This window comes from Eucalyptus grandis, chromosome 11 (assembly GCF_016545825.1).
Source record: "Eucalyptus grandis isolate ANBG69807.140 chromosome 11, ASM1654582v1, whole genome shotgun sequence".
Classification (NCBI taxonomy): Eukaryota; Viridiplantae; Streptophyta; class Magnoliopsida; order Myrtales; family Myrtaceae; genus Eucalyptus; species Eucalyptus grandis.
In genome coordinates this window covers 33,082,908-33,154,996 of record NC_052622.1, presented here as the reverse complement: position 1 = coordinate 33,154,996, position 72,089 = coordinate 33,082,908, and the positions used below count along the sequence as shown (strand labels likewise).

The following is a 72,089-nucleotide window of genomic DNA, read 5'->3' as shown; positions in this document are numbered from 1 at the left end:
GAAGGAGGCTGGGCTTGGGCCCGCGAAAGGGAGAGAAAAAGGAGGGGGCTGGGCCTAGCTGCCATTTTTTGTTTTCTTTTGCTTTTATTGATTTTTTTGTTGTTTTTGTTATTTATTATTTATTATCTAGAAAAAGGAAAAATAAAAGAAATTAAGGCCTAATTAATAACCTAATCAAAATTTTAGGTGTCAACATCGGTTGCTCCAAAACCATCACATTCGTCTTCCTATATATCAGATACAGTCCCATCTGAAACACTCCAAGGATAAAACCCAGTACGTTTGGAACCTATATAAATGATCATACTTGCGTTAATGAATGTATATCAGAAAATAAAGCGATATCTAAACCGTAGTCTCCACGACAAACTTTTTTCTTTGGGTAATAGAAAACACTTTTTAGCATAATTTTTAGTATTTGCCGAAAGTCGATGCATACCGCAACACGGATGTCCTTGAGGAATAAACCGTAAAGGAGCCAAGTCGCAGCGCTGAGAGTGAGGAAAAATGAGAGAGAGCAGGGCATGAACTCTACGCTTTTGGTTCGGATCATCATTCTCTGCACAAGATTCGTCGAAAATAAACGCCATGCGAAACTTGTCTCACATCACTCGGTAGCAATGGGCATGAAGAAAAGTATAAACAGGGAAAACTAAAAATAAAATAAAATCAAGAGTTACTTCAATTATTCACCATAACACTTAAAGGAGCTGCGAAGACGCTGACGGAGAATCCAACACAAAGCCACCCAAGAAGTTGGACCCTGGTTGATGCCTTTGTTAACAAGCCGGACAAGAGAAGAAAGGAACAAAACCCTCCAAAGCCCGTCACCATCAGCTTCACTGTAAATATCTGCATGAATGCATCCATGCAAGCATTTATCATTAAAAAACCTTCTTTAACAATGTATGCTGTTACATATCGACCAGGTAAGAATTGTGACAATATGTATATGAGATTGAATAGGTAAGTTCGTACCTTGGCTTTCTTAGGAGAATAAGCAAGGTAGAGAGCAACGTAGATAGTCTCTATGACACATCCCACTGAGTTGACAGTGATGAGAAGGAAATCATTGGACTCAGAGTTGATGGATGCGTAGTATAGCCAGAGCATGGCGCTGAGCAAAGAAACCACGTACGGAACCGATTGAAACCCTTCGGTCGAGTTCCTCTTGCATACCCTATAAAATGTTGGTCTGCCAACATAAGCGAAAAAAAGGATTGCAAGAATCCTATTAACCACTCGTTCATGTTCATACTTCCAGACCCTCCTGTTAAGCTAAACAAAAAGTTGATCAAGAGGATGAACTTACACTGGGGTCAAAAAGACCACGAAAGATATAAGATTACCTGGGACAAAGAATTATTAAAAAAAAAAAAAAAAAGATGACAAATGAGTCAGTCCATAGCCTTACGAGGGAATCAATATCTTGATGAGATAGGGGTTAGTGATGGCACAAGTGTAATATGCATGTTAACCCCAGTTTGAGGAAGATACTAAGTGAGATTACAAGTTAGATCATGTCAAGCCAAAACTATATACCTAGAAGGCCAAAAGCAAAAGCCCAGGGATTATCGGTTGAGAAAATGGCCATTGCCCCTCTCTCTACTTCTCAGGAAATCAAGGGTGGCAGCTCAACCGAAGGAAATATTTGAGAACGAAAGGTTTCACAGCTCAACACGAGACGCCCTAGTTATGTCTCTAGCCCTCAGTGATGAGCTGTGCTATGTGAACTCTTGTCACGCAGACCATGCAATATATAGAGAGAGAGGAGAAAGACCACACCGTCTTGGGCCATGATGCAGAGTATTATAATCACCCAAAATACTTGGTTGGGTGGTGTAGCACAGACGGACTGTGCACCCGAAAGATCAACACCTTGTCAGATGATTTTTGTTGCGGAAATGGGTGATCGAACATTAAATAAACAGAGCTAGAAAATAAATCAGACATTGAATTTACATGATTCGGTCATAGTGATCTACATCCATGAGGAGAGTAGTGATGAATTTTACTATAAATCAAGTGATGTATAGAAATTACAACCATACTCGAGTCGCTCAAATGCGCTCAAGTTTCTCAAGTCTCAATTACACCTAATAGCTCACGCAATGTTTAGCCCCATAATTTCTCATGATATAATCTTTCAATCTTGCGAAAGAATTAAACAAATCCGTTTCTTTAGTTTTGAATCTCATAACGAAATATCTTTCACAAAGTGTTATATCTTGATTTTTATTAAAGGAGACTTAGGTTCTGTGTTAGCTTTGAATAGAGATGGTCAAATGCGAACGAGACTATATCTATTATATAATGTCGAATCTAAAGAAGTTGCTTAATATGCTCACCAATGATAATCAATGTCAAAATCTATCTAAACTCACTTTAACATAATAATAGAAACTTGTTAAAATTAAAGTGGTTTATACAATATCGAGGACGATTTGACAACACTAGATATTAATAAAAGCACCTAGAAAGTATTACTTTATAATAAAATTGAGGACACAATGTCAAAATCTAATTGACGACACCAGATAATAAGGATAACACCCAGACGCTGCTCCTAGATGGATATGAGGACATAACGTCGGAATCCAATTGACGACGCTGAACAATGATAACAACACATAGTAAACATTGCTCCTAGATGAGTACGGGGACACGATGTCGAAATCTAATTGATGACATTTGACAATAGTAATAACACCTAGCAAACACTACTCTTAGATGAGTATAAGGACACAATGTCGGAATATAATTGATGACATTGGACAATGGGTTAGCACTATAATCTAATCAACAATACCTCTTGGGATATAGACACTTGTTAGAATTGAATCTATGATGGGAATCTTAAGCTACTGTTAAACTAGACTAAGCAAGGATAAAAGTAAGATAAAATAATTTTGTGTGTTTTTTGGGAGGCTCTCTGTAGGATTTTCTATGGTATTTATAGGACAATTTGGTAATTGTCCATAGTCGGTTGATTCCTCCTTAAGAGTTGCTCCACTCATTCTATATTAAATCGCCTTATCCACATTTGGTTTCTCAATGTTCTTATGGCTTGTCCAGTAAGAAGTAATTGTTATTCTTGAGTTTGGCGCCCTTTTAACCATTCTTGCTTAAATTCACCATCAATGTTATGTCTTTAATAGTGTCTCTTGGTTTCAACACATGGCAACCAATTGCTTCATCATAAAATTATAAATCCTTGTAAGTCGATTGAAACCTAGCCTAAGGATTCTCACTATTTTTAGTTTTGGGCTGATGTAAATTATAGCCTACATGTGGCGAGGATGATTTCAGAGTTTTCTGTCTCTCGTGAACAACATGTGTTTGCAGGGGTATTTTTAGGTGTCAGCAAAATCTTAACACAAGATTTTATGGCTACAAATAATCTTTTTTGGATGTAATTGATGAGGAAATATCCACTATCAACCACTCTACGGCACTTCGAGGACTCTTCTCGTGGCCACCGCAAAGCCCACGGTGAAGTCACATCTGCATAGTAGCAGCGCAATCCTTTCGGAGCACTCACCGCGTGATTTGCAACATCAGTCCAAGGCAAGACACACTAATGGACAAACCCCTAATTCTGTATATAGAGCCACCGCCATAGAAGTCCAAATCGGTCAGCAAAATAAGCCCAAGTTGACCGAATTACTGTCCAATTCGAATTCACGTTGGACTTTCCAATAATCGTCCATAGAAAAATCCGAATTTAACTCTGACAATGTATTTTCATCTCTGTTTTGCTTGGCTGGTTTCAACACTAATTTTGATATTGAATTTTATCTGCAATTCAATTCAGATCGACTTCATTCAACGGCTCAAACTCGAGACATATACAAAATTATCTATTTTTGAAACAGGAATTAAAGTAGTAGATCTTTTAGCCCCTTATCGGCGTGGAGGAAAAATAAGGAAAAGAAAAGAATAGAAGAAGCATCGACTCCTTCATGCATGCTCCACTTGGCTCGGGGGGATATAGCTCAGTTGGTAGAGCTCCACTCTTGCAATTGGGTCGTTGCGATTACGGGTTGGATGTTGGAGAAATCCTCGTGAAGAGTTTTGAAGTTGACAAAATGTTTCCGTCGCCTAGTCTCGAAGGTCAGGCGGACTCGTTGGTTAAAGTCTCAAGACTTCCGGACAGCCGACTCAAGACTCAAAGTCTATCCTCATTGACAGCCATCGATCCGTTGAAGAAAGGTTATCCCGAACTGGATGTTTTGTTCAGGATTTAACCTTGTCATCTGGAGAAGATCTCGTGGATGTAGAAGACGTATCAGAATCCTTTAATTGATCAAGATTGATTCAATGACTGAAGATTCGATGATTGTCTAAATATTATTGGAAGGTTCTACTTATGGAAACCGAGATCCTGATTGTATGGGCGAACAGGATTGATGGGCTATCAACACATTCCTTTAATAGCTCGAACGATCTTCCTAATTGATTCCGTCCAACGGGTAGATTGGAGGAATTCATTTGGAAAGTGCCAACGGGTATGATGGCTTAAAGGAGTATATAAGGAAGACATTCTTAGTTGTTTAAGAGAGTGCGCGATAGAAGAATTCCAAAGTCTGAAGCTCCTATTTGTTTAGATAAATCTCTTGAGCGAATACTTGTATACAAAAGAGAGTCTATATTTGTGAGAGACCTTGAGGAGGTGTGATAGAACATCTACACTTTGTGGAATCAAGGCAAAGCTGTGCTGTAACTTCTCTTTTGATCATAGTAAAATCCAGCCGGTGGGCTGTCAGTGCGGAAGAGTGGACGTAGGCTTGGAATAAGCCGAACCACTATAAATCCTGTGTTTGATTTTCTCTTCCTTACTCTCTCTACATCGATCGTATTTCAATCATTTGCTTCCGTATATCGAAAAATTGTTTGTGTGCCTATTCACCCCCCTCTAGGTGTTTATACTAGCAATATCAATTGGTATCGAGCACATGTACTTACTTTATTTGAAGTGTATTACTTCATAGTAAAAGATCCATGGCTAGTATGCTAGCACCGGGGCTGATGGAAGGGTAAAGCAATACCGGACCACCTTACTTTGATGGAAAGGATTACAACATCTGGAAGAACAAGATGAAAGCTTTCATACGATCAAAGGATCCTCTAGAATGGGACGTTGTAGAAAAGGAATTACTCCTACCACTGCATCGCTCGAAAGAGGAAAAGAAACCGAAGAATCCAGCGGAATGTCTCGGAAGAAATAACCAAGAGACAGGACACTCGATGCAAAAGCAATTTATTCCTTATATTGTGCTTTATCACCAACTGAATATAATAGAATATCTTCTTGTGGTACAGCAAAAGAAGTTTGGGACAGATTGCATATCACCTATGAAGGAACAGATCGAGTGAAGGAAACAAGAATCAACATTCTTCTCGGTCAATACGAAGCCTTGAGAATGAAGCCGGAGAATCAATATCGACATGTTTAGTCGTTTTACGATATTGTAAATGGTCTTGAAAATCAAGGTCAACCAACTTCGATCCCATGAAGGTAAACAAGCTCTTGTGTGGACTCTCCAAGGATTGGAATCACATAAAGACTTCGATAAGAGAGACGCAGAGAATTATGCCACTATCTTTCGATGAGCCGATTAGAACTCTTCGGTCCTATGAAGTGGAAAGGATCAATGAAGATGAAGATCCAAGAGGTAAGAAATCCATTGCATTAAAATCAAATGATGATTCTGATGTTACAGATTCTGAAGAAGAAATGGATGATGAGGAGCTTGCTCTCATGATAAGAAGATTCAGAAAACTAAACAGAAAAGGAAGAAGGTTCAACTCAAAGAAACAAGGCTTTCAAAGACAGCAGACCAAGTTTGTTGATGATGAGGAACCAAACAAAGATGTAGTTTGCTTTGAATGCAAGAAAAAGGGACACATCAGACCCAACTGTCCTCTTTTGAAGAAAAAGAAAGGAAAAGCTGAAAAATTTCGAAAAGCTCTCAAAGCTGAAACCTGGAGTGATACTGAGTGTGAAGAAAGTGATAATGAATACGCCAATCTATGTCGATGGCACACGGACTCGGACTGGATCGGACTCGGGATCGGACTCGGACGGTGAATTTGAGGTCTCCATCAAAAAACAGTAAAGTGGTATCTTGACAAATGGATGCTCAAGACACATGACAGAGACTCAAATTGCTTTATAAAGCTTGCTCAAGTAAATGGTGGAAAAGTTTCATTTGGAGGAAACAGCAAAGGAAGTATTGTGGGATTTGGAACCGTGAAAATTGGAACTCTCACAATAAGTAATGTTTCCTTAGTGGAAGGACTCAATTACAATCTTCTCAGCATTAGTCAATTGTGTGATATTGGTTTCAAGATCTCCTTTCAAGAAGGAACATGTTCCGGAATAAGTAAAGACTCTACTCAATCTTTTCTGGGTCGAAGACATGGAAACATCTATCTTCTGGATGTGAAACCAAATGAATCGCAATGTCTTATCTCAATTCAAGACGAAGCAAGCTTATGGCACAAAAAGCTTGGTCATGTCAACATGAAGCAATTAGCCAAAATTTCTTCAAAACAGCTTGTTCGAGGATTACCCAGATTGCCATACCAAAAGACTGATTCATGCACTCCATGTATTCTGGGAAAGCAGGTAAAAAATTCTTTTAAGCCAATAAATCATGTCTCTACTAATCATGTTCTACAGTTGCTGCATATGGATCTCTTCGGACCAACCAGAACTCGAGTATTGGGGGTAAGAAGTATTGTCTAGTAATTGTTGATGATTACTCTGTTTTACTTGGGTATATTTCCTTTCAAGTAAGTCCTGAAACCTTTTCGTATTTTGAAAATTTTGCTAAAAAGGTTCAAAATGAAAAAGGTTGTGTTATCTCTAGTATAAGAACAGATCATGGAGGTGAATTTGAAAATCAAGATTTTGCAAAATTCGTGATGAATCGGCTGTAAGCATATGTTTTCCTCTCCGTATACTCCTCGGCAAAATGGAGTTGTGGAAAGAAAGAACAGATCTCTTCAAGAAATGGCTAGAACTCTTTTAATTGAAAGTAGAATTTCTTCTCGATTTTGGGCGGAAGAAGCTGTTTCAACAGCTTGCTATATCATCAATAGAGTTTTCTTAAGATTTATTCTTCAGAAAACCCCTTATGAGTTATTCAAAGAAAAGAAGCCTATTGTTTCATACTTTCATGTATTTGGGTGCAAATGTTTCATATTGAAAAATGCAAAAGATCGAGTCGGTAAGTTTGAAGAAAGATCAGATGAAGGTATCTTCCTTGGATATTCTACTTCAAGCAAAGCCTACGAGTCTATAACAAGAAGAGCCGACGTGGAGGAGTCAATGAATGTCAAATTTCAAGACTCAACGCAAGATGAATCAAGTCGAGACTCATCAAGAAGAGTCCGGACAACTCTGAGACCCTCCAAAGTCTACAACTCAAGAAGCATCTCAGACTCTGGAAAACCAGCTTCAAGATGTTCGTGAAGATCCAAATAAAGAAAGAGATCATCAACCAGACAAATCAACGAGTAACTGGAAGCATAAGTCTAGTCATCCCAAAGATCTTATAATCGCCGAAATTAATGAAGGAATTCGCACCCATCCAAAAGGCGAGAAGAGTCTAGTCTTTGTGGCACTCGTTTCTGAAATTGAACCAAAGAGCATAGAAGAAGCTTTATCGATGAAAGCTGGATTGAAGCTATGCAAGAAGAGCTCGAACAGTTCAGCATAAATGATGTTTGGGAATTGACATCCAAACCAAAAGGAAAAACTGTTATTGGAGCCAAATGGGTGTTCAGAAACAAGATGAACGAGAAAGGGAAAGTCGTACGAAATAAAGCAAGACTCGTGGCCAAGGGATATACGCAAGAAGAAGGAATTGACTATGATGAGACTTACGCTCCAATGGCAAGGTTAGAAGCTATTCGTCTATTACTTGCGTTTGCTTGTTTTAAGAATTTCAGGTTATTCCAAATGGACGTCAAAAGCGCCTTCCTAAATGGATTTATCCATGAGGAAGTTTATGTGGAACAACCGCCGGGTTTGAAGACCCAAAGAAGCTAGACTCGGTCTTGGACTGAAAAGGCTTTGTATGGTTTAAAGCAAGCACCTCGGGCTTGGTACGACAGTTAAGTAATTTCCTATTACAAAATGGTTTTGTCAAAGGTAAAGTAGATACGACCTTATTTATCAAGAAGGAAAACAAAAGTTTCTTACTTGTTCAAATATATGTGGATGACATTATTTTCGGATCCTCTAATGAGAATCTGGCAAGAAATTTTCTAAGTCTATGCGGGATGAGTTTGAAATGAGTATGATGGGAGAATTAACATTCTTTCTTGGTCTTCAAATAAAACAATTGAAGGAAGGAACTTTTATTTATCAAGAAAAATATGTGAATGATCTTGTCAAAAGGTTTGACCGGAGAATTGCAAAAGGTAGACATTCCAATGTCAAGTTCTTTAAAGATAGACAAAGATGAAGAAGGGAAGAAAGTTGATCAAAAGCTGTACAGAAGCATTATTGGATCACTTCTTTATCTTACTGCCTCTAGACCTGATATTTTGTTGAGTGTTTGCATCTGTGCTAGGTTTCAATCAGACCCTAGAGAATCTCATCTCAGTGCTGCGAAACGCATCATTAAATGCGTCGCTTCATCATTAAGCATCGGTCTTTGGTATCCTAAGAAGGGAGACTTTAATCTTTCGGGATATTCAGACGCAGATCTGGCCGGTTGCAGAGTTGATAGAAAGAGCACTTCAGGGAACTTGCCGGTTGCTTGGAAGCGGGGACGGTGTCTTGGTTTTCAAGGAAACAAAGCACTTTGTGTCTCTTTCAACAACGAAGCGAGTATGTAGCTCTTGGAAGCTGCTGTTCACAAATTCTATGGATAAAACAACAGCTAAGAGACTTTGAAATTGAAGACTCATGCACGGAGATTAATTGCGACAACACCGGCGCTATCAACCTCACCAAAAATCCAATTCTCCACTCAAGAGCAAAGCATATAGAGATTCGACATCACTTTATAAGAGACCATGTTCAAAATGGAGATGTTTCAATTCAATTTGTTGACTCAAAGAATCAACGGCGGATATATTCACAAAGCCTTTGGAGAAAAATCAATTTGAGTCTATACGGACCCGGACTCAATATTTTGAGGTATGAGGTTATCAAAGTCTAAAGACTTTCGGACTCGAGCTTACAAGACTTTATCAACAGTCTTGGCTAGACCTTCAGACTGTAAGTCTTTCTCTCTCAATCTTATCTTGAAAAGGTACGATCATCGATTGTGTTTAAATTGTTGCTATATTTAATTAACATAAATATTGCATCGATTCATTTTCGAAAGGAAGTTATTTTTGAAATAACTATTTTTATGGATAAAGACGTTATTTTGAAAAGGCATATTTTTATTTCCTTTGTGACGGTTTGTTTACTCTTCTTTTTAACCGAACAAGCACCGCCGATTTCTCTTCACTTTTCTACTCTCTCTCAAAAACCCTAGAAAGCATCGATCCTCCATTCCCGTTTGTCTTCTTCGCTAAATCTTCAAAAAGTTATCATCTTTTCTGGGAAAGTCAAGCTAGGAAACTTCCAATCACTGTTAAAGATGTCTTCTTCACGAAAGTCGTCAAGAATCGCAAGCAGGGGACCACAGAGAATGAGTGAGGGGCCTACGCACTTCGATCTTGCGAAGATGAAGTTTCTCCGGATCAGCAACCGAGCCCACAACATTCTCGCAGCGTCATTCTCCACCTTCTAGTCCTTAAGGCGTTGATGATCAACATCAGGAAGAAATCATCGAGGAGGCAGACCCCGTAAGAGTTCAAAAGCCCGCTTTTATTTACAAGCTATATCGTGCTTTAAAAGGAATTCGTACTCCTTTGAACTATGTTGATGATTTTGTTAAAGAAAAAGGATATAGGAACGAATATATCTTTCTGAAAAGAATGGAAAGTTTGGGAATCGCTCGTAAAGGGGTGGTGAGGAAACCCTTGCGAATATCCCAAGTGATCCTCGTGAGCGGGGCCGAATCCGTAGATGGGAATGATGATGACAATATGTTCAGTCTATTTCAACCGAAAATGGGTATTGCGGTTGAAATTCAAGGAAAAAGGGAGATTTGTTCAGATCAAAGGAACAAAAGGATCTCGTACTCGAAATTGCTGAAGCGTGGGGTAATAAACCCTAGGAGTGTGGACTTTGATTTTCTGGATCTTTGTGAAAGTGAACTTGAGGGAAAAGTTCAGTTATCTTCAACTTGAAAAGTTTTGTTCGACTCTCTTGAGGCTTATACTGAATTGACTGCATATTTCTATTCAAATCTTAGCTTTTTGGATGCGAATAGATTCTCCTTCAGTGTTAAAGAACAAGACTATGTTGTGGATATGAATATGCTGGCAGATGTGCTAGAAGTTGAGAGAGGTAGATATCATCCGATTAAAGTTTCCATTGCTGGGGCTACACTTGAACTGGTGAAGGATAGGAGAACAGATGAGAAGATCACTTACTCACGGATGAATGCATTCAACATCTTGCTTCACAAAATCTTGATCAATTAAAGGATTCTGATACGTCTTCTCCAGCCACAAGATCTTCTCCAGATGACAAGGTTAAATCCTGAACAAAACATCCAGTTCGGGATAACCTTTCTTCAACGGATCGTGGATCGTCAATGAGGATAGACTTTGAGTCTTGAGTTTGGCTGTCTGGAAGTCTTCAGACTTTAACCAACAGAGTCTGCTGACCTTCAGACTAGACTGACGGAAACATTTTGTCAACTTCAAAACTCTTCACGAGGATTTCTCCAACATTGGATGTCTAATTGTCCAGGCAGTAATGATAGTATTTTGTACCTGAACTGGTGGCTCACTTTTTCTAAGTAATGGGGAAGAGGACCGAAACATGCCACTGAAAGACTCTATTGAGACAAAGATGGGCTGTCAAGAACGTAGAGGAGGTAGGATGGACAGTTGGTCAGATCTAGTATGGATCGTACATGGATGGTAGTTGGAGCCGGTGGCGAGAGGGTAAGGCGAATCCATCCACTTTTAACAATTTCTATGTCTATCAATGTTTTCTGCCAGACTTTTAACAATTTCTATCTCTATCAATATTTTCTGCCAGACTTACGTATTACAGACTTTCTCTTCCCATTCCACCTGAACATCCTACCATTCATTCGGGCTTCTTAAATAACTAAGGTTTTCATATCTTTTCCGTAGGTTTTTAGACGTTTGTCGTTTAAGACTCCCTTTCTTTATCAGTTTTGGCATGCGCTGACGTCGAGAGGGTAATGCGAATCCATCCGCTTAGCGACCTATCACGGCACAAACGTTCTGTGCCTCCCACATGAATGGACGACAGGTGGCTCCTGATCAACATTCGCGCGTCCCTTGAACTATGAATGGCAAATCTTTTCGGCTTAATGAATATAATGTTAGAGAACTCGATGGTATTGCGCTCCATCTGCAACAGCCCTTTTGACCGTCACGCGTGCGTAGGATGAGTGTAACATCTTTTTTCCCGTACTGGGACAGATGGCGACGTTTGATCTCGTGACGATTATACGTATCTAACTCTTGTGGAAGGACATATATGGAAAGGGTTTGCCCTGGGTCTATCATTTGATATCATCTCACTTTAAGGTTTTGTGCTTGGAATTCGCCTCGTTATAAAACTGAATAGAAAAACTGCGCTAGCTCTTCATCATCCTTTATACCGTTGGTTATTAAAAGCCCCCAAAATTTTTAAAGTGGTAGTGCATCTTGGAATATATATGACAAACTAAAATGATAAGATTTGCTTTTTCTAAGTGCTTTGAACTCTAATGGCGCGAATGCTATGATTAGCTCAGCAGATCTCTTATGATATATTGTGTACTCAAGATCCCATTAACATGAGCACGTGGTACTTATCTTCGGCTAGATATTTGCTGTAGCTCAGGTGATTTCTATAATGCATGCGTGTGCAATCCTAGGACGCGTTATTGTCCTGACTTAGCATTTAGGAAAAGGTTTCGACCTTTTGAACCAACCGAGGAAAGGTTGGTTCAAAAGGTCAGGTTCAATTGCTCTACTTCCTTTCCTCGGTTGTTTTGTTTTGTTTTTTTTTGTTTTTGTTTTTTTTTCATTTATTTTTTTTTCTGTTTAAAAAAAAAAAAAAAAAAAAACAACCGAGGAAAGGAAGTAGAGCAATTGAACCTGCTCACTTTTCCAATAAAAAACTTTTATGTCTTTTACCTGTAAACTTCGGTCACACTTTAATCTTCCCCGTCACCATTTCAGTTTTTAGGTTTGAAATAGATTGTATGGAAAATTAGTAAGGATAATCCATTAAAACTGTCGTTCTTCATGGTGGTCTATTGCCTGACCAAACGGACCAATATTATCAAAATCCAGCTATCTTATGTAATGGTTCAGCATGGGTACTATTTAGATCCCATTTGCTATAGTTATGACTTAATTATATCTCGTTTGTTCTATATAGTTGTACTGTGAAGTGTTAGTGATTCATATATTTGGAAATTTACATCTTGGAATTGTAGTACCTAAAAGTTGGGTGATGCAGCTTTCTGAAATCTGCTACAAGTTACTATAGTTTTGGAGACGGTGCAGTTGAGGTGCTTGTCGAATATCTTTAAAAGTTGCAGCCTCTTTTTAACAGCTGAAATTGTTACTTGAAAGTTGCATCAAGCCACATCGTTTGAAAAACAGACAAGCGTTTATTAAAAAAAAAAAAAAAAAAAAAAAATGTATTGTAGTTGTCATGGTGTGATATATTTAACACCAAACAGTTATTCTGTTCACCTTAAGCGGGAAAAAATTATTCCGTTACCATATCCTATACACAATTCTTATGGAAAGATTGTCAAAGAATTCTTAAACCTATTATAGTTTTGCCAATTTAGTCATAAACATTTTAATTTTACGAATTGAATCATAAATTTTCTTTTGTTTGATCAATTGAGTTCATTCGATCAATTTTGGCTAGAAATTGCTAATGTGGACATCGGATCTTTTATATGACATGATTGATATTGACATGGATAATTTTTAATAATATTTAAATATTTTTCCTTCTATCATTTTTTTTTCTTTTTGTTTCTCTTTTCCTCGCCATGGGGCCTCGTTGATGGTCAGCAGAGATCGCTAGCCTTAAGTGAGGGCCGGCTTAGCCTTGGGCAAAGGAAGCTGGAGCGTGGGCTGGGAGCCCTCGCCCTCACCCTCACCTTGGTAGGCAATAGCCTAGCAAAGGTGGAGGTAGTTAGCCTCGCAACCCTCGCTTGAGGTTGGCAACTCGCTGACCATTGACAAGGCTTGGCAATGGTTGGCGAAAAAAAAAAAGAAAAAGAATAAAGAATAAAGGAAAAAAATAAAATGAGAGAAGAAAAGAAAAAGTAAAATTAAAAATATATGAAAATATAATTAAAAATTTCCACTTCAGCGATTTCCTACCGAAACTAAACAGATATATTCAATTACTAAATTGTGAAAAAAAGTTTATGATTCAATTGATAAAATCAAAAGATTTATGATTTTTAAGACAGGGTTTTTCCATTTCTTATGAATTTGCCCATTGAACTATTTGATGTGCACCACTCTCTCTGCCTCCATCATACTACTTTAAGCTAGTAACCTTTTCAATTGATTGTTTCTTTGCATATGAGGTACATATAGCTGTCTAGTACATTTAGTAAGAAATATATTTGCAATTAACGCACTACTCTATCTTAGTAATTTCTCAATGGATTAGTAGTTATCAATTTTCTATGGTAAATATGGTGCTTGCTTTTGAAATTTGAGGTTGCCCAATTCCAGTCGATTTGATAAATTGCCAAATGTATTTAATAATTTTTGTGCTACTTCAGGTTAGTTTTTCCAATACATAATATTTCATTTCTAGTAGTGAATATGTTGTTTGCCTATATAAAGTGCGGGGGTATTGTCTCTCAAGTTTGGTAAATTACCCAATATATGAATTATTGTGATGTTACTTTGAAAGCGGAATTTTGTTTTTTTGTTGAAAAGTGCTCCAAGGACACTTGCTAAGTGATCATAAGGAGGTATTGCGATTTTCAATACACTAATTAACCTCGCAGTATGTGTTCATTATTATATATTATTCCAATGTTTATGATATTTGCAATAAAACATTTATATCTCACCTCTCCTGGATTACATTATGACAAAATTTTGCCATGTGGTTAAGTTAGATTTATGTCCTGTCTTAATCACCATTCTTATTTGAACAATTTTCGACACATGCCATGTTTTTCAGCATTACGAGCTCATGAATTTGAAAATGATGTTGCGCATCATGTGATCATGTTTTAATTTTCAATCATCTAGAGCATTCTTTGAATCGTTTAAGTATTTCTACAATATATATATACACGTCAAGAAAACTTCCTAAGGTCTCTCTTGTTGAGATGCTTCATTTTTGAAATAGTAACATAAAAAATATTTTTGAAATGGTAACATGCGAAACTAATTCTTTGCATGGGAAAATTGTCTAAAAGTTTTAAACATATTGCACTTTTACTAATTCAGTCATAAACTTTTGTACTTTTTGCCAATTGAGTCCTAAACTTTTGCACTTTTTGCCAATTGAGTCCATCCAGCCAATTTTGGCTGGAATTTGCTAATGTGGATGCCGGTACTGACATGGAATTTTTTTAATTTTTAATTTTTTTTTTTATGTTTTTAATTTCTTTTTCTTTTGTCTCTGTTTCTTTTTTAAAATTTATTTCCTTCTTTTTTCCCTACGGTTGGTCACCCAGCCTCTTGCGACAGCCAAAGGCCACGATCGGCGAGGGTCGACCTCCCCGGCCTTGGGCAAGGTCGCCCTCGTTGGGATTTGGCAAGGGGCGACCTTGCCGGCCTTAGGTGAGCCTTGCCCTCGCCAAGTTTGGCGATTTCTCTAAGCTGGCGAGGTCGAGCCTCACTAGAGGCCCACAAGGCCGACCTCTCGGGCCTCGGGTGAGGGCGACCCTCACCCAAGGACAGCGAGGTCACCTTTCGCCAGATCCCAACGAGGGCGACCTCACTTGAGGTCGGGAGGCTGACCCTTGTCGGTCGTGGCCTCTAGGTGACCAGCCAAAGGAAGAAAAGGAAAAAAAAAAAAAGAGAAAAAATTTAAAATACAAAAAATAAAAAAAAATTGAAAAATATTAAAAAATAATAAATTTTGTTCATGTTAGCGCCGACAAAGCCACGTAGAATGGTCGGTGTCCACGTCAATAAATTTTTGGCAAAAATTGGCCAGATGGACTCAATTAATAAAATGTTGAAATGTTTATGACTCAATTGGTAAAGTTGAAAGGTTTATGACTCAATTGGCAAAAGTGCAATAAGTTTAGGATTGTTTGGACAATTTTATTTTCTTCACACGGTAGAAATTATTAGGTGAGTGCTCTATATATACTAAAAGGATTTTGGACATTTTCAAAAAGTTGGTTTCTTATGATCATATCGATTTCACCAAGGTGACAGTCCACGTTGATTTTAATAGATGATACGGGCACACCTAACAATTCTTCATAAATAACATAGACCAGCGGTAGCTAAGTCTCTCTTTTATATATACTGTGTTAGGAAATAATGGGTATTGCTAATTCTATTTTTTTTAGACATACCACATGTCATGAGATGATGAGCATGGATGCATATGCTCTTAGATAGGACCATTTTCAAATATAGAAAATTTCTCGGTCAAACTTATATTTGTATTGTCAAACTATCTATCTAACTATACGAAAAAAAAAAAAAAAAAAAAAAAAAAACCTCAGTAAGCCCTTTCGTATACGAAAGACATGTCAAATTGAGATCCAATGGCGTAGGAACTAAAATTGATAGTTCCGTAGCCATTTAACTTATGACCTTACAACACCAAATTTTAAAGATAACATCTTTTATAATCTCTAGATGTATTGATGGACTTTTAAGTACAAGGTAGATAATTAATAATGATGCCTAATTATTTCGTTCAACGAAATTGTCAGAGAATTGGAAAAAATTATATTGCTTTATCATATTAATATTGTACAATTATAGTCCTTTTTATAGCACATAGGGTCAAACTAATTAAGGAAAAAGAGATATGCAGAACAAAGGAAAAAATCAATTTCCTAATACACAATATTCTAGTTCCCATCATTGAACTATGAGAGTGCTAGTATGAACACCTAGAGGGGCGTGAATAGGTGTTTGAAATAAACCTTGGCAAATATATGCGGAATAAAATAAACTGCAAACAAAACAAATGAGTTAGGGAAGAGAATAAGAACACAAGATTTATAGTGGTTCGGCTTAATCCAATCCTACGTCCACTCTCCCACGCTAACAGCCTTCTTAGCTGGATTCCAATATGCAATCAACAAGAGATTACAACTTTGAGTGCAAACACTTAGTGTTGGAGAAATCTTTCTGGAATATTTTGAAGCGACAAAACGTTTCTATCGGTCTAGTCTGAAGATTTGCAGACTCTACTATTAAAGTCTGAAGACCTCCGGACTACCAGACTTAAGACTCAAAGTCTATTCTCATTGACAGTTTCTAATCCGTTGAAGAAAGGCTATCCAGAACTGAGTGCTTCATTAAGGATTTGGCCTTATCGACTGGAGAAGATCTCTTGGCTGGATATGACATAACGGATTCCTTTATTCAAATCAAGATTGATTAAGGATCCGATGATTGGCGAAGTATTCTTGGAAGGTTCTACTTATGGAAACCAAGATCCTGATTGTATGGGCGAGCAGGATTGATGGGCTATCGACATGTTCCTTTAATAGCTCGAATGATCTTCCTAATTGATTCTGTCCAACAAGAGGATTGGAAGAATTCCTTTGGTAAGTGCCAACGGGTATGATGGCACAAAGGAGTATAAAATGAAACGTTCCAGTTGTTCGAGGTGGTGCACGATAGAAGAATTCCAAAGTCTGAAGCTCTTTGATTCTTAGTCAATTCATTTACTGAGCGAAATCTTGTACGCAAAAGAGAGTCTATATTTTGAGATACCTTGAGGAAGTGTGGTAGAGTATTTACACTGTGGAATCAAGGGAAAGCATTGCTGTAACATCTCTTTTGTTCATAGTGAAATCCAGCCGTTGGGCTGTCAGTGCAAAAGAGTGGACGTAAGCTTGGAATAAGCCGAACCACTATAAACCTTGTGTTCAATTTTCTCTTCCCTACTCCCTGCTTTACTTTGATCATAGTTCGTTTTGTTAACTAAAGGAGAGCTTCCTTTCTATTGTTTGCCTAGTATTGCTTTCATATCTCGAGAAATTATTTTTACACCTATTCACCCCCCTCTAAGTGCTTATACTAGTTATATCACTTAGTAGATCACACTATCTCACTAAGTCACTCTTTTGGTATTTCTCTCACGATCACAAACGTTTAAGCTCTCCAAAGACAAGTGTGTGATCGAAGGTCGCTCGGACTTTGGAATTATAAATTCTACGCTCCGTCTCTTACTTGCTCATCGGTCATTCATCTCCTTAAATACTCCTCCACTTCCAAACTAGCCGTTGGACAATATCTCGAGGATCGTCTTCCAATATACCCATTGGACAGCTCTGTATCTAGAAGATTTGGTAGCCGTTGAGTGACAAAGGTAGAATCCCAAAATGATTCCGATCGCCCATACAAACGGAATCTTAGTTTTCATAAGTAAAGCTTATTCGTATAGAAAGTTCTTGTCTTCAAGATCCAATTATCAATCAAATAGATTGAGTCAATTAAATCAATCTTGATGTGGAATCCAAACCAGATCACTAGCCATTATATGATTGGGCTTGAGTTACGTTCTATCGAGTCTGGATGTAAAGTCTGAGAGCCATAGATTTTACAATCTGAGTCTGAGTGCAATAGACTTTACAATTTGAGTCTAAATGCGATAGACTTTGTAATCTGAGTCTGAACATATTCTGTTTCTGAATAGATTTAGCTTTAAGGTCTGTACCCAGTTCAGCTTCAGCATAGAGTCTGTCTTCTGGTTCTTCCAAGTATAGACCTTGACAATATCCTTTACATGTTCTAACATCTACATAGTCTATTACTCGACCATCAAACATGTTAGTAGCATTTGATTTATTTTGTCATCTTCAAAACATCATAAGGGATTTCCTTAACAATCTCTCCATTTTTTATGATGACAAAACAATCTCTGAATATGTAGATTTGTAATTACGCTTTTAAAAATATTAATTTAAATCGAAGGATATCAAAAGATAACAAATAGATTGAGCATAACAATATATAGAAAAATAATAATCGCAGCTCAATATTATGCAATAAATAATATCAACCAATCTTCACATATGCATATTCATATTCTCTCCCCCTTTTTGTCGTAATCAAAAAGCAATAACAATGAAAATAGTATCACGTAGAGAATATAGAATTATAACAAATATCTTGCATGAAACACAATTTCCAAAAAATCAGCTTTTATCGAATATTAAAGATATGCAATATAGCTCACTTCGATCATATCAACAAATATCCAATAAAAATCACGGATGCATCATAAAATGCACATACCTTTTTGTCATAATAAAATAATAATATCAATAATAGATTTGTTAATGACAAAAGGTAATAAAAAAATGCACTAACCGGATTTTTAGAACAAATTCTGATACATTTACCTTTCCTTCCATCCATAATAAGATCACGATTAATCCCAAAAGATTTTTCCATAATTGATCAATGCTCCCCCTCAATTTGTTGCCTTTTTGGGATGATCACGATTCTTTCCTTTCTTTTAGATTCACGTTCTCCCCTGTGATCATGACAATATTTGCGAATAGAAACAATTGTTGCTTGTGCATGTTGAACATAATATTTTTCCAGTATTTCCTTTGTAGCAACAACATCCGCAACGATCACTTGCATTTTGAAATTCGAGGCAAAAATTTATTTTCTTTAACCAAGCTCATCTCGAATTCAACCTGCATAAACTTAACAAACTTTTTCCACAAATAAGCTGTAATAATATCCACATAATATATAATGCCATTTTTTCAAATAAATAAATTGAATAGCATATATAAAATTATCAAATATTAAAATTCAGAACTATTCAACCTTTCGTATGACAGATTAGGGATTTCCTTAACAATTTGCAAAAATTTGCACATGGAAGGGAATTTTCGATCTTCAAAAGATAGTATGGAATATTCATAATTTTCAGATTGATCTTTCCAAAATCCATATGAAAGATTATATTGCCACCTACAAAATCTTGTATAATAGATAATAATCCTTGCAAAAAAAAAAAAACGTAATATCTTGCTTTGATTTGCGGATCAAACTTGCTAGATATAATATATCTTTTATGAATATAGCAAGAGTATCCATAAATATGCAATAATATCTTTGGAGATCAAAGGATTTTCTTGAGCATAAATCTCAAATATATATTATTGATGCATTTCGCAAAAAGAAAATATATATTTCTCACGTACCAAAATTGCAATGCCTTATATTTATGACTGCAATATAATAAATAATCATCCAAAATCATGATAAATGCACGTAGAAATTTGCAAGGCGGGATGATAAAAATATTCTCTTACCCATGGTATATGTTTGAAATATACCATTAAAAAATCATTACCAATCTTCGTAGGAGATATTTTTCTGATTGCACCAAAATTTGCATAGATTCGCAATCATTATTGCCTTATTGAATTTCCTGCAATTAACTCATTTCCTTTTTTGGTATCCATCAATTTGGATCCTTCCTTGACGTTAGAGCAAAATAGAAAATCTCCATAATCAAATATTCTTTCTTAATTCATCATAACAGAGTATTCAAAGAAAGAATATTATGCACAATGATATCTTGAAAAATAAATTCTCACTTAGTCAAAGCACAATAAAATAAGGGAGAATGAAATCTTTGAATATCTAAGAATATCTTGCATCATCACGTAAAACAGATTTTTACTTTGCAAAATATGACTAAATCTAAGAGTATAAAATTAGACAAAATAATCTGAATTATCTCAAATAATCACACGTATTAAATCAAATCTCAACTCACGAATCACAAAAATAAATCACATGATTCTTTCTTTAATAAAACAAAATATGACCATTATAAAATCTCAATCAACCAAGGATATATCGAATATCAAGTATAATGAGAATTATTGCCCAAATCAAATTGAGAATAAAAAATTCCTTATCAAATCCTCTTTCTTCTTTCTTCTTCATATCTTGCAAAAACAACTCATCTTTTCTTTGGTACCCATTTTTCTTGGATCCATGGTAGAGTATGTTGTTTTTATCCATTTTTCTTGATAGGTCTCCAGACTTTAGGACATTTTCATCAAAGTGTTCCGAATCTCCACAATTTGAACACTTGACGTCATTTCCATCAACAGGTTTTACAAACAATTTTTGAAAACGATTTTTGTAAAATGCCTTTGGAAGTCTTTGTCTAAGTCTTTCTTTTACTTTAGGAAAATCAATTAAAGAAATATTTTCCTTATTGAAACCAAGTCCCGACTTATTATAGTAAGGTACTTGTATAGAAAGTATATGCTCTAATGTTTTTGAACCATTTGAAAATCTTGTCGAAATATTTGAAAATTCCTTTTTTAAAGAATTATTTTCTTTGACAAGTAAATCTCGACTTTCTTTTATTTGTAAAAAATCTTTTTGCAAAATTTCAAAATTTTCTTTTTGAGAAAGATCTTGTTGCCTAAGCCGAGTATTCTCCTTTTTAAGTTCGGAGATCCTTTTATGAGAAGATTTGAGATTTGAGCAAAGCTCATTTATATACTTTAAAACTTTAATAGGAATTTTTGAATTGCTTACCTCAATTTCCTCATCGGATTCTGAGTCTGTGTCCGAGTTAGACTTTGATTCTAAGTCTGTGTCTGAGTCAGACTTAGATTATGAATGTGCCATTAAGCATATATTTTCTTTCTCATCATCTTCTTTCATGGTTCTTTTATGGCCATTCTGCTTGTATTGACTTCTTCCATCAAATTTCCTTCCTTTTCTACTCAGCTTTTTGAATTTCTTGATCATAAAAGCAAGTTCTTCGTTGTCCATGTCATTTACTGAGCAGGAAGTTTACTTTTGTCTCTTTTACACGATCGGTCCCTTCATATGTAACATGAAGTTTATCCCAAACTTCCTTTGCTGTTTCACATGAAGAGATCCTGTTATATTCAACAGAAGACAAGGCGCAATATAAAGAATAAATACCTTTTGCATCAAGCGCTTCTCTTTTGGACATCTCCATCCGAGACATAGGAGCGGGGGGTGGGGTATGATTTCTTTGTCTTTGCCATTCTTATTTGATGTAGATACAATAGTGGGATTGATTCTTCTTTCCACAACATCCCATTGCAAGGGATCTCTAGATCTTAGGAATGCTTTCATTTTGTTCTTCCACACGTTGTATTCCTTTCCATCAAAATATGGTGGCCTTGTGTTGCTTTGCCTTTCCATAAGTCCTGGTGCCAAGATATTAGCCATAAAGAATCTTTAGCTCAAAAGTAAAAATACTTTTATAAACCGAGCACTTGGCTCTGATACCAATTGAGAGTGCTAGTATGAACACCGAGAGGGGGGTAAATAGGTGTTTGAAATAAACCTTGGCAAATATATGCAGAATAAAATAAACTTCGAACAAAACAAATGAGTTAAGGAAGAGAATAAGAACACAAGATTTATAATGGTTCGGCTTAATCCAAGCCTACGTCCACTCTCCTATGCTAACAGCCTTCTTGGCTAGATTCCACTATGCAATCAACAAGAGATTACAACTTTGAGTGCAAACACTTAGTAGATCACACTATCTCACTAAGTCACTCTTTTGGCATTTCTCTCACGATCACAAACGTTTAAGCTCTCCAAAGACAAGTGTATGATCGAAGGTCGCTTAGACTTTGGAATTATAAATTCTACACTCCGTCTCTTACTTGCTCATTGGTCCTTCATCTCCTTAAATACTCATCCACTTCCAAACTAGCCATTGGACAGTATCTCGAGGATCGTCTTTCAATATACACATTGGACAGCTCTGTATCTAGAAGATTTGGTAGCCGTTGAGTGACAAAGGTAGAATCCCAAAATGATTCCGATCGCTCATACAAACGGAATTTTGGTTTCCATAAGTAACGCTTATTCATATAAAAAGTTCTTGTCTTCAAGATCCAATTATCAATCAAATAGATTGAGTCAATTAAATCAATCTTGATGTGGAATCCAAACCAGATCACTAGCCATTATATGATTGGGCTTGAGTTACGTTCTATCGAATCTGGATGTAAAGTCTGAGAGCCATAGACTTTACAGTCTGAGTCTGAGTGCAATAGACTTTATAATCTGAGTCTGAGTGCAATAGACTTTGTAATCTAAGTCTGAACATATTATGCTTCTGAACAGATTTAGCTTTAAGGTCTGTACCCAGTTCAGCTTCAACATAGAGTCTGTCTTTTGGTTCTTCCAAGTATAGACTTTGACAATATCCTTTACATGTTCTAACATTTGCATAGTCTATTACTCAACCATCAAACATGTTAGTAGCCTTTGAAGATTTTTTTTTTCATAGGGCAAGTAGCATAATATGTATCACTCTACGCTGTTATCTCCATGTTGCTTTCCCGAGAGAGTAGTATTCCCAAACCTAGAAATCCATTTAAGTACTTTACAACCTTTAGTGAATTATTCTTGTGGGATTGCTTCGAATTATACATGAACTAGTTGAGAATTTGAATGACATAGCATATGTCGGGTTTAGTCATGGTTAGATAAGAAGAAGGGTCTCTGAGTAAAGGGTTGTCATTCAGGTGTGATGGCCTTAAACATTTTGTTCAATTGGAAAAACAATTGACTTGGATCTCGATAGTCCTGCTTCTAATATGATTTCTAGGACAAATTCGTGTTAATTAAGGCAAATTCCCGTTATTTGATTGGGTCGGAAATGGGCGGAGGAGCTGCAGCAGTGCCGTGTGGCCAAAGGTGAGGTCTCACGGCAGCCGGAGGTGGGCTGGACAGCTTTGACTGAGCTTCACCAAATCTGGAGTGGTTGCGAGAATAGAGGGCGGGCGAGATGGAGGCGGAGACGGGCGAAGTTGCGGCGAGGCGACGGCGTGTGCGTGAGGCTTGGGTGGCGAGCAGCGGTGGCATGAGGCTGCTTCGATGGTGCTGCAGGCTTCGCTAGTCTTCGGCTTCCCTGGGTTGCTGGGCATCGAACAGCAAGAGGAGAGAGGGAGGTGGAGGACGAGCGACAAGGCGTGGGGCTGCAATGGCGTGCAGCGGCGGCGACTCCAGCTTCGGTGAGCGATGACGACGGCGAGAGGACCTGCTGCTTCGCTGGTTTTCAGTTTCTTCCGCTTGTTGGGTTTCTTTGAGCAGCAAGAGCACAAGTAGCAAGAAGATGGAGGAGAGAGACGGAAGAGAGAGAAAGAGAGAGAATGACCACTTTTCTCTTCTTTTTTCTTTAATCCAACAAAAATGGCCCACCATGACATAAGATGACATCACATTCCACTAACTTCAAATCTCCCACAACAATCTTCAATGGGTCCAATTCCATCCTCCGTCGATGCATAAACTCTTGTACAACAACTTCTTCAATTCCATTCGATTCTCTTCCAATTAAATCAAATGGAAGTCCATAAAATTAATCCAATGTCACAACACTTCAATTCACACCTTCACTCGTCCATGGAACCAACTTAAGTCCCAAAAGCGCGATCAAAGGCGAGCCTACTAATTTCTCGAGCCAAATTAGCCATTCTTTGATTTAATTGCTGAAAAATTTTGATCACATGAAAAATCTTCCGAAGATGAGTCAATGTTCCTAAAATTATTTGTGACACACCATGACTTCCAATTTCTGAATTCGATTTCAATTTCACGGTTAATTTCACTTTAGCACGATACCAGCGCGTCCTGATCTACCGGGTAACTTTTAGAAATTTGCATGCATTTAACCCGTGGTTGATTAATTCAAGCCACAACGTACATCTCTGACACATTGACAACTTACGGTTGTCGGGATAATCTCAAGGTTTCAAATACGGATACAGGATAACCAATTGATAGAAAAATTGGTATAGTGCCGATCAACAAGAATTGTGCGATCTAGTGGAATCACCCACACCTGATCACATGCCTCTATTGAGTCGACCTATCTCCGGTCTCTAATCAATTTTTAATTATGCCGTAATGACCCTTGCAGATTAGCTCGGTCAAAAGGTCGCTTCCTAGTCAAATTTTTGAGTCTGATGCATTAGAATCTCTTAACGGCTTCACCTGATAGACTAGTTTTCACATGAGTGGCCGACTCAAGGAAAAGAACTATATGCGTGCCAATGAAATGCCCATCTCAATTTATTGAAAATAGAATTGGAAAATCATGATGTCACATTAGCAGTAGCTTAAGATTCTCATCATAGATTCAATTCGGGATAAGTACACTAATGGTGCCATAAGTTGTGTACAGCGCTCACTTTGGTGCCAAAAGTTTCCGTCAGATCACTTAAGTGCCAAATCGGAGGAAAAACATGAGATAGCTAGTATAAGCACCTAGAGGGGGTGAATAGGTGCACAAACAAATTCTTGAGATACGGAAGCGATTCTAGGCAAACGATAGAAAGGAAAATACGATCAAAGTAAAGTAAAGGTTAGGAAGAGAAAATTGAACACAAGATTTATAGTGGTTCGGCTTATTCCAAGCCTACGTCCACTCTTCCGCACTGACAACCCACCGGCTGGATTTCACTATGAACAAAAGAGAAGTTACAGCACAGCTTTTCCTTGATTCCATAGTGTAGATGTTCTACCACACTTCCTCAAGGTTTCTCACGAATATAGACTCTCTTTTGTTTACAAGATTTTACTCAACAAATGAATTGACTAGGAACAAGGAGCTTCAGACTTTGGAATTCTTCTATCGTGCACACACTCGAACAACTGGAACGTCTTCCTTATATACTCCTTCATGCCATCATACCCGTTGGCACTTACCAAAGGAATTCCTCCAATCTACCCGTTGGATGAAATCAATTAGGAAGATCATTCGAGCTATTAAAGGAACATGTCGATAGCCCATCAATCATGTTCACCCATACAATCAGGATCTCGGTTTCCATAAGTAGAACCTTCCAAGTATACTTTGCCAATCATCGGATTCTTAATTTTCGAATCAATTATGATCAAATAAAGGATTCCGTTATGTTATATCCAGCCAAGAGATCTTCTCCAGTCGATAAGGCCACATCCTTAATGAAACATCAAGTTACGGATAGCCTTTCTTCAACGGATTAGAAATTGTCAATGAGGATAGACTTTGAGTCTTGAGTCTCATTGTTCGGAGGTCTTCGGACTTTAAATAGCGAGTTTGCAAGCCTTCGGACTAGACGATGGAAACGTTTTGTCATCTTCAAAACACTTCAAGAGGATTTCTCCAACAATCTCCTCATTTTTGATGGTGACAAAACTTTCCTGCAGATTTGGAAAACTTTGACTTGCAAAACATTTCTCAAACACATATGCATATCTTATAGAGATAAATGGCTAAATGAATAACACTAGAATCTGCAACCACATAAAATAGGTTAGTCTAGTATGCAATAAAGCCATCCATAAGATATCAATAGTAGTTAATAATAAGCAGTCAAATCCAAATCCCAAATTTAATCCACATCCAGACACACAAGTCAAGTCAAAACAAACCACAAACCAAACAAGCCAAAAGTTCGACAAATTTAAGTTCAAAGTTTTTCAAGTCTCGCAACTCTCCCCCTTTTTGTCAGCATAAAAAGTTGAGATGATAATGGAGTGGAGTCAAGAATGCTTGGGAACATGAACAAGCTGGAAATCTCCCATCAACTGAACGATGCCTTACAGCCTTTTCAAGTTTTCATTCAGTTGTGCAACATCCTCACCCTTAGCATTAGCCTGAATCTGAAGAGAAAGGGCTTGGATTTGATCATTCAATGAACCCGAAGAAGCTTGTCCTGCATTCTGCAAGTTCTGAACTTCGCATCCCAATGCATATATTTGACATTGCATTACCAAGAGAATATCCATAGCTCTGCGAAAGTCTGCTGAATTGTCTGTCTGCGTACTGGCATCAGCACGATCTGATGGAGTAAATGCAGACGATGGTAGATCAACATAATCACGCAGATTTGGCGAAGAAACATCATGACCTTCCTTAGGAAACTGAGAGGCATAAATATCGTCTGGATCTGCTGGGGATCGACTGACTCCCACACTGGTTGCAGAATTTGAGGACATTCCTCTTTTCTCATGCCTTCAGGTGGAGAGTGCTCCTCATGTTCTCCTTCTTCTTGATCTCTTTTCTCTTCTTCTTCTTTTTCAACTCTCTCTTTCTCAGCATCTCTTTCTTCTTCTTCTTCTCTTTCCTCCATTTCTTTTTACTATGCTCTTTCTTCTGTCTATTGTTCTGAGTCTTTCTCTGGAACAGATCGACTCAGATTCTTCAAAGCCATTGCAGAAATAGTGATGTTATCCTCATCATCTTCATCCTCAACGATGAGAGCTCTTCTTCTCTTGGATGGAGCATCCATGGGCTCCTTCCCTTTTCTTTTTCCTGCAGAAGAGAATTGATGAGATTTGACTGGAGTCTTCTCCTTAAATTTCTCCAATGCCTTGCTTAGTTCCTTCAGATGCATCTTGGTCACCATTTTTAGTCCTACCACCATATGATCGCACAATCGAGCACAAAGAATTTGCGGAGGCTGAATGTTCAGATGTTTGAATAACTTCGTCACAAGACCTGGATAAGGAAGTTGACCTCTGTCCTTCATCACAGCTCTATACATGTGGAACATAACAGTGTGAGGAAGTGAAAACCTTTTCCCAGTGATGATGGCATACATTAGCTTTACCTCTGAACTTGAAACATCAGTCTTGGAAGTTGATTTCGGTCTGAGGCAATTGATTACAATCTTGTGCAGCAAGATATTGAATGCACTCATCCTTAAATAGGAAATCTTTTCCTCTGTTCTCCTATCCTTAACAAGTTCTAGTGTAGTACGAGCAATAGAAACTTTGATCCGTTGATATCTTCCTCTCTCCACTCCTAACACATCTGCTAGCATATCCATATCCACTACAAAGTCTTGATCTTTGACACTAAAAGAGAATCTATCCGCATCCAAGAAACTAAGATTTGAATAGAAATATGCAGTTAGTTGAGGATAGGCCTCTATGGTGTTAGAGCAGAATTTTTCAAGTTGAAGATGATCGAACTTTTCTCTCAAGTTCACATTCACAGCATCCAGAAAGTCAAAATCCACACTCCTAGGGTTTATCACCCCACGCTTCAGCAATTTTGAGTATAGATCCTTCTGTTCCTTCGATCTAAACAACTCTTCCATTTTTCCTCGATTTTCCGCCGCAACTCCCATTCTTGGTTGAAATTGGCTGTATAATTTGTCATCATCATTTCCATCTACCGGATTAAATCCCCAATCACGAGGATCACTTGGGATATTCGCAAGGGTTTCTTCTGCCACCCCTTTACAAGCAATTCCCAAACTTTCCATTTTTCGCAAAAAGATATATTCATTTCCATATCCTTTGTCCTTAAGAAAATCATCGACATAGTTCAATAGAGTACCGGTCCCTTTTAAAGCACGATACATCTTATAAATAAAAGAGGGCCTTTGAACTCTTACAGGATCTGCATCTTCAATGATTTCTTCATTTTGTTGATGATCAACATCTTGAGGACTAGATGGAGGAGAATGACGCTGCTGAGAATGTTGTGGGTTCTGTTGCTGATTTGGAGACACTTCTTCTTCAATGAGATCGAAGTGTGTAGGCCCCTCACTCATTCGTCGTGGTCCTCTGCTTGCGATCCTCGAAGACTTTCTTGAAGATGACATCTTTCTTGGTCTTTGAAAGATTCCTTGCTTGACTTTCCCAAGAAAGATTACAACTTTTTCGAAGATTAAACAAGAGAAGAAAACAGGAATGGAAGATTGGTGCTTTTTAGGGTTTTGGAGTTAAGCGAAGAGAAACCGACTGTATATAAGACAGTCAAAAGGAGGGGATACCAATCGTCATAATGGAAAGTGAAAAGATGCCTTAAAAAAAAATAACTGCCTTTTAAAAAAAAATGGTCATTTCAAAATAACTCCTTTTTCTAAAGGAAACATTGCAATAATCTCGTTAATTAAAGATAGCGGTTGAGATAACAATAATCAAACACGGTTGATGAACGTACCTTTTCAAGATGAGATTAGAGAGAGAATAACTTACAGTCAAAGTCTTGCAAAGTCAAAGTCTTATTTGTCCGAGTCTCGAGAGTCTCTAGACTTTAACTTCTTCAAACCTCAAAATGTTGAGTCTGGAACGGATAATTTCAAATTGATTTTTCTCCAAATGCTTTGTAAATATATCCACCAGTTGGTTCTTTGAGTCAACAAACTGAATCGTAATTTCTCCATTTTGAACATGATATCTAATGAAGTGATGTCGAATCTCTATATGCTTTGCTCTTGAGTGAAGAATTGGATTTTTGGTGAGATTGATTGCGCTGGTGTTGTCACATTTAATCTCCGTGCATGAATCTTCAATTCCAAAGTCTCTTAGCTGTTGTTTTATCCACAGAATTTGTTAACAACAACTTCCAAGAGCTACATATTCTACTTCTGCTGTAGAGAGAGTTACTGTACTTTGCTTCCTTGAAAACCAAGACACTGTCCTGCCTCCAAGTAGTTGACAGTACTGAGGTGCTCTTTCTATCAACTCTGCATCCGGCTAAGTCTGCGTTTGAGTATCCAAGAAAAGTAAAGTCTCCCCTTTTAGGATACCAGAGACCAAAGCTTGAAGTTGATGCAATATATTTGATAATATGCTTTGCATCATTTAAAGGTGATTCTTTAGGGTCTGCTTGAAATCTAGCACAAATGCAAACACTAAACAAAATGTCGAGTCTAGAAACGATAAGATAAAGAAGTGAACCGATGATACTCCTGTATAACTTTTGGTCGACTTTCTTTCCTCCTTCATCTTTATCTATCTTCAAGGAACTTGACATTGGTATATCAGCCTTTTTGCAATTGTCCAGTCCAAACTTCTTCACAATATCATTAGCATATTTTTCTTGATGAATAAAAGTTAATTCCTTCAGTTGTTTCACTTGAAGTCCAAGAAAGAAGGTTAACTCACCCATCATGCTCATTTCAAATTCATCCCGCATAGTCTTAGAGAATTTCTTGCCTGAGACTTTCATTAGAGGATCCAAAAATAATATCATCGACATATATTTGAACAAGTAGAATACTCTTGCTTTCTCTTTTAATGAAAAGAGTAGTGTCTACTTTACCTTTAACAAATCCATTTTCAATTAAAAACTTACTCAGTCTGTTGTACCAAGCTCGAGGTGCTTGTTTTAAGCCATATAAAGCCGTTTTGAGTCTGAATACTGAGTCTGGTTTCCTTCGGTCTTTAAACCCAGGTGGTTGTTCCACATAGACTTCTTCATGGATGAATCCATTTAGGAAGGCACTTTTGACATCCATTTGGAATAACCTGAAATTCTTATAACAAGCAAAAGCAAGTAATAATCGAATTGCTTCTAACCTTGCTACCGGTGCGTAAGTCTCGTCATAGTCTATCCCTTCTTCTTGTGTGTATCCCTTGGCCACGAGTCTTGCCTTGTTTCTTATGACTTTTCCTTTCTCGTTCATCTTGTTCTGAAAACCCATTTAGCTCCAATAACAGACTTACCTTTCGGTTTAGGAGTCAATTCCCGGACATCATTAATCTTGAATTGCCTGAGCTCTTCTTGCATAGCTTCAATCCAGCTTTCATCAGATAAAGCTTCTTCTATGCTTTTGGGTTCTATTTCAGAAATAAGAGCCACAACACTATACTCTTCGCGCCTTTTGGATCTTGTGCGAATTCCTTCATTGATGTCGCCAATAATAAGATCTTTGGGATGACTGGACTTATGTTTCCTGTTGCTGGTTAATTTGTCAGATTGATGGTCACTTCCTTCACTTGAATCTTCAACAGTCACTTGTTGCTGGTCCTTCAAAGTCTGAGCTATTTTAGACTTTGTAAAGTCTGGAGCAGGTTCAGATTCTTCAAGATGAGTCTGAATGGATTCATTTTGCATAGAATCTTGGAATTTAACATTCATTGATTCTTCCACTGTTTGAGTCTTCTTGTTGTAGACTCTGTACACTTTGCTTGTGGTTGAATATCCAATAAAGATGCCTTCATCTGACTTTTCTTCAAACTTACCAACTCGATCATTTGCATTTTTCAGTATAAAACATTTGCATCCAAATACATGAAAATATGAAACAATAGGCTTCTTTTCTTTTAATAGTTCATAGGGGATTTTTTCCAGAATAAGCCTTAGAAAAACTCTATTTATAATGTAACATGCTGTAGAAACTACTTCAGCCCAAAAACGTGAAGAGATGTTACTCTCAATTAAAAGAGTTCTAGCCATTTCTTGAAGTGATCTATTCTTTCTTTCCACAACTCCATTTTGCTCTGGAGTATATGGAGAGGAGAATACATGCTGAAAACCAGATTCATCACAGAATTTTGTAAAATCATGATTTTCAAATTCACCTCCATGATCTGTTCTTATACTCGAGATAACATACCCTTTTTCATTTTGAACATTTTTAGCAAACTTTTCAAAGTAAGAGAAAGTTTCAGACTTACTTGCCAAGAAATATACCCAAGTAAATCGTGAGTAATCATCCACAATTACTAGGCAGTATTTCTTACCTCCAATGCTTTGTGTTCTGGTTGGTCCAAAAAGATCCATATGCAGAAGCTATAGTACACGGTTAGTGGAAACTTGATTTATTGGTTTAAAGGAATTTCTTACATGTTTTCCCAATATACATGGTGTACATAGATCAGACTTTTGGTATGATACATTGGGTAGACCACGAACAAGCTTCTTTGCTGAGATTTTGGCTATTTGCTTCATATTGACGTGCCCAAGCTTTCTGTGCCATAAGTTTTCTTCGTCTTGGATTGAGATTAGACATTGTGATTCATTTGGTTTCACATCCAAGAGGTAGATATTTCCATGTCTTCGACCCATGAATGACTGAGTAGAATCTTTACTAATTCCTAAACATATTCCCTCTTGAAAGTTGATTTTGAAACCAGTATCATATAGTTGACTAATACTGAGCAAATTGTAATTAAGTCCTTCCACTAAGGAAACATTGCTAATTGAGAGATTTCCAATCTTTACAGTTCCAAATCCCACAATTTTTCCTTTGCTGTTTCCTCCAAAAGAGACTTTTCCACCATTTACTCGAACAAGCTTTATGAAGTAATTTGAGTCTCCTGTCGTGTGTCTTGAGCATCCACTATCCAGATACCATTTTACCTTTTTCTTGATAGTGACCTGCATTTAAAAAAAAAGAAACTCAAACCTTCTTTGGTACCCATATTTTCTTGGGTCCATTGGTGTTAGTATGATATGCGGTTTTTGCCCATACCTTTTTCACAGGTTTCCAAATCATAGGACATTCTTTTTCAAAATGATCTGCACTATTGCACTTTGAGCATCTGAGAGCATTGCGACATACTGGTTTTACAAAGATCATTTTTAAATGATTTTTGTAAGCATCTCTTGTGGGTCTTTGTTTGATTCTTTCCTTCATTTTAGGAAAATCAATTAAAGGAATGGTTTTAGCAGTCATTCCCAAACCAAATTTATTGAAATAAGGTCTTTGAACAGAGAGAATTTTTTCCATTTTCTCAGATCTTATAGAAAATCTTTTGGAAATATTTGAGATATCACTTTTCAAGAATGCATTTTCTTTTAAAAGATTATCTTCACTTTCTTTAAGAGAAGAAACATTCTTGTCTAAACATTTCACTTTTTCTTTCAAAATATTTTCATGTTGTTTTAGAGCAGAATTTTCCTTCTTGAGTTCGGAAATTCTTTTAAGAGAAGTCTTAAGACTAAAACACAATTCATCAATGTACTTTGAAACTTTAATAGGGATTTTGAAGTTACTTACCTCAAATTCACTTTTTGAATCTGAATCTGTCTCGAAATTTGAATCTGAATCCGATTGTGCCATCAGACATATATTGGCATAATCATCATCACTTTCTTCACACTTTGTATCACTCCAGGTTTCAGCTTTAAGAGCTTTTCGGTACTTTTCAGTCTTTCCTTTCTTCTTCCTCAGAAGAGGACAGTTGGGTCTGATGTGTCCCTTTTTCTTACATTCAAAGCAGACTACATCTTTGTTTAATTCATCATCCTCAACAGACTTAGGTCATTGCTTTTGAAAACTTTGTTTCTTTGGATTGAATCTTCTTCCTTTTTCTGTTCAGCTTTCTGAATCTTCTTATCATGAGAGCAAGTTCCTCATCATCCATATCGTCTTCAGAATCTGTAACATCGGAATCATCATTAGATTTTAATGCAATGGATTTCTTACCTTTAGGGTCTTCGTCTTCATTGATTCGTTCCACTTCATAAGACGAAGAGTCCCAACCAACTCATCAACGAGATAGTGGCATGATTCTTTGGGTCTCTCGATTGAGGTCTTTATGTGATTCCAATCCTTGGAGAGTCACGCAAAGAGCTTGTTTACTTTCATGGGATCAGAAATTGGTTGACCTTGATTTTCAAGACCATTCACGATTTCGTAAAATGACTAAACATATCGAGTTATAGATTCTCCTGGTTTCATTTTGAAGGCTTCATATTGGCCGAGGAGAATGTTGATTCTAGTCTCTTTCACTCGATCGGTTCCTTCATAGGTAATATGTAATCTATCCCAGACTTCTTTAGCTGTAACACAAGAAGATATTCTATTATATTCAGTAGGGGATAAAACACAATATAAGGAATAAATTGCTTTTGCATCAAGAGCTTGTCTCTTGATTATCTCTTCCTGAGTCATTTCGCTAGACTCAACAGCATCTTTTCCTCTTTCTGAGACAGATGTAGCTTTAGGAATGATTCATTTTTCTACAACGTCCCATTCCAGAGGATCCTTTGATCTTAGGAACGCTTTCATCTTGTTTTTCCATTTGTTGTAATCCTTTCCATCAAAGTAAGATGGTCTCGTATTGCTTTGCCCTTCTACCAGCCATGGAGCCAACATACTAGCCATGGATCTTTAACTCAAGTAAAACACTTCAAACAAAGTGAGTACACAGCTCGATACCAATTGAGATAGCTAGTATAAGCACCTAGAGGGGGTGAATAGGTGCATAAACAAATTCTCGAGATACGGAAGCGATTCTAGGCAAACGATAGAAAGGAAAATACGATCAAAGTAAAGTAAAGGTTAGGGAAGAGAAAATTGAACACAAGATTTATAGTGGTTCGGCTTATTCCAAGCCTACGTCCACTCTTCCGCACTGACAGCCCACCGGCTGAATTTCACTATGAACAAAAGAAAAGTTACAGCACAGCTTTTCCTTGATTCCACAGTGTAGATGTTCTACCACACTTCCTCAAGGTTTCTCACGAATATAGACTCTCTTTTGTTTACAAGATTTTGCTCAACAAATGAATTGACTAGGAACAAGGAGCTTCAGACTTTGGAATTCTTCTATCGTGCACACACTCAAACAACTGGAACGTCTTCCTTATATACTCCTTCATGCCATCATACCCGTTGGCACTTACCAAAGGAATTCCTCCAATCTACCCGTTGGACGGAATCAATTAGGAAGATCATTCGAGTTATTAAAGGAACATGTCGATAGCCCATCAATCATGTTCGCCCATACAATCAGGATCTCGGTTTCCATAAGTAGAACCTTCCAAGTATACTTTGCCAATCATCGGATCCTTAATCTTCGAATCAATTATGATCAAATAAAGGATTCCGTTATGTTATATCCAGCCAAGAGATCTTCTCCAGTCGATAAGGCCACATCCTTAATGAAACATCCAGTTCTAGATAGCCTTTCTTCAACGGATTAGAAACTGTCAATGAGGATAGACTTTGAGTCTTGAGTCTGGCTGTCCGGAGGTCTTCAGACTTTAAATAGCAAAGTCTGCAAGCCTTCAAACTAGACTGATGGAAACGTTTTGTCATCTTCAAAACACTTCAAGAGGATTTCTCCAACAAAACGCTCACTTTGGTGCCACCGGCGAAAGATTCCGGCCACCGGCGAAAGATTCCGGCCAAAATGATTTTTTTTTTTTAAGTCATAGGCCTTTAAATGATGTCATTTTCGGTCCTCCTTAAGAAAATGACATCGTTTTGCCATCCTACATGGATGGCTTCATGGAAACGACACCGTTTAGCTCACATGGGGATTGAAAATAGAGTTTTCGCCGCTCGGCCACCGTCGTTCGCCCGCCGTCGCTCGGCCACCGTTGCTGCTCGGCCACCGTCGCTTAGCCACCATTATAGTTGCTCGACCAGGTGAGTGAGGAGAGACTGAGATTGTTGCAGGAAAAATCGAAGGCAAGGGCGGAGGAGGAGGAGGAAGAAGATGGGTCGAAGGGGCTACTAGTGCGCTGCTGTTGCTGGTGCGTTGCTGGTGTCGTTGCTGGTGTGCTGCCGGTGCTGTTGCTGGTGCCATGCTAGTGCCGTTCCTAGTGTGGGTCTTCGAGGAAGAAGAAGACATGAAGACAAGCCTTCCCTCTCTCTCAATTTGGGGATTAGGGTTTCAAAGTTGGGGGAAAGATGCCAAATGGCGTCGTTTTGGTGTTTGGATGCTGACTCAACTCTCCGACGAGCCACGTCGGCTTCAAAAATTAATAAAAAAAGGCCACGTCGGATTTCCAGCCAATTTCGCCGGCATTGGCACCAAAGTGAGCGTTTTTCAAAATTTTTGGCACTTAAGTGATTCGACGGAAACTTTTGGCACCAAAGTGAGCGCCGTACACAACTTATGGCACCATTAGTATTCTTATCCCGATTCAATTCTAACGAGTGTCTATATCCCAAGAGATACTGTTGATTAGATTTCAGTGCTCACCCACTATCCAACGTCATCAATTATATTCCGACATTGTGTCTTTATACTCATCTAAGAGTAGTGTTTGCTAGGTGTTATTACTATTATCAAACGTCATCAATTAGATTTCAACGTTGTGTCCCCACACTCATCTAGGAGCAATGTTTACTATGTGTTGTTATCATTGTTCAGCGTCATCAATTAGATTCGGACATTATGTCCTTATATCCATCTAGGAGCAGCGTCTAGTAGGTGTTATCCTTATTATCCGACGTCATCGATTAGATTTTGACATTGTGTCCTCAAATTTATTTAAAACTAATACTTTCTAGGCGCTTTTATTAATATCCAGTGTTGTCAAATCATCCTCAATAGTGTATAAACCACTTTAATGTTAATAGGTTTCCATTATCATTTTAAAGTGAGTTTAGATAGATTTCGACATTGATTATCATTGGTGAGCATATTAAGCAACTTCTTTAGATTTGGCATTATATAATAGATATAGTCTCGTTCGCATTTGACCTTCTCTATTCAAAGCTAACACATAACCTAAGTTTCCTTTAATAAAAATAAAAATATAACACTTTGTTAAAGATATTTCATTACGAGATTCAAAACCAAAGAAATAGATTTGTTTAATTCTTTCGCAAGATTGAAAAATTATTTCACAAGAAATTATGGGGCTAAACATTGCGTGAGCTATTAGGCGTAATTGAGACTTGAGAAACCTGAGCATGTTTGAGCGACTTCAGTGCGGTTGTAATTTCCGTACATCACTTGATTTATAGTAAAATTCGTCACTACTCTCCTCATGGATGTAGATCACTACGACTGAATCACATAAATTCAATGTCCAATTTATTTTCTCACTCTGTTTATTTAATGTTCGATCACCCATTTCCGCAACAAAAATCATCTGACAAGGTGTTGATCTTTCGGGTGCACAGTCTGTTTGTGCTACAACACCCAACCAATTATTTTGGGCGATTATAATACTCTACATCATGGCCCAAGACGGTGTGGTCTTTCTCCTCTCTCTCTCTCTATATATTGCATGGCCTGCGTGACAAGAGTTCACACAGCACAACTCATCACTGAGGGCTAGAGACATAACTAGGGCGTCTCGTGTTGAGCTGTGAAACCTTTCATTCTCAAATATTTCCTCCGGTTGAGCTGCCACCCTTGATTTCCTGAGAAGTAAAGAGAGGGGCAATGGCCATTTTCTCGACCGATAATCCCTAGGCTTTTGCTTTTGGCCTTCTAGGTATATAGTTTTAGCTTTGACATGATCTAACTTGTAATCTCACTTAGTATCTTCCTAAAACTGGGGTTAACATGCATATTATACTTGTGCCATCACTAACCCCTATCTCATCAAGATATTGATTCCCTCGTAAGGCCATGGACCGACTCATTTGTCATCTTTTTTTTTTTTTTAATAATTCTTTGTCCCAGGTAATCTTATATCTTTCGTGGTCTTTTTGGCCCCAGTGTAAGTTCATCCTCTTGATCAACTTTTTGTTTAGCTTAACAGGAGGGCCTGGAAGTATGAACATGAACGAGTGGTTAATAGGGTTCTTGCAATCATTTTTTTTGCTTATGTTGGTAGGACTTCGTATTCGTAGATTGCGGGATTACAACAAGGCAGCAATGCTCAAACACATTTGGATCTTGTTTACTAACAAGGAGTTCTTATGGTGCAAATGGATACATTCAACCTTCTTGAAGAGGAAGAGATTTTGGGTAGCTGGGAGGCCCGCTTTCTGCTCATGGGCGTGGAAGAGAATCATTCACCTTAGATCAGAATTTTGTCTCCACTTTCGATGGTGGATTGGGGATGGTCAGTCAATCTCCCTTTGGTTTGATAATTGGCATCAAAGAGGTCCCTTGGACCTTATCTGCTCAAAGTCAATTATTATGAATTATGGTTTATCCAAGTGTGCAACGGTGGCTGATCTCTTCTCTCCAGCAAGTCAGGCTTTCAGGTTAGTGATTGATTCTTGGGATCATTCTCTCCCTCTCCTTTCTGAATCTCCGGATTATTTTACTTGGAGCGATAGCCCCGATGGTCTTTACTAAGCTGCATCCGCTTGGGATATCATCAAGAAAATGAAGGATATGGTTTGTTGGGCTTCATTTATTTGGAATAAAGCTATCACCCCGAGATATCAATTTAATCTCTGGTTAATTACGAAGAATCGTCTCCCTACCCAAACCCTACTTATGTCCTATGGCAGAATTGGCTATGAGGTATGTCCCTTTTGTAAGCTAACACCGGACTCCATTGTTCATCTTTTTTTCGAGTGTTCTATCGTTGCCAGCATGGCCTTCTCTTGGGCAGCTAAATGCAATCTCCCTTGGCGGAACAAGACTTGGACTGAGAACCTCCGGTGGGCTATAAAGTTTATATTCGGTAAAGATTTCTACTGCTCCATTGGTTGCTTCTCTTTTGGTGCCCTTTGCCACCTTATTTGGAAATATAAAAACGGCATGCTCTTTAGAGATCACACGGCGACTCCTGCGGCAGTCAAAAATCATCTCATTAGAGTGGTGAAGGACAAGGCTCTAACATTCAAAAACGTTGAAGATAATCCTAGAAACAGAAGACTCCATAGAAATTGGGGGTTTGATCCTTCCATTTTCCTTCCCCATCCTGTGAACCCAGTGTGAGTTGTTCTCAGCGGCTTCTCCTTTTGGTGCTTGTGGTTCTCCTGCTTTGTTGTTGGTTGTCTAGGGAGGTTTGGTCTTTCTCGGCCCTACGTGGCTTTTCTCTCCTCCTTGGTCTCTTGCTTGTTGTTTAGGTTGGTGTTTGCTTTGGCCGCTCTTGCAGTTTTCTTTTACTTCCGACACCCTTTCACTCATGTAGACTTGTTGTCTTGTTGAGTGCAAGTTTTGTAGTAATGGATTTTGTAAATGTTGGCTCAAAGCTCTATAAAATTTATTACTTCTGACCAAAAAAAAAAAAAACATTTTATAGGGTATGCAAGAGGAACTCGACCGAAGGGTTTCAATCAGTTCTGTACGTGGTTTCTTTGCTCAGCGCCATGCTCTGGCTATACTATGCATGCATCAACTCTAAGTCCAATGATTTCCTTCTCATCACTATCAACTCAGTGGGATGTGTCATAGAGACCATCTACGTTGCTCTCTACCTTGCTTATGCTCCTAAGAAAGCCAAGGTACGAACTTACCTATTCAATCTCATATACATGATATCGTCACAATTCTTACCCGGTCGATATGTAACAGCATACGTTGTTAAAGAAGGTTTTTTAATGATAAATGCTTGCATGGATGCATCCATGCAGATATTTATAGTGAAGCTGATGGTGACGGGCTTTGGAGCGTTTTGTTCCTTTCTTCTCTTGTCCCGCTTGTTAACAAAGGCATCGACCACGGTCCAACTTCTTGGGTGGCTTTGTGTTGGATTCTCCGTCAGCGTTTTCGCAGCTCCTTTAAGTGTTATGGTGAATAATTGAAGTAACTCTTCATTTTTTATTTTATTTTTTACTTTTCCCTATTTATACTTTTCTTCATGCACATTGCTACCGAGTGATGTGAGACAAGTTTCGCATGACCTTTATTTTCGACGGATATTGTGCAGAGAATGGTGATACGAACCAAAAGCGTAGAGTTCATGCCCTGCTCTCTCTCATTTTTCCTCACTCTCAGCGCTGCAACTTGGCTCCTTTACGGTAGTTTCCTCAAGGACATCCACGTTGCGGTATGCATCGACTTTCGGCAAATACTAGAAATTATGCTAAAAAGTGTTTTCTATTACCCAAAGAAAAAAGTTTGTTGCAGAGACTACGGTTTAGATATCGCTTTACTTTCTGATATACATTCATTAACGCAAGTTGTGAAGCTAGTACGAGCATCTAGAGAGAGTGAATAAGTGCGAAAACAAATTTTACAGAGTAAAGTATATAATGTTGCTTTTAAACCAACTCTATTTAGCAATAGATTATGAAAAGGAAATTAGACTCTAATAATCAAATAGAATTACGATCAAAGTAAAGGAGCTTAGGGAAGAGAATAAGAACACAAGGTTTATAGTGGTTCAGCTTAATCTAAGCCTACGTCTACTCTTCTGCACTGACAGCCCACCGGCTGGATTTCACTAAAAATCAAAAGAGTTGTTACAGTATAGCTCTTCCTTAATTTCACAGTGTAGAGACTTTGCTACACTTCCTCAAGGTCCCACAGAAGTATAAACTCTCTTTACAAGTTTTCGCTCAACAATTGAATTGACAAAGAACAAGGAGCTTCATATTTTGGAATTCTTCTATCACGCACACACTCGAATAATTTGGAACATCTTCCTTATATACTCCCCCATGCCTTCATACCCGTTGGCACTTACCAAATGAGCTCTTCCAATCTACCCGTTGGACAGGATCAATTAGGGAGATTTCAAGTTATTTAAGGAATATGACGATAGCCCATCAATCTTGCTCGTCCATACAATCATGATCTAGGTTTCCATAAGTAGAATATTTCAAGTATGCTTCGTCAATCAACGGATCTAAATTACCCGAATTGAAATCAAAACGAATAACAGATTCCAAGATGCTATATCCAGCCGAGAGATCTTCTTCAGTTGATAGAATCAAATCTTTAACGAAATACTCAGTTCTGGATAAGTCTTCTTTAACGGTCTAGAAAATGTCAATGTGAATAGAATTTGAGTCTTAAGTCTGGTGGTTCGGCAGTCTTCAGACTTTGACTAAAGAATCTGCAAATCTTCAAACTAGACTGATAAAACGTTTTGTCATCTTCAAAACAGGCAAGGAAGTTTTCTCCAACACAAGTATGATCATTTATATAGCTTCCAAATGTACTGGGTTTTATCCTTGGAGTGTTTCAGATGGGACTGTATCTGATATATAGGAAGACGAATGTGATGGTTTTGGAGGAACCCAATAATTTTGGTGGTGCAAAGCTGACTGGCCATACTCAAAGTCACAATATCGCCTCTAACGACAGCATCATCGACGTTGATGAGGTCAAGGAGCGGAAAGACAATGTATATGAGGGTGAGATAAGCTTGGAAGCTTCCGATAATGGACCAGTGGCGAATAGTTCATGTGAAGTTTGACACGGGTTAAGTCGCTGCATATGCCTCTGTTGTTGTCTTTCGAGTAGCTAGTTAAGCTAATTTAGTTCTTTCTTCTATGTAGTTAATGCACGCGTCGTAACTTGTATATGCAAGTGGTGATTAACACCGCGTGCATAGGTGCTCTGGAATTGCAATGTCTTGTCTAGCAATTAAAATCTTTCTGATCTCGTTCCTATCGTAAATGAACTCATTCTACTGTCTCTTTGATCCGTATTTTGAAAAAGAAAAAATTATCTAGGTGGCTATGTCTTAAATTAGAAATGGCAAGTTTGCCTCGACTCACCTATAAAGATCATGATTCGTGACCTGAATTGAAATCCGTCGTCAAAGATGCTTGTCATGATCTACCTCCTTTAAAAGCGGAGAAGCCCACTCTTCGGAAAACAAATAATCAAGCCTATCATCGTCGGCGTCGTTTAGTGAGCAACGTTTCGATAAAAGTCAAATGGATACTCGTTCTCTGTGTGTAAGGGAGTCATATCATCTGGCATGAGATTACCGGATACAAAAGCTTGGCACAACTTCCATCCGGGCCTCTCGTTCTAGCCCGTTACACTTCTTTAAGAATGGCATAGCTTCATAACATTAAGGCAATATCTTTTGTCTATTGAGTACTCACCAGTCTGTGAAACTTCAATAGTTTGGTGTCGGGCACTTGGGTGCCGATCGAGTTGAGTTGAGATAAGCTTGGGTCGAGTCATCACTACAATTTACAGCAGAGTTCTTATGCCCCCAGTATTTTATTTCCAGTCTTTCCCTTATTGCTGGTCACAGCGATTTAATGACTTAATTGATGGCATTAATAAGTGCCTAGATGGCCTTAAATAACATATCTAGCACCATTTAGTGCACATAAGCCGCCAAAAGTCTTTCCGACACCAATCTTGACAGTATTTGAGTCAAAATGGGCGGCATTTCTAAAGGTTGGGAAAAAAGATCTTGGAAATGTGTAATTTATTGAAGGGCACGTAAGTCGGTGCTCCAAACTTGACTTGAGCTTGATCTGGTAATAGAGTTTTACCGAGCTTGGCTTGAGCTTAAAGAAACTCGATCTTCTAGAACTTCATAGAGCCCGAATATCCTCCTTGGATTTTCGTGTGTGGATGCACTGTGTAACTTTAGGATCCCTATGTTTGATTTTATCACAATCATAATTGCAAGCTTGAGCTTGACTCAATATGAGATTTGAGTAGCTTGAGCTCAACTCAAGATCAAAAAAGTTGATTTGATCGAGTAATATATCATCGAACTGAGGCTGAGCTACGTGCTCACGAGTAACTTGACTTAGTTTACGGTGACTCACACAAGAAGCTTGGGGATGATTGTCGTCTTGCTAAGGCAATATTTTCTTCCACCCTCAGCGGGGAGAACTTTCTTCAATCAAGCTTCGTATTGGCGGTTTACAAAGATGGACGTTTTGACGAAGTTCACGCGTAGGAAAGCCCAGTTTGTAGTGCCGTCTTTTCTCATAGAACTAATTCGAAGATTTGCTTCAGATATGATCCAATTAGCGCAACAAGAAAGCAACGCATTATCGGCAACTAAAAGGAGAAGGAAAAGACCCAAACCTAAGCACATTGGTGGGCTGGTCGTTGTCTTTCCCCATAAATCTTCGTGTATGATAAGGTTGGTCACGACAATTCACGTACGGAGACGACCGTTCGGTACGAGGGTAGGCACGAATCATGAAATGACATGAATTCTGGTAAATATTATTGAGCAAGATAGGGAGAATCCCAGTCCGATTGGGATCCCCCGCCTAACTACATCCTCGTTTGGAGGCCTCTATCCCCTACTTAGTTATTCTCGCGTGCCCTTGGGGCCTTCATCGTGACTCATTAAATTATATCTTTACTTTTGAAACTTGCATGATTAGGACAATTTAGGAAAAATGTATTTGTAACGCATCAGAGTTGCACAAAAGCTTTTAGCTTTTATTTGAATTTTCTAATGGTGAAAATAAGCAAGGGAAGACAAATAGAGGTCCAAAAAGATTTGAAGTTAAGACCTAAGACCTCTTGGTCTGATACAATATGAGATTTTGTAGGACTTTTGTCAATTGTTTTAAAAATTTGAACTGTTAGACAAAATGGGGGTTCAACATCTAACTATTCTAAAACATAGAACTTGATGCTAGGCTACATGATTCATCAATTGAATACACGTGCATTGTATGTTGCAACTTGGCCTTTTCACCAAGACCGATGACCCACAAATTAACCACATGTGATCTTACTAATTAAGAAGACGGTATTGTTACTTATAATTAATGACGGTGCAATTCTGTCCATATATTTGTTGCACAAGTTCATGGCAACCAGTTAATCTTGTGGAAGAATTTAAATATATACTTTATAAGATACACACCTTTAATAACTTCTATAGTGGAAGCTAAAGAAGAAAAGGACCACGACACCATAATATATATATATATATATATATATATTTCAAATTAGTTATTACATTAAAATAGTAGATGAAACTACTAATGTGGCTGACTAGTCACCAATAAATAGTGGTGTGGTGTTAGCGTGAAGTCTTACGTTGCTTTTTCAACAAATATAAAACAAAACAAATGTAGGGGAAATAAAAAACCTAAGGTTCGCCTACTGTAGGATAGCATACCTGAGGCAACTAACCTAATTTGAGTTTTTACCCAAGGTGGAGGATTTTTTTTTTCAACATCAGTTGAAACGAATCAATAGTTTTGCAATATTTAGAACAAAGTCTCAATTATTATCCCAAAAAATTACCAAACTTGCTTTGTCGTGAAATCCTCTTCAGGAAATTTCAATAATTCCTTAGCAATATGTGGCCCTGGATGGTATATATCTTAATTAAGGTGCATACCTAGAAATTTAATTTTGGTCTAGACAATATTTATCTTTCTTTGAGAGAGCATGATTCCATATTTCTTTATAATTTCTGCAAATTATTTGAAGAGTAGGCAGTGAGATTTTTCATCAGGACTGTAAAGTAATATGTCATCAATGTAAATTGCTACATTAGACATGATTGGCTCAAAGATGCATCACATAGCCTTTTGAAACAAAGAAAGGACTACTTTGAAACTAAAAAAAAAGAACTTTCCATTGAAAATGCTAGTTTAAAATACAAAACCCTGTCTTAGGTCTGTCTTCAAGATGAATGCATAGTTGCCAAAATTTGACTTTGAGGTCAAATTTAGAATAAATGTAAGCTTTGGTTAATCTAGCAAAAAGAGAATTTCGAAAAGGCAAAGAAAATTTATCATTTTGGAGAAAAAAGGTTAAGGGTAGTTTATGACCAATCGCATATTTCCCCTATTCTGCTCTATTCTTTTATTGATGTAAAAGACTTCACAAGCCCATTGGGAGTTTGAGATTTCAATAAGACTTTGCTAAAGTTGTTCCGAGCATTTCCTTTTGAACAGAAATAAAATGTTCTAGATTCATTCTAGTGTGACTTACATTGATAGAATTTATATCTTCATTTTTTTAACGGGAGACGAACAAAAAACTCTAGATTTTTCCACAAAAGATTGGGGCATTTTTTAGAGAAGTTAGAGTGAGATTCTGGACATGATTCTAATTTGCATGATTGAATCTAGTAAACTCATATGAATGAAAAAAAAAACCCTTGGATATTGAGAAATTCAAAAAAATAATCTTTATACTTAAGCCCTTATCTAGGAATAATTCAAAATTGAGAGATTTGAGTCATGATATCCCACCTAATGATCAAATCTTTGTTGGGAATGTTAGATCCAAAGGTTTTAGCAGTTACAGAGCACTAGGGAAAAACCTAAATAGTTACTAGCGTAGTATACACATTTGTAGAAAAAGTATCTTCTGAAGTAGAATTGAAGTATTGGACACAAGAAGTCTACTATTCTTCAAGAAGAACTTTGGTATCCAAAATTAAAGAACTAGCGGTAGTATCTATAGGGGTAGTGACTGAGATTGGTTTAACAAACTTTGAAGTGAAAATTTTCATAGGAAAATGAGGGTAATGAACTTGGCTAGAATATATAATCTAGTCTAGATCCATTGTCACGCTCCGATCCTCGAGCGTGTGCCCATCCCTCCTTGGTCGATTTAATAGCGATGTCCCAGAACGCATCGCTGACCCATTCATTTTTAAATGCACATGCAGAAGCAGATAAATAATCCCCATACAACAATTCAATGAGATAGAAAAGTAAGACCAATTTTTCAAACCAAAACAAACATTTTATAACAACTAGGTTTATTTACAAGACCAGACTATTTACAAAAGGTTGGCTCATTCTAAAATGAATAGTCTTATGACCTACTAGTCAGACCTGTTCGCCGATTTTGGTCTATCCACCTTTCCAAACTCCGGGGCTTCCAATCCTTCACCAACATCATCTAAGGACCTGAAAATGGTTATACAATAACCAGTGAAATAATGTCTCAGCAAGTTCAACCTCCTAAGACTCGATTAGGAAGAAAATACGCCCTAAGAGCTACCTAAGCACAACCACGAGTCGGAAGACTTACCTTGGCCTCAGTTTCCTTCCCGTAATTCAACACAATTCATAACCTCATCGAGTCACAGCAAATTAAATTGTTCACTCAGATCGACTCATTGATCAACTGACCTAGTCGATTACATGTCAGTCAGACTATTCCCCGGTCATTCTAGTTAATACTATCCATTCTCCAAGATGACATATCAAGTCACTAAGCTAACGTTCATTCTCCAAGATGACATATTGAGTCATTGAGCCAATGTTCATTCTCCAAGATGACATACTGAGTCACCGAGCTAACGTTCATTCTCCAAGATGATATACCAAGTCACCTAGCCAAAGTTCATTTTCCAAGATGACATACCTAGTCACTGAGCCAATATAATATAATGTCTTTTTCCGAGATGACATATTTAGTCATTAAGCCAACATAATATAATGTCTTTTTCCAAGATGACATATCGAGTCATCGAGCTGACGTTCGTTCTCCAACAATTTCTCACTTTTTATCATACCCGATAAAATAGCCGTGTGTGGGTACACGGTTGGTCTTAGCCAAAATATAATAATTTTCTTTTAAAAAATCCCACCATTTCATGCGGTTCACCAAAATATTTTTGGCGTTGTAAACTAACGCTCGGTTATTTTCCAATTAAATACTGAAGTTAAATAAAATTAGGAATATAGCCTAAAATCACCATTCTCACCAAATCAATACAAATTCAAGCTTAAATAAATTAACATATCACATCATCACAATTAGCATAAAATTTCGGTCACCGATTATCCCGGTCTAATTTTCGAAAATTAATTATTAAATACCGAAAATGTGACTTAGGCTCGAAAAAGCCTAATTGAATGCTAAGACGGACCCAGAAAATTTTCGAGTTACTCTAGATAAATACTAGAGCTCGTCTAGGACCTAATTGCACTAATTATCCACCTAACATGCATCAGTAATTAATTAAATTTCACTAATCAATTCTAACTAACCACATAATCCTAACTTAGCATAAACTAATCAACCCCTAAGCGTGATTAACCTATTAAGCGAGGATTAGTAAGTTAAACTCATTTATTCGACAATCCAATTGATGCAAATTGACAAGGACGTAATGGGGCTCAATTCTCTCCAAGGCAGGCCTAACTTTCGAGGCCAAGAACACCTTCAAAATGGGCAAAAGCCTTGCTGGAATACCCACACTTTTCAGTTTTTGTTTTGGGCTGGAAAAGAGGGAAACAAGCTCGGTTTAAGGCGACAACGGGCTTAGGAAGGTTGAGGGGACCAAACCGGACCTAGGCGGGGACTCACGATGGTCGGAGATGGGCCAAACGACTTCGGCACAGGCTGAGACAGCTTGCTGGGATGGCGAAACAGGCTGCTGAGATGTCCAGATCGTGCGGTGAGGCGTGGTGGCGAGCGGCAAGGCAGGGCGGTGAACGGCAATGGGCAGGACTGCTCGCGAGCGGTCCAGTGAAATGCGACAGAGGAGAGAGAGGGTTGTTGTTCTTTGCTGGAATTTTCGGTCTTCCATTTGCAGGAGGATGGTGATCTTGGCAGCAGCAAGGAGGGGGAGAAGAGGGAGACCAATTTGCTTTATGGAGGGGGCCACCAAGCTTATTCATATCCCTTTGTTCCCTCAACTTGATCCCCATCCATAGCTGTCTTCCATAATAATTTTTTCAGACCCATTTGCTCCCATCTATAAGTTTGAGAGGGTCCAAAAGTCATGGGTGGGGGCATACGAATTTGCTTATTTTTCTCTTCAATTGGAACTTGATTTCTTCTTAATTTAACACAATCCGGTCTCAATAAATTCAATCGACACCTCATTGATCCAATTGGTATTTTCCCTCACCAATTGATCCCACTTGTTTCCCAATTTTGCGATAAAAAATAATCCCTGACATTTTCTGGACAAAAACGGCCCTAGGATGACTTTTTCCCAAAAAGTTTCGGTTTGCAAAAAAATCTTCTGAGACTGAGTCAATATTCTTAAAATTAATTGTGACATAACAGAACTTTCAATTTCTGAAATTGGACTCAAATTCCTAGTTAATTTCAATCAGACGTGGTTTTAGCGTGACCTAGCCTACAGGATAGCTTTTAGGAATTTTTTATGCAACTGACCTGTGGTTGATTTCCTTTGAGCCACACGTACGTCTTCGACACATTGGCGACTCTTGGTTGTCATGAAAATCTTGAGGATTCAAACATAGACATAGGGTACCAAATCGATAGAAAAATCAGTTTAATGCCGGTCAACGAGAATTTTTCAATTTAGTGGAGTCACCCACGTTTAGCCACATATCTCAGTCAAATGGACTTATCTATGATCTCTAATCGATTTTTAACTATGCTGTAATGACCTCTAAAGATGAGCATGGTTGAGTAACCGATTCCTAGTCAAATTCTCAAGTCTATTGCATTAAAATTCATTAATGGCTTCCCCTAATAGACTAGTTATCTCATGAGTGGCAATCTTAGAGAAAAACACTATTGTTGCATCGATGAAAGGCCTAACTTATCCAATCGAAACCAGAATCTAAAAATCAAGATGTCACAACTCTTCGCATCTTATAAAAATTTCGTCCTCGAAATTTAAACCTTTACCACTCTTGAACGAAAGGTGGGGGTATTGTCGTCTCAACAAGTCTCACTTTTCTCGATTGCTTCTTCGGTCCCATGGTGTTGTTAGACCACTTTGACCAAGGGGATCTTCTTGGTACATAGAATCCGATCTTTCTGAACCACCGTTTAAACCAGGCTTCTTACGTGCGACACTCTGTCATTCATATCTAATTCTTCAAGATTTAGCACGTGGGTCATGTTAGGCTCATATGTCCTCAACATGGACATGTGAAAGACGTTATGCACTTGCACCAACCTTGGCGACAATGCAAGACAATATGTTAGGATCCTAATTCTCTCTCTAGAATTTCAAAAGGTCTCGGTTTCAGTTTTCCCTCCTTATCGAAGTGTAAGGTATTCTCCTTTGGTGACACCTTTAGAAAGATGTAATCACCAATTTGGAACTCTAAGGGCCTTCAATGCTCAACAACACAACTTTTCTAGTGGTTCTAAGCGGTCTTTACTCTGGCACTGATCACAGCAACTGCAATCATTGACTATTGAACTAACTCTGGACCTATGATCTTTCTTCATCTCACTTCCTTCTCACCATTGAAATTATGTATGCTATGCTATGCAAACTTCAATAGAAACCATCTGATCTAGATTTTATATAGTTTCATCACTGGAACTCCATGCAGACGAACTATTTGACTCCCATATAACTTTGCATGTCTATCTAAGTTCAGACTTTCGCACTACTAAGAAGTGAGCTGACTTCGTCAATCTGTCGACCACAACTCCAAATGGAATCATTATTCCGCTAACTTCTTGATAAGCCCGTCACCACATGCCGTCGTGATATACTTTCATTCCCACTTAGAACTCTCGAGTGATTGTAAGAGTCCTTCCGGTTTACATTACTGAACTTCCACTTACTAACACATCTGACACTTGGAACCTACTCGGCGATATTTATCTTTATATCGATCTACCAATCGAGCTAACGCTAATTCTGACCTACTTTGTACTATTTGGTCAAATACTGCAACTACTATAGTGAATTCTTGACAAGGTTTCCTCCTCAAGTTCCATCCTGTCTAACACCTATCATCATCCACGATACTTCAGCATTCCATCTTCCGAAATCTGAAAGTCAACCCTTCCCTCATCTGTATCTTTTTGTAGGATTTCCTGAACATCTGGGTCCGTCAACTGAAACGTCTTGATCCTAAACTAGACCTTCAGTTCGATTCTGAGGGTGGCCATAAGATTCAAAAGGTGGCTTACCTCAAACTTGAAAACCGAATCTCAAACTCTCTCGAGCAAATTCCACTCCTTGATTACCATCGGTGCAATTGAAGACTTTCGTCTCAATGCACCTATGACTTAATTCGCCTTCCTAGGGTGATATAAAATATCACAATTCCAGTTCTTCCAAAAGTTCTAACTCACAACGCTGTCTCATATTCAACTCCTTTTGAGAGAATAAATACTTTGAGACTTTGACGGTCAACGAAGATCTGGAGTCTTTCTTCACACCAATAATATCTCTAAATCTCCATAACGAAAAATTATTACTACGAGCTCTAAGTCATGTGCCAAGCAATTCAACTCATGAAGTCTCAACTGATGGGAGGCATATGCAACAATCCTGCTATGTTGCATCAGCATTCAACCTAGTCCTCCAAATGATGCATCACTATAGACCTCACATCCTCTAGAACCATGTGGAAAGATTAGCACAAGTGCAGTAGCCAGTTCCTGCTTAAGCTCTTGGAAATTATCCTCGCACTTATGAACTTCTCTCCTTTCTTCATGAGTCGAATCAATGGTGACGCTAATGCTGAATATCCTACTACGAACCTTCGGTAGTACCCTGTCCAACCCAAATAACTTCTAATCTTAGATACTATTGTCAATCTTAGTCCACTGATAACTGTTTCAGTCTTGATCGGGTCCACGAAAATTCCTTCACCATTCTTAGATGTCTCTCGTGCTCCTTAGCATTCCTCTAATACACCATAATATCATTAAAAGACACAATCACAACTGATCTAGATATTCTTTAAACACTCAGTTTGCCAAATCCATGACAACAGTTGGAACATTTGCTAGACCTAATGGCATTACCGTACTCTCACAAAGGCCATATCGAGTACGAATTGCTATCTTCGGTATAACATTATTTCATATTCTCAATTGATAATAACCTGTTCTCAAGTTGACTTTTGAAAACATCAACACTATTTGTAACTAGTCACACAATTCGTCGATCTTCGACAATGAACACTTGTTCTCGATCGTCACTTGATCGGGTTGACGATAGCCGATGCACAGATACAATGAACCATCTTTCTTTTTCACAAACGAAACCGATGCTCTCCAAAGTGATATACTGGTACAGTTAAATTCCTTATCCAGTAATTCTCGTATTTGCACCATCAGTTCTTTCAACTGAGACGACGCCATTCAGTAAGAAGCCTTAGAGAGTGGCTCCATCTCAGGTACCAACTCGATCACAAATTCTATCTCTTTTTTTGACGACAAGCTTGACAATTCCTGTGACAACACATCTATAATTTCTTGGACTACCGAGATGTCCTCAATCTTCAATTCTTCAATTTGTCTTATCTATGATAATTGTCCAGTAACATTGGCAACCTCCGTCTAACAAACGGGTTGCCTTCAAGCGACAAGATAAATGAAATCGAGGATCTTTCTCGACTCCCAATAACTCGACACTCCCACATGCTAATAGACTAAGCTAGATTACTCCACGACAATAATTCATTACCACAAGATACTCCAAAAGCCAACTCTTTTCACAAATAACGTCAAAGTTATACCTCAGCAACTAGTCGAGTACAACTATGTTGACACCTAAATTTTTGCTTGAAAATATTTCATGTTAAATTCCTACATATAGATTATCTAGGTGTTTAATATAATGTTTTAAATGGAAGATGTTTTTCCTTAAAAAAAAAAAAAAAAAAGAAGAAGAAGCAGCAAGTTGGGGCCAATGATCTAAATGTGACTAGCCAAGCCTAGGAGGTCAGATTGGAAATAAAATGGCAAGTTGGGGTCAAAATGCAATTTTCAAAAGTTGAGGGACCAATTCGCAAATTTCGTAAAATTTTGCCCGAACCCTTAAATCATCATCTTGGTCACCAATTAAGTTGAAATTGAACTTAGGCCGAGTCGATCAATCAAATTGGGCCAAAATGACGAAATTTTCCTTGAATTGAGTATTTTCGAATAAGAAAATGGCTAACTTTAAAGGACTTTCTTGCAAAATTGGGTGAGCACAATTGCAAAATCTAGTCGAGATCTTAAACTACTATACATGAGCTTGCTAATTGATCAAAAATCGCAGCCAAATTGATGATTAAAGCACTCAAATCAGTAGCCAAAACTTAATCCACAAGTTGGTCTCAATTCAAAGTTACTGAGTAAGCAACTTGGTGGCCCCACCATATCCTCCTCAGCTGCTCGACCAACCCAATATCTGCACGTGATGGAAGACCATCATTGGTATTGCAAGTGGACAAACATTGGTCAGAGATAAGCTACTGAAGGCACGGGAAAATCGCACCAAATTCGGACACTCAACAGCTGCATAAGTGGAAAAATTGACTAAGTCAGAGAGTGGGTGAAGTAGCCCTGTTGATAGGCTTGGTAGGTGGATAAAATACATACCAAAAATCCTCTAATTGAGGGGATAAGATCACTGAAGGAAGGTCTTTTCGAGGGATGAGAGAGAGAGGAGGGGAGAGGGAGAGGAGAGAGCTCACGGTCGTCCCTAAAAGAGGCCCTCAGAAGCAACTCCAGAAAAGGAAACCCATAAATTCCAGATCAACCTCCAAAGAGAAAATGGAATTTTTTACAAACTTGCAGCCAAAATTAGCCAAAACCTTCAATTAAAGAGTGAAACATCACTCAAAGATCTTTCTATCCATAGGTCACAAGTCCAAAATGGAGTTCAGGAAGGTCTAAAGCCCCCCCAAACAATACCCTCCTAGTGGGCCAAGACAGTCCGAAAATTTTTCTAATTGTTGAGCCCGGTTGGTCATGGGTGAGGGAAGGCGAGTGTTTTTGAGAAAATTGAGAGACAAATGAGGAAAATCTTGACTTTCACCAAAAACTAGAATATATATAGTTTGTTTTGGTGTTAATTTTTTCAACAAAAGAGGTCATGAATTCTAATTTTAGAGGTCAACAAAAACCTTTGTTGTTAGTTTTTCTCTACATATCTCATTTTCTAGTTTGAAGGAACTAACTTCCACATGCTTCCAGAGGACAACTTCTCGGTTTCCTTGGCCAAAAGTCACTTGCAAAAGAAACTAGGAAGCAAGGTAAGCATCCTAGATATATTTATGATTGAGTTTGAGCATGTTTCAAACATGAAAAATAAAGAGGAAGACCAGCCTAGAAATTTGATTTCTGAGGCTGAAATTTTTCTTAGTGTCTAAAGCCTCTTCAAGAGCCATACATGTTTGACTTGCTACTCCCCTTTGCATGCGTTTTCTATCTTCATGAGCTTGATGAATGTCATGTGGGAGTACAAATGATGCATAGGTCAACTTGGTTTGGTCTTTAAATTCCCGTGTGAACTATGAGATCATCTAAAACTTTGGCAAAAAACCAAGCCTATCCACATTAATTCATGGCTGGTCAGTGTGAACTTTGTATATGTGCTTCTTGGAGATGTTGTTTTGATGTGTTCAGTTGGTCATTCTCTATGATGTTTGTTGCATTTGAAAGCCCATGTTATCTACTTTCACTCGGATTAAGTAATGTTTCCCTTAGATCTTGCATGTGATGAGTGTCGGGGCTTCAATATGGGCATATAACCTGTTTGCTTGACTTGGGTTCAAACCTAGATTTGCAAAATCAGCTCAAACCCGTATATTTGAGGATGATTTTAGCTTGGTTCTAGTGTGTTTTAAGCTATGATTTCTATCTAATATTGTTCTTTACATGTGGTAGTATAACCTTGATATTTTAGTTCCACATGAGATTGCTTATGAGTGGAGATTGAAGGCCGCAAACATGGCTCGAGGAAGCTATTGGGGCTAGTTTAATGCACACCAAGTGTTCAACGAAATGGCCAAACTAAACTTCGATCTTGAAATGGTCGATTTGAGCTTGATTATTATGATATTCATGTGTTGTGTTACTCCATGTTAGCATAGATCAGTTTAAGGAATTATTATTAATATTTTAAATAATAATAATAATAAAATCTGAAAATTTCAAAAATATCAAAAAATATTAGATAGCATCAAATTAGGATAGAAATGACATATATGAAATTTTCCTAATTTTAAAAGGTCATTTTCCTAATTTAATGCTATTTTGGTATTTTATAACAATTTTTGTAAATAATCCATTTTGCATAGATTAAAATTATTTAAAGTAATTTCATACATATTTGAATTCCCATTTTGCTTATGGGAGTCCTGTCCCGGGGCATGATAACAAGGCCATGTAATATTATTTGCCCGACTTATATCGGGTTTTTCTTTTTCCGTATTTATTTTCAAATCATTTCAATTTCTTGAATGTTTACTTACGCACCACTTTTCATTAATTTGAGTGTAAAGTTATCTTCTAAATTATGTTAGGATTAGTCTAGACATTAAGGAAAAAAAATCTACAAAAACATTTGCATGGACGCTTAGCGATTTTATAAGGATTATAATTGGTAATCAAGATTGTGTGGCCATTTAGATGAACAACCTTTTAATTAGTGGTACCACAAGGGCGCTAATAGAAATATTAGCGTAAACAAGTACCCGCTCCTAGAAATCTATGATTGCGTAGGAATTGAGAAAAAACTCCCGTGTCTCGATTGGTTTCTAGCCGACCCCAATAAGCTAGTGGCGACTCCTAGAAATATTTAGATTGTTAAGAACTAAAAAACAAAATCCAACGTCGCTCGAGGTATGGACTTGGAAGAGCCCGCACCTAATTTAGGGCCATTGGTCCACCTCTTTAGGCAAATACCCTTAAACCTTCTTCATTTTCCCCTGGATGGAAAAAAAGAGGTTGTGACAAACTATAGCTAGAGATTCCCCTTTCTTCCACTTTCTTTCAACCAACTAGAGCTCCCTGAACTTAACCAACACTCCGTTGCGCTACTCTGATAAGATCTCCTCAAGAACATTCTTCCTCTGATTGGTGCAAGGTCGGTTCCATTCTTGTTCCTTTTTGCCATCCCAATGGCGTTCTAACTATGGTAACAATACTTATGCTCCCTTAGACTCACACTGATAGTTCCTCACTTGATGGTCGTGCTGGTTATAACCAAAGCACGTTCTAGTTATATTAGGATACTGGGTTGACCCATGCTTCCTTTCACAATCTTGGCACCCATCTGATGAGTCATCTATCTCCTGACAGGTGACAGCATGCACTCTTTCTTGCACCGGGGTCTGTCCCAAATACCCCTATGCACTTTCTGCGGCACATTCACTTTGGTCTATCCCATCAGTGGTGACGGCAACCGCTGCCGTGGTCCCATCAACCTTTTGAAACAGTTTCTAGCCAGTTGACCCTGTTGGTCGCACTCAAAACAAGCATCCATCCTAAAATGGCATAGGGTCTATCCATGTCGTCTCCCATAGAAACGACATACTCTCTTTCTAGTTCGGTGTTGGCTTGTCTATTTCACCCTTTCTGATGGGCGGAATAGAATACTTTTCTTTCGACATCAGTCTCTTTCCTAACCAATTTCCATTTCTACCTGAACTGAATCCTAACTCAGATACTGTAGTCTGTTCCCTTATCACAATCCAAGTTGGGCCTTAGCAGATGCGACAACCATAATGGTTACGGCATTGACGGCGATAGTACTAGCGACAACAATGACGGCTCAATCCTAAGCTTGCTGACCCAACAAAAACCCAAGGGACACTAGCGCTTGAACGATCCCATTGAACCTAGGATCGCTCGATGCTGCTACACTAGTACCAACCTGCGGCGAAAGTCTTACACTTGCACTGACTAGAGCCTGTGCTCTGCCACAACCACCTCGGGCACCGATCCTTGTCGGCGTTCCACCCCGAGTTACAGAGGCTACTGCCCTCTTACTAGAAGTTCTTAACTTTTGATCACTTAAACTACAGGATCATTATAGAAACCTGTTTTCTAATTCCAATGCCATATTGGAATTTGAGTGACCCACACAACCAAGCTACCAATCAACTATCAATCACATGCGCCAACATGAAATATATGTCATTCCTACTAACTATCTCATGACTCATCGCACCTTATCACTCCAAATACAGACCTACTCTAATATCACTTAAACGGGGATGTCACGCCCCGATCCTCGAGCGCGTACCCATCCCTCCTTGGTCGATTTAATAGCGATGTCCCAAGACGTATCGCCGACTCATTCATTTTTAAATACACATGCGAAAGCAGATAAATAATCCCCAGACAACAATTCAATGGGATAGAAAAGTAGGACTGATTTTTCAAACCAAACAAACCTTTTTATAACAACCAAGTTTATTTACAATATCAGACTATTTACAAAAGGCCGGGTCATTCCAAAAGGAACGGTCCTATGACCTATTAGTCAAACCCATTCGCCAATTCTAGTCTATCCATCTTTCCAAACTTTCTAGGGCTTCCAATCCTCCACCAACATCATCTAAGGACCTGAAAATGGTTATACAATAACTAGTAAGACAATATCTCAGTAAGTTCAACCCCCCTAAGACTCGATTAGGAAGAAAATACGCCATAAGGGCTACCTAAGCATAACCACAAGTCAGAGGACTTACCTTGACCTCAGTTTCCTTCCTACAATTCAACACAATTCATAACCTCATCGAGTCACATCAAATTAAATTGTTTGCTCATATCGACTCATCGATCAACTGACCTAGTTGATTACATGTCAGTCAGACTATTTAGTCAGGCTACTCCCCGGTCATTCTAGTCAATACTATCCATTCTCCAAGATGACATATTGAGTCACCGAGCCAACGTTCATTCTCCAAGATGACATGCCGAGTCACCGAGCCAACGTTCATTCTCCAAGATGACATATTGAGTCACCAAGCCAACGTTCATTCTCCAAGATGACATGCCGAGCCACCGAGCCAACGTTCATTCTCCAAGATCACATGCCCAGTCACCGAGCCAACGTTCATTCTCCACGATGACATGCATAGTCACCAAGCCAATATAATATAATGTCTTTCTTTGAGATGACATACTTAGTCATCGAGCTGACATAATATAACGTCTTTCTTCGAGATGACATATTGAGTCATCGAGCCGACATTCGTTCTTCAACAATTTCTCACTTTTTATCATACCCGATAAAATAGCCGTGTGTGGGTATACGATTGGCCTTAGCCAAAATATAATAATTTCATTTTCATAAATCCCACCATTTCATGCGGTTTACCAAAATAATTTTGGCGTTGTAAACCGACACTCGGTTATTTTCAATTAAATACTAAAGATAAATAAAATTAAGAATATTTCCTAAAATCACCATTCCCACCAAATCAGTACAAATTCAAGCTCAAATAAATAAACAAATCACATCATCACAATCAGTATAAAATTTCAGTCACCAGTTATCCCAATCTAATTTCCAGAAAATAATTAATTAATTAATTAAATATGGAAATTAATTATTAAATACCGAAAATGCAACTTAGGTTCGAAAAAGCCTAATTGAACGTTGAGACAGACCCGGAAAATTTCCGAGTTACTCTAGATAAATACTAGAGCTCATCTAGGCTCTAATTGCACTAACTATCCACCTAACATGCATTCATAATTAATTAAATTTCACTAATCAATTCTAACTAACAACCTAATCCTAGCTTACTCTAAACTAATCAACCCCTAAGTGTGATTAACATGCTAAGCGAGAATTAGTGAGTTACACTCACTTGTTCAGCGATCCGATCGATGTAAATCGATGGGGACGCAACAAGGCTCAATTCTCTCGAAGGCGGGCTTAGCTTTTGGGGCTGGGAACACCTTCAAAACAAGTCAAACCCTTGCTGGAATACCCGCACTTTCAGCTTCTGTTTTCGGCTAGAAAAGAGGGAAACAAGCTCTGTTTAAGGTGATAACGGGCTAAGAAAGGTTGAGGGGACCAAACCGGGCCAAGGTGGGGACTCATGATGGTTGGAGGTGGGCCAAATGGCTCCGGCACGGGCTGAGACAGCTTGCTGGGACGGCCAAACAGGCTACTAAGATGTCGGGATCGTGCGGTGAGGTGCGGTGGCGCGCGCGCAAGGCGGGGCGATGAATGGCGATGAGCATGGCTGCTCGCAAGTGGTCTGGTGGAATGCGACGTAGGAGGGAGAGGGCTTTCATTCTTTGCTGGAATTTTCCATCTTCCATTTGTAGGAGGATGGTGATCTCGACGGCAGCAAGGAGGGGGAGAAGAGGGAGACCAATTTGCTTTATGGAGGGGGCCACCAAGCTTATTCATATCCCTTTGTTCCCTCAACTTGATCCTCATCCATAGCTGTCTTCTATTATAATTTTTTCAGACCCATTTGCCCCCATCTAGAAGCTTGAGAGGGTCCAAAAGTCATGTGGGTGGAGGGCATGCGAATTTGCTTATTTTTCTTTTCAATTGGACCTTGATTTCTTCTTAATTCAACACAATTCGGTCTCAATAAATTCAACCAACACCTCATTGATCCAATTGGTATTTTTTTTCTCACCAATTGATCCCACTTGTTTCCCAAGTTTGCGATAAAAAACAATCCCCGACATTTTCTGGACAAAAATGACCCTAGAATGACTTTTTCCCAAAAAATCTCGGTTTGCAAAAAAATCTTCTGAGACTGAGTCGACATTCCTAAAATTAATTGTGACATAACAGAACTTTCAATTTCTGAAGTCGAACTCAAATTCGTGGTTAATTTCAATCAGACGCAGTTTTAGCGTGACCTAACCTACCGGATAGCTTTTAAGAATTTTTGGTGTAATTGACCTGCGATTGATTTTCTTCGAGCCACACGTACCTCTTCGACACATTGACAACTTTCGGTTGTTGTGAAAATCTCGAGAATTCAAATACAGACATAGGGTAGTAAAACGATAGAAAAATCAGTCTAGTGCCGGTTGACGAAAATTTTCCAATTTAATGGAGTTACCCACGTTTATCCACATATCTCAGTCGAACTGACCTATCTCTAATTTCTAATCGATTTTTAATTGTACTGTAATGACCTCTAAAGATGAGCATGATCGAGTAGACGATTCTTAGTCGAATTCTCAAGTCTATTGCATTAAAATTCCTTAATGGCTTTCCCTGATAGGCTACTTATCTCATGAGTGACCATCTTAGATAAAAGCACTATGGTCGCGTCGATGAAATGCCTAACTTATCCAATCGAAACCATAACCTGAAAATCAGGATGTCACATCCACAGATGTTAGGGATAGATGAAAAAGATCTTCAGAGTCAAAATTAGAATTAGTTTTATTGGAAGTTTGATAACAATGCATGATACAAAGAGTTTGTTTAGATGAATCTTTATCAATGGAATACAATGATTCAATATCATCATTCTCAAGGGAGACACCAATTTCGAATTCAATATGATGTATTAAATGATTATGACATTTTTTGCCTGTGAGCAGTTTTTGGTGAAGTGACCTTTCTTATCACAAATGAAGCATCAAGTTGATTTCTTCTTATCTAAACAATTCTTCCATCTTCGTAAAAATTGCCATTTTTTATTTCTTCGAAAATGCTTAGATGTATGCTTGGATCTTCCTACTTTGTATTTTTTTTAAATGTTTTTTTTCTTTTATGAAGTATTTTCCGCAAGAACCATCACAATCTTTTTCTAGAGCACTTGATCTTAAGAGCTAGCAGGAACAGGCACTATCGAGTTCTCGATCGTCTCTAATATAGTTTTTCATCATTTGGCGTCTGAGACATAAATCATCAAGATAATGATGAATTTCTTGTTGGATTTCTCCAAAGGGAATATTCACAATTCTCATTTGTTTGTTGAGAAAGGATCTCTTAACTTGCTGTGAGAGTTCTATGGGAATAGAGGCCAAGAAAACTTGCCTTAAGTTTGCATCGGTTCCAAAGCCATAGAAAAGTTTAAGCATTTCTTGATAATGTTGATCGAGATGTCTTTTTGGAGTGAACAATATTTTCTTTCAAAATATTCCCTTCTTTTAAGCTCAAGTAAGTCAACGAGTTTACCAATGAAAAAGTGGTAGACAATCCAACAGCTTGGGCTAAATCTGCCAAAAGCAAACTAGAGTACAACCTCTTCGTTTGGCTGAGTGGGATTCTGATGACAGGGTCACCTTTTTCATGAGTGGAAGGTCATTTTTCTTGTAATGCTGAATAATGTTTACCTGATCATTCCTCTGTCCGTTACTCTCTCTGCTGACGAGTACATTTTTGCATTCAGGAATTATTCTTTTCGGGACTTTGAGAAGATGGCAAACAAGGTTTTTTCGCGAAGATATCAAAGTGTTGGATGTCTTCCAGCCAAATTCATGGAAAAGGAATTTTGGCAAGAAATTGCTTGCGGAAAGATGGAAGCTGTTGAATATGCTTGTGATGTTGACGGTAGTGCCTTCTCATCTTCTGACACCGATCAACTCGGAAGTAGTAAATGGAACTTGAAGGTGAGGATCTAATTTTTGCTTGCTATCTCTTAATCTTTTTCTTTAATCCTTAATGCTGTGTTTTCTATTTAAAGCATATTTAGTGGTGTTTGATGACACAGCTGGCGAGCCAGAAGTTATCTTGTGTATTGCAAGTCATCATGCTCTTTTATATAGTTGGTGTCCTGATGGATTGAAGACACTCTGCATGCTTCTAGGCTTGGTCTATCTAGTTTCACTCATAACTTCATTTCTGTTTTGACTTCAGAATCTCTCACGCCTGCCCAAGTCTGTTTTACGTCTGCTGGAAACTGCAATTCCGGTACCAGTTTAGCTTACCTTCTTCTTTCATGGTCATGTCTATTACCCTCTGGTCCTCATGCATAGTGATTATTCCAGGGAGTGACTGATCCCATGCTTTACATTGGAATGCTCTTTAGTATGTTTGCATGGCACGTGGAAGATCACTACTTGTACAGGTATAAATAATGGTTAATGCTCCAGCATTTTGGCATAACTCCTTCCTTAGTTTTTTGAGCATCGTCTTTTGAATTTTTGCCCCTTTACTAGCATCTTCTTCACCTTTTGCTTGCAGTATCAATTATCACCACTGTGGAGCTTTTAAAACTTGGTATGGAGTTCCCGGTCATGCAGCTTTGGATTTCGAAAAGGTAGTTAGGGAGCATGTTTATACCACTGATATTCTATCTGCCGATGGTGAGGATGGGGCTTTTGACTTACTTTTGGGAAAAGCAACTCTATTTCCCCCAAATATTTTGTTAGAACACGACGTCCCAGTCTTCAAAGCAGTTCAGAAGCCTGGGGAGTTTGTTGTAACGTTCCCACGAGCATATCATGCAGGATTTAGCGATGGTAAGATTTTGTAATAACTTAGCTTGATTTGACGCATAATTAGACAGTTGTGTCCCTGGCTCTCCCTCAAGGACATGCGCACGTGTGTACACGTGGAAGTGCTCGTGCATGTGCATGTGCATGTTTGCACCTACGTATTTGATGCATGCATTGAGCAGAGAAAAAGAACTCTTAGCTTAATCTTGTATGGTTTTTCTTTCATTTGATTTTGCAAGTTGCACTAATAGGTCTGCAACTATTTAGGTTTCAATTGTGGCGAGGCAGTGAACTTTGCACTTGGTGATTGGTTTCCTCTTGGAGCCATAGCTAGCAAGCGCTATGCACTTCTAAACAGGATTCCATTGCTACCTCATGAAGAGCTCCTCTGTAAAGAAGCAATGCTTCTCTATGCAAGCGGAGAATTTGGAGATTTAGGCTGCGCATGATAACATTTCTTGGCCGGGGAACAATTTCTTTTCAGAAATAGTTATTTTCTATTTCTATTCTAGGGAACAATTTCTATGTAAAAAAACCCGTTTGGTAACTACACAAAATTTTTACTCTAGAAATAGAAAAAGAATAGAATTGTGTTTGGTAAAAAACAGTTTCTTTTTTATATTTATTTGTTTTTATTTTTTTCCGGTGAGACCGCCGCCACCGCCCGACGCCGCCACCGCCGCCCGATCGACCGCCGCTGCCGACTACCGCCCCCGCGGCCGGCGGCCGGCGCCAATGGGCCGTGCAGCGCGATCGGCGGCGGTAGTCGGCGGGCGGCGGTGGCGTGCGGCGGCGGCGGCGTCCGGCCAGGGCGACCGGCGGCGATCGGCGACGACCAGCGACGACCGGCGGCGGCGGGTGGTCGGTCGGCCTCCGACGGCGGCGGCAACAACGGTCAGCCGGCGGCCACCGGCGGCGGCAACAGTCGGTCGGCCTCTGCGACCGGCGCGGCGGCCGGCGGTGGCGGCAGCGGCGGTCGGCCAGCAGCGGTGGCGGTGGCGGTGGCGGCGGTCGGCGGCGGCGGGTGGTGGCGACGGGCGGCGGTCAACGGCGGTCAATGGCGGTTAGCAAGAGAATAATAAAAGAAAAAAAAAATTTACTTATTTCTTAAACTTGTTCTCGGGAACAAGAATCAACTTTTTTACTTCTCATTTCTATTCCAAAACCATTCCCGGACTAACTTTTTGTTCCCGGGAACAAAAAACTAAGTTGCCATTATCAAACAGGTTTCTATTCTTTTTTTGTTCCGGGGAAGAGAAGAATAGAAATTCTTGGGCTAGGGAAGGTTACCATGCGCAGCCTTAGACTACTCTTCTGCACACTTGGTGTCACACCGCAGTATGCAGATTTCTTTTGTGAAGCTGATGCGCTTTCAGCATTGTGCTCGCTGGGGCTTAACGAAATCAAGGGCATGCTCTGGTGTAATACCAGTTTCACATGGAACAGTTATATGTAGTCTATGCAAGCGCGACTGCTATGTAGCATATATCAACTGTGCCTGTCATCTCCATCTCCTTTGCCTACGTCATGGTACTCTTTGCTTCTTCATCATTGCTTTTGGCTGATGAGTTCCTCTTTCTTGTTTTCTGATTCTAAATGGCTTATTGCAATTTTCAATGATTTCTTCAGATATTGAATCAATAAAATCTCCGTGTGGAAGCAATTATACAATCTTAGTGAGGGATCATATATTAGAACTGGAGGCAGCAGCCAAGAGGTTTGAGCAGGATGAGCAGATTTTGGACGATATCCGTCGGGATAAAGGCAGTGATAAAGAATTGTTTTATATTCCAAATTTATTTGATGACAGTTATAACGAGAGATACATCCCTTATTGTGACATTCATCCACTTTCTCTAGATGCTAACGAGTCACCAGAGTTGGATTGTATTGAGAGAGAACCCGAACTTAATTATGGAAGAAGAGATTTGGAACCTGAAATGCATCAACCATGCCTCTCCTCAGTTCATCCAACTCATTCAAATTCTATGCTGGCTCAAAGCTCATCTATTATTGACAATGTAAGATTCAGATATCAATTGCCGCATCTTTTATCTCGCATAATGTATAGTTTAGGAAGTCACAGATAAGCTTGCTTTGTGACTTTTGGTGGTACAACATGACTTTTGAACTTTTTTTAGGTCTCAGCTCTCTGATGTTTATTCTGGTAATATCATGTGCAGAATGCCGGGCATCATGTTTTTGAGAAGCCAATTCTTAACCCTGACAAACTTTCAGAAAATCTGTCTCGCAATGCATATGAATCGTCTGTCTCCTCTTTGTCATATGATGATTGCACGAGTGCTGATCAGGATAGACTCCACGACTCAGCGAGGAGGCCATTTTCTGGTCAATATAGCGATGACTCTGATACTGAGATATTCCGAGTTAAACGACGTTCGTCTATGAAAGCGGAGAAGAGGAGTAGGCATGATTCTTTGCCCTTGCAGCATTCTGGACACCAGGTGTAGTTTCAGGCACTAGTGCAACTTTTTGTTGAAAAGTATCGTCTTTGCTATTGGCCTTCTAGGTATATAGTTTTGGCTTGACATGATCTAACTTGTAATCTCACTTAGTATCTTCCTCAAACTGGGGTTAACATGCATATTATACTTGTGCCATCACTAACCCCTATCTCATCAAGATATTGATTCCCTCGTAAGGCCATGGACTGACTCATTTGTCATCTTTTTTTATAATTCTTTGTCCAAGGTAATCTTATATCTTTCGTGGTCTTTTTGGCCCCAGTGTAAGTTCATCCTCTTGATCAACTTTTTGTTTAGCTTAACAGGAGGGTCTGGAAGTATGAACATGAACGAGTGGTTAATAGGGTTCTTGCAATCCTTTTTTCGCTTATGTTGGCAGACCAACATTTTATAGGGTATGCAAGAGGAACTCGACCGAAGGGTTTCAATCAGTTCCGTACGTGGTTTCTTTGCTTAGCGCCATGCTCTGGCTATACTATGCATCCATCAACTCTGAGTCCAATGATTTCCTTCTCATCACAGTCAACTCAGTGGGATGTGTCATAGAGATCATCTACGTTGCTCTCTACCTTGCTTATGCTCCTAAGAAAGCCAAGGTACGAACTTACCTATTCAATCTCATATTCATATTGTCACCATTCTTACCTGGTCGATATGTAACAGCATACATTGTTAAAGGAGGTTTTTTAATGATAAATGCTTGCATGGATGCATTCATGCAGATATTTACAGTGAAGCTGATGGTGACGGGCTTTGGAGGGTTTTGTTCCTTTCTTCTCTTGTCCCGCTTGTTAACAAAGGCATCAACCAGGGTCCACCTTTTTGGGTGGCTTTGTGCTGGATTCTCCGTCAGCGTCATCGCATCTCCTTTAAGTGTTATGGTGAATAATTGAAGTAACTCTTGATTTTATTTTATTTTTTAGTTTTCCCTGTTTATACTTTTCTTCATGCACATTGCTACCGAGTGATGTGAGACAAGTTTCGCATGGCGTTTATTTTCGACGAATATTGTGCAGAGAATGGTGATACGAACCAAAAGCGTAGAGTTCATGCCCTGCTCTCTCTCATTTTTCCTCACTCTCAGCGCTGCGACTTGGCTCCTTTACGGTTTATTCCTCAAGGACATCCGTGTTGCGGTATGCATCGACTTTCGGCAAATACTAAAAATTATGCTAAAAAGTGTTTTCTATTACCCAAAGAAAAAGTTTGTCGTGGAGACTACGGTTTAGATATCGCTTTATTTTCTGATATACATTCATTAACGCAAGTATGATTATTTATATAGGTTCCAAACGTACTGGGTTTTATCCTTGGAGTGTTTCAGATGGGACTGTATCTGATATATAGGAAGACGAATGTGATGGTTTTGGAGGAACCTGATAATTTCGGTGGTGCAAAGCCGATTGCCGATACTCAAAGTCACAATATCGCCTCTAATGACAGCATCATCGACGTTGATGAGGTCAAGGAGCGGAAAGACGATGTATCCGAGGGTGTGATAAGCTTGGAATCTTCCGATAATGGACCAGTGGCGAATAGTTCATGTGAAGTTTGACACGGGTTAAGTCGCTGCATATGCCTCTGTTGTTGTCTTTCGAGTAGCTAGTTAAGCTAATTTAGTTCTTTCGTCTATGTAGTTAATGCACGCGTCGTAACTTGTATATGCAAATGGTGACTAACACCGCCTGCATAGGTGCTCTGGAATTGCAATGTCTTGTCTAGCAATTAAAATCTTTCTGATCTCGTTCCTATCGTAAATGAACTCATTCTACTGTCTCTTTGATCCGTATTTCGAAAAAGAAATAATTATCTAGGTCGCTATGTCTCAAATTAGAAATGGCAAGTTTGCCTCGACTCACCTATAAAGATCATGATTTGTGACCTGAATTGAAATCCGTCGTCAAAGATGCTTGTCATGATCTACCTCCTTTAAAAGCGGAGAAGCCCACTCTTTGGAAAACAAATAATCAAGCCTATCATCGTCGGCGTCGTTTAGTGAGCAACGTTTCGATAAAAGTCAAATGGATACTCGTTCTCTGTGTGTTAGTAAGGGAGTCATATCATCTGGCACGAGATTACCGGATACAAAAGCTTGGCACAACTTCCATCCGGGCCTCTCGTTCTAGCCCGTTACACTTTTTAAGAATGGCATAGCTTCATAACATTAAGGGAATATCCTTTGTCTATTGAGTACTCACCAGTCTGTGAAACTTCAATAGTTTGGTGTCGGGCACTTGGGTGCCGATCGAGTTGAGTTGAGCCAAGCTTGGGTCGAGTCATCACTACAATTTACAGCAGAGTTCTTATGCCCCCAGCATTTTATTTCCAGCCTTTCCCTTATTGCTGGTCACAGCGATTTAATGACTTAATTGATGGCATTAATAAGTGCCTAGATGGCCTTAAATAACATATCTAGCACCATTTAGTGCACATAAGCCACCAAAAGTCTTTCCGACACCACTCTTGACAGTATTTGAGTAAAAATGGACGGCATTTCTAAATGTTGGGAAAAAAGATCTTGGAAATGTGTAATTTATTGAAGGGCACGTAAGTCGGCGCTCCAAACTTGACTTGAGCTTGATCTGATAATAGAGTTTTACCAAGCTTGGCTTGAGCTTAAAGAAACTCGATCTTCTAGAGTTTCATAGAGCCCGAATATCTTCCTTGGATTTTCGTGTATGTGTGGATGCACTGTGTAACTTTAGGATCCCTATGTTTGATTTTATCACAATTATAATTGCAAGCTTAAGCTTGACTCAACATGAGATTTGAGTAGCTTGAGCTCAACTCAAGATCAAAAAAGTTGATTTGATCGAGTAATATATCATCGAACTGAGGCTGAGCTACGTGCTCACAAGTAACTTGACTTAGTTTATGGTGACTCACACAAAAAGCTTGGGGATGATTATCATCTTGCTAAGGCAATATTTTCTTCCACCCTCAGCGGAGAGAACTTTCTTCAATCAAGCTTCGTATTGGCGGTTTACAAAGATGGACGTTTTGACGAAGTTCGCGCGTAGGAAAGCCCAGTTTGTAGTGAAGTCTTTTCTCATAGAACTAATTCGAAGATTTGCTTCAGATATGATCCAATTAGCGCAACAAGAAAGCAACGCATTATCGGCAACTATAAGGAGAAGGAAAAGACCCAAACCTAAGCACATTGGTGGGCTGGTCGTTGTCTTTCCCTATAAATCTTCGTGTATGATAAGGTTGGACACGACAATTCACGTACGGACACGACCGTTCGGTACGAAGGTTGGCACGAATCATGAAATGACATGAATTCTGGTAAATATTATTGAGCAAGATGTGGAGAGTCCCAGTCCGATTGGGATGCCCCGCCTAACTACATCCTCGTTTGGAGGCCTCTATCCGCTACTTAGTTATTCTCGCGTGCCCTTGGGCCCTTCATCGTGACTCATTGAATTATATATTTACTTTTGAAACTCGCATGATTAGGACAATTTAGGAAAAATGTATTTGTAACGCGTCAGAGTTGCACAGAAGCTTTTAGCTTTTATTTGAATTTTCTAATGGTGACAATAAGCAAGGGAAGACAAACGGAGGTCCAGAAAGATTTGAAGTTAAGATCTCTTAGTCTGATACAATATGAGATTTTGTAAGATTTTTGTCAACTGCCGTTAGACAAAATGGTGGTTTAACATCTAACTATTATAAAACATAGAACTTGATGTTAGGTTACATGATTCATCAATTGAATACACGTGCATTGTATATTGCCACTCGGCCTTACCACCAAGACCAATGACCCACAAATCAACCACATGTGATCTTACTAATTAAGAAGACGGTATTGTTACTTATAATCACCGTCCATATATTTGTTGCACAAGTTCATGGCAACCGGTTAATCTTGTGGAAGAATTTAAATATATACTTTATAAGATACACACCTTTAATTACTTTTATAGTGGAAGCTAAAGAAGAAAAGGACCACGACACCATAATATTTTTTTTTTCAAATTAGTTATTACATTAAAATAGTAGATGAAACTACTAATGTGGCTGACTAGTCACCCTTAGATAGTGGTGTGGTGTTAGCGTGAAGTCTTACGTTGCTTTTTCAACAAATATAAAACAAAACAAATGTAGGGGGGGGAAAAACCTGAGGTTTGCCTACTGTAGGATAGCATACCTAAGGCAACTAACCTAATTTGAGTATTTCCTCAAGGTGGAGGATTTTTTTTTTTCAACATCAGTTGCAATGGAATCAATAGTTTTGCAATATTTTGAATAAAGTCTCTATGATTATCCCAAAAAATTACTAAACTTGCTTTGTCGTGAAATCTTCTTCAAGAAATTTCAATAATTCCTTAGCAATGTGTGGCACTAGATGGTATGTACCTTAATTAAGGCACATACCTAGAAATTTAATTCCCGTCTTAACAATATTCATCTTTCTTTGAGAGAGCACGATTCCATATATCTTTATAATTTCTACAAACTATTTGAAGAGAAGTCAGTGAAATTCTTTATCAAGACTATAAAGTAATATGTCATCAATGTAAACCGTTACATTAAACATAATTGGCTCAAAGATGCAGCTCATAGCCTTTTGAAACAAAGAAAGGACTACTTTGAAACCAAAAGTGAGAACTCCCGTCTTAGGTCCGTCTTCAAGGTGAATGCACAGTTGCCAAAATCTGACTTTGAGGTCAAATTTAGAATAAATGTGAGCTTTGGTTAATCAGCAAAAAGAAAATTTCAAAAAGGCAAAGAAAATTTATCATTTTGGAGAAAAAGGTTAAGGGTAGTTTATGACCAATCGCATCTTTCCCCTATTTTGCTCTATTTTCTTATTGACATAAAAGACTTCACAAGCCCATTGAGAGTTTAAAATTCAATAAGACTTTGCTAGAGTTGTTCTAAGCATTTCCTTTTGAACAGAAATAAGATGTTCTAGATTCATTTCTAGTGTGACTCGCCTTAGTAGAATTTATATCTTCATTTTTTTTAACGGGAGACAAACAAAAAACTCTAGATTTTTCCACAAAAGCTGGGGGCATTTTTTAAAGAAGTTTGAGTGAGATTCTGGACATGATTCTAATTTGCATGATTGGATCTAGTAAACTCATATAAATGCAAAAAAAAAAAAAAAAAAAAAAAAAAAAAAATTGAATTCATTATAAGTCTCAAAACTAATATTTCTTGTGTTTTCTCCATGTTTGACAAAAAACTTAAATTGATCTTTCTAATGATATTAACTATTTATTTTTTGCATATATTATTCCACTTGCAAGTATCTCTATTTTGATATTCAATTAATTCTAAAATTATGTGTTTTCTTATGTTAATTTTTCTTTTCTCATGTGAAGGAATCTCATGGAACTTTGAAGCGTGTTTTTCCAATTTTAATTTTTTTTTTAAAGGAAACCAGTTAAAAAAGTTAACACGTTTCCTTGAAAAAAAAATTTGTGGAGGAGAACCCGCCATTTGGATTTGGAATCTAACGGTACGGTTACCTAATCTTTTCACTTATCCTGACAGTTTGCAAACAGTAATGGCGGCCCATTTACGCACTCCATGTCCCCACGTCTAAGCACTTATTTCCAGACTGCAATTCTCTTTTGCTAAAGGAGATGTTTCATGTCGGAAGGGAGTTAACTTACAATCAAATATGAATGTCAAGAAGCATAGTTTCCCTTTCTTATCATTTTCCCTTCATTTCAAAGAAGTGCTTTGTTAGGGGCTATAGTTTTCGACTCGAGCATAGTACATGATTCCAAATTCCGAACTTCATTTGATGACGAATTGCAATGTTTGACCAGCGTTGACTGGTAGATAACATCAGGGTGTTGTTGTTCCGGAAAAGATGTCCTTGTAATGGATTTGTGGCAAAGTGTGTTACTTCAATAATCGATGTACCTCGTCCCCACTGTTGCTTCAAAATTTAAAACCTTTTTTCCGCAATGACGACACCTCCATTAATTTGGACAATGATACTCTTCCCCATCAGAACATTCACACAGGCACGTGCAAAATCATTATAGAAGGGAAAATTCTTTAAAAAGACCTACACCTATTACACATGAACCAATTCAATTTTAAATATTTCAATTTTATTAATATTTTTCGGGCCTTGAGAATCTTGCTAATTGAATTATAAATCTCTTGACGATTTTTCAATTGAGTTCATTTGGCCAATTTTAATTAGATTATCGATGACATAGATACCAGTCATTTTACATGATGGCAAAGAAAACAATTTTGTAATTCTTACTAAAATATTTATTTTTTATTTTTTATTTTTCTTGGTTTTTTTTTTTCCTGTGCAGGTGAGGGTCATCTCATTAACAATCCTCCCCCACCACAAAGGCTTCACTCAAGGCCATCACCTTGTCAACTGCAGGCAAGGGTGCGGAAGCCCTCACCAGATCTAGGTGAGGATTGCCCCCAGCCAACGAGACCACAAAGCCAAAATAGATTCAATGGGCATATTGTCAAAAAGTTATAAAAGCTGTCCACTTTAAGAAATAGCAAATGAAAAAAAATGAAAAGAAAAATAAAAAAATTTACAAAAGTTGTCCATTTTTGTGCTAGTGATGCCATGTAAAAAAATTGACAAAATGAACTCAACAGACAAATTGTCAAAAAATTATAAAACTCAATTGATAAAATTAAAAGGTTTATAATTAAATTGACCAAAGTGTAATAGATTTAAGATTTTATAAACAATTTTCTCCCACTATAGAAAGAGATCACATAAATAACTAAAGCCAAAAGCAAAGCATATACCAATTGATAATAAAATATATAACAACACCAATGATTCCACAATTGTCGGATCATTGTTACTCTTATGAGCTCTTATCCCATCAAGTGGCCATCTCATATTGTAATTCCACACTCAACTCTCGAACCGAGCCTACTCGCATCGAGAGCTCTCAGCAATTTAGCGCACGAAACTTAAATCGCAAATACCATCAAACGAATCTGGGAGGAGAGTTTATATGTCAAGAGTATACTACTCCATGTTCTCGCATAAGACGCGTGTTACGAACGGATGCAATCCGCGACAAGATTAATGCTGATGTCGCGGTCAAAAAAGTGCTACCCGACAAGGCGCAACGATTACCATTGAATTAAAGCCTTGATTAGCTAAAAGAAACGATATAAAGACCCGAAATGATTCGGCATTCATAGCGAGAAAGGGAGACGCGGATCGATCCGAAACGACCTGTCTCCCATTTTTGGCGGAGGGTTATGTGAAAAGTTGGGGTGGGGATGGCAAGACGTCACTCCATGAATGGATGGATCGAAGGTTATCCCCTTGACGGACACACGATTGCCCAAATTGGCCACGTGGAGGCCTAGCTGGGAACCCTGACTCATCCCTATCCTTCGACATTTAGAGTATGCATCGATCCACGTGAGACCTTCATAGAATGTACCAGGCTCTTTAATTTTAACACAAGCTAATGCATTCGACATATCCTAATGACCAACATACAGTCATGTATAATTGCTCCTGGAACATAACTTCTTGGTATAGGTAAGGGTCAGAAGAAATTTTCTTTGCAGCAAATTCAGCATTTCTTACTTAAATACTAAGTTCAATATGCTAGTATCGCAAAAAAAAATTTCTCACTTCTTCTTGATTAATAATTGGGATAAATGCACCGGAAGTCTTAAAACTTATTGCAAAAGTATAATCAAGTTTTACAACTTTTAAAATGTGCAATTAACAGAAGGATTTAATTAAAACAATTTAACAAATTTTATGACTCAATTATATTTCTTGAAAGTTTTAGAACGCCGTTATACTTTCGTGACAAGTTTTGGTGCTTTCAATACACTTGCCCCTCAATTATTTTAACTAAATCATTCTTTTCTAAATGGCCAAATGATTTTATAAAGTGTTGTAAATTAATTATTTTCTTTAATTTTTCACTCAAGTAGAAATGTAGGCTACACCCTATTTAGTATGACCCTTTCTAAGTATCTAAGATTGCTATGTCAATGAAGACATATTTATATATAACATCAATATATAATTAATGTGGATTAAGACATGTCTACATAGAAAATCAATATAATCAATCTCTTGCAACAAAACAATGATAATAAGAAGGAAAATCAATATTATGCCTAAGCAAGGGTCAACCTCCCGATCGAGACCGGCCTCACCATGGCCAAGGCAAGGCTTGTCGGGCTCACCAGACCTTGCCCTCGCCCTCGCCCTCACCCAAGTGAGGCCTAGCGAGGCGTGGCAAGGCTGCTCTCGCCTAGGCAAGGGTCAACCTCGCCAGATCTAGCAAGAGGGGCCTTGCCTGGCCATGCAAATGTGACCGTGCCAGCCATGGCTGTGAGCGGTGGCTAGTGATGGCCACTAGAAAAAGGAAAGGAAAAGAAAGGGGGAATGGAAAAAAATTCAATAAATTCAAAAAAATATTAAAACATTATTTAAAATATCAATATCAATGTTGATCACACCACATCAGCTTGCCGACATGCACATCAGTAATTTTCAGCCTAAATTAGTCAAATGAATTGAATTGGTATCAATGTGAAAATGTTTAAAATCACATTAGCCCAATTAAAAAGTTTAAAACTGAATTGGTACAAATGCAATAAGTTTTAAAAAAATTTAGTACTTTTCCATTAAAGGCATGGACAACATGGTACGTTATCGTACTCAATTATTGAAAATACAAACATCACTTACTTTAAGACATGGTTGTGTGTGATTAAATTACCTTAGGACAGTGTTTGACATGCACTTTGCCAAGTTGTGGCCCTCGTATAACAAAACATATGTTGATTAGTGACTTATGTTGTCCCCTAATTACTTCCTTTCACATTGATTAAATATATCATTATAGGTGTATCTAATTGATATTTGTACAGCTAAGCTACATGTGAATGTGATTTGCAGAATTGATATTCCAAATGGCATAGCAAATTATAAGTATGCATCTAAATAAGTGAAACAGGGTGGATAAATATAATATTACATCATTTGATATATCAATTACGTCAATCAATTTTAGTATAATTAGCACATAAAAATCCTTTTATCTAAATTCCATTTAGGCAATGTTAACTTAAGTTCAACGGGAGTGGTTACGTGATCATAAGTGACTTTTGAGTCCTAGAAAGTGCCGAATCTTTATACCATGATAAGGTGCTGGCCCATGGGCCAAAAAAAAAAAAAAAAAAAGATAAGGTGCTGGCGTCACGTACGGGCGCGCATTCACCTACTACATCAAGTCACTGGCAATTATTAGGCGAGATCATCATCTCCATTTGCAATATTAAAAGATATCGTGGCCATCAATGTAACGGATACTTTAAATGATGTGATAAGTTCATACCTATTGCACCACATAATTAACATGAAAATTATCTAAAGAATCATAAATTTATCTTGTAGTAATGAATTTATTCCTAAACTTACCAATTTTAACTAATGTAGTCCTAAACATTTTAACCTTTATATCAGCTTAGGTTAAAATTGCTGACATGACGGTTCTATTAATGCCTGGCCAATTGTTGAGATGGACAATCTCATATGAAATGACGTCGTTTTGCATCGAACCAAGAATATGTGAAATTTTTCTTTCTTTTCTTTTCTTTACAATATTTTTTGCTTTTTATTTTTCCCATTATATTGTTCATCTTTATCCCCTACTAGTCACAAGTGAGGGTCATAGCCCTTGCGATCTAGGCAAAAGCCACCAACCACGAGCTAAGGTAAACCTTGCCAAATCCAACAAAGCTGTGATGCCCTTACAAGGGGTGGCCAACGCCAAGGTTGCCCTTGCCCGTGGCCGATGATCTTCACAAACTATTGCCCAAACTCTAATGATCGACGAACAAAAAAGATGAATAATATATTAAAAAAAAGAATCAAAGAATTCATAAAAAGAAAAATTGCAAAATGGCATCTTGTCATTTAAGATTGTCTACGTCAATTGCCAGCTATTCTACATAGGACATTTGGTGCTGACTAGACTGTCACGTCAACAACTTCCAATTTAAATTGACCTGATAAAT

The 72,089-nt window shown here is 38.2% G+C and overlaps 2 protein-coding genes and 1 pseudogene across 2 annotated transcripts in view; 2 read left to right on the top strand and 1 right to left on the bottom strand.

Moving 5' to 3' along the window:
* The window catches only part of LOC120289893 (bidirectional sugar transporter SWEET12-like), a 7,479-nt gene extending 5,885 nt beyond the window's left edge, over window positions 1-1,594 (bottom strand). The window contains exons 1-6 of the mRNA XM_039305283.1: window positions 1,543-1,594; window positions 1,313-1,349; window positions 979-1,195; window positions 694-852; window positions 440-559; window positions 212-289 (exon numbers count right to left, since the gene is read on the bottom strand). Coding sequence (XP_039161217.1) covers window positions 212-289; window positions 440-559; window positions 694-852; window positions 979-1,195; window positions 1,313-1,349; window positions 1,543-1,594 — 663 coding nt within the window. The remainder of the gene's footprint in view (window positions 1-211; window positions 290-439; window positions 560-693; window positions 853-978; window positions 1,196-1,312; window positions 1,350-1,542) is intronic.
* Window positions 1,595-36,150: 34,556 nt separating this feature from the next.
* Window positions 36,151-40,036, top strand: LOC104427783 (annotated as a pseudogene).
* A 16,359-nt stretch (window positions 40,037-56,395) lies between these two features.
* On the top strand, window positions 56,396-63,627 carry LOC104430885 (lysine-specific demethylase JMJ706-like). The gene is made up of 16 exons (XM_039305282.1): window positions 56,396-56,503; window positions 58,376-58,449; window positions 58,539-58,758; window positions 59,006-59,059; window positions 59,137-59,216; window positions 59,333-59,610; window positions 59,854-60,024; window positions 60,892-61,116; window positions 61,216-61,607; window positions 61,770-62,014; window positions 62,091-62,116; window positions 62,299-62,335; window positions 62,452-62,668; window positions 62,795-62,953; window positions 63,089-63,208; window positions 63,358-63,627. Exons 1-16 carry the CDS (start codon window positions 56,396-56,398, stop codon window positions 63,625-63,627), a joined length of 2,676 nt encoding a protein of 891 aa, XP_039161216.1.
* Window positions 63,628-72,089: the final 8,462 nt, after the last annotated feature.

What these genes read in the sequence shown, in the direction of transcription:
- LOC104430885 (XM_039305282.1), top strand. Translation starts at nt 56,396, where the DNA reads ATGGCGATGAGCATGGCTGCTCGCAAGTGGTCTGGTGGAATGCGACGT. An exon ending in TCTCCTTTGCCTACGTCATG is followed by an intron (nt 61,117 to 61,215) that starts GTACTCTTTGCT and finishes TGATTTCTTCAG; the next exon opens with ATATTGAATCAATAAAATCT. An exon ending in GTGGTCTTTTTGGCCCCAGT is followed by an intron (nt 62,336 to 62,451) that starts GTAAGTTCATCC and finishes TTATGTTGGCAG; the next exon opens with ACCAACATTTTATAGGGTAT.